This window comes from Astatotilapia calliptera, chromosome 19 (genome assembly GCF_964374335.1).
Source record: "Astatotilapia calliptera chromosome 19, fAstCal68.1, whole genome shotgun sequence".
NCBI classification, from domain to species: Eukaryota; Metazoa; Chordata; class Actinopteri; order Cichliformes; family Cichlidae; genus Astatotilapia; species Astatotilapia calliptera.
In genome coordinates, this window is record NC_137440.1 from 24224820 (window position 1) to 24295683 (window position 70864).

The 70864-nt window shown below is 41.2% G+C and overlaps 4 protein-coding genes and 1 pseudogene across 6 annotated transcripts; 1 reads left to right on the top strand and 4 right to left on the bottom strand.

The window, feature by feature from the left end:
* Nucleotides 1–287: 287 nt before the first annotated feature.
* On the bottom strand, nt 288–15981 carry LOC113012271 (phospholipase B1, membrane-associated-like). The gene is made up of 43 exons (XM_026152370.2): nt 15699–15981; nt 14934–14977; nt 14759–14822; nt 14491–14554; nt 14309–14343; nt 13477–13543; nt 13340–13388; nt 12619–12684; nt 12454–12519; nt 12315–12370; nt 12139–12196; nt 11928–12035; nt 11775–11816; nt 11354–11422; nt 11140–11217; nt 10962–11022; nt 10811–10869; nt 10167–10240; nt 10042–10085; nt 9629–9737; nt 9470–9521; nt 8485–8565; nt 7909–7974; nt 7729–7829; nt 7562–7643; nt 6829–6933; nt 6619–6714; nt 6433–6504; nt 6248–6325; nt 6064–6124; nt 5926–5984; nt 3732–3799; nt 3598–3641; nt 3360–3459; nt 3208–3259; nt 3000–3080; nt 2121–2186; nt 1877–1971; nt 1473–1554; nt 1262–1366; nt 1018–1113; nt 835–909; nt 288–745 (listed from the first exon to the last, which is right to left on the bottom strand). The coding sequence occupies exons 1-43, from the start codon at nt 15757–15759 to the stop codon at nt 488–490; spliced, it is 3249 nt and encodes a 1082-aa protein (XP_026008155.2). The 5' UTR covers nt 15760–15981; the 3' UTR covers nt 288–487.
* Nucleotides 15982–20440: 4459 nt separating this feature from the next.
* On the top strand, nt 20441–24554 carry LOC113011753 (protein yippee-like 5). 2 transcript variants are annotated; one of them, XM_026151462.2, is made up of 3 exons: nt 20441–20631; nt 22164–22335; nt 22442–24554. In XM_026151462.2, exons 1-3 carry the CDS (start codon nt 20456–20458, stop codon nt 22664–22666), a joined length of 573 nt encoding a protein of 190 aa, XP_026007247.1. In that variant the 5' UTR covers nt 20441–20455; the 3' UTR covers nt 22667–24554. The 2 variants fall into 2 exon arrangements, with proteins under 2 accessions (XP_026007247.1, XP_026007248.1); XM_026151463.2 differs by having other exon boundaries at nt 20467–20631; nt 22192–22335.
* Nucleotides 24555–26618: 2064 nt separating this feature from the next.
* On the bottom strand, nt 26619–49207 carry lclat1 (lysocardiolipin acyltransferase 1). The gene is made up of 6 exons (XM_026151461.2): nt 48849–49207; nt 32409–32576; nt 31752–31950; nt 31347–31493; nt 29896–30012; nt 26619–28998 (listed from the first exon to the last, which is right to left on the bottom strand). Exons 2-6 carry the CDS (start codon nt 32574–32576, stop codon nt 28472–28474), a joined length of 1158 nt encoding a protein of 385 aa, XP_026007246.1. The 5' UTR covers nt 48849–49207; the 3' UTR covers nt 26619–28471.
* LOC145422532 (uncharacterized) lies at nt 34796–37858 on the bottom strand (annotated as a pseudogene). Its single transcript, XR_013903843.1, has one exon. The product of XR_013903843.1 is annotated as an uncharacterized LOC145422532 (transcript).
* Nucleotides 49208–55504: 6297 nt separating the features above from the next.
* On the bottom strand, nt 55505–64078 carry lbh (LBH regulator of WNT signaling pathway). Its single transcript, XM_026152824.2, has 3 exons — nt 63854–64078; nt 59348–59450; nt 55505–56749 (listed from the first exon to the last, which is right to left on the bottom strand). Exons 1-3 carry the CDS (start codon nt 63880–63882, stop codon nt 56528–56530), a joined length of 354 nt encoding a protein of 117 aa, XP_026008609.1. The 5' UTR covers nt 63883–64078; the 3' UTR covers nt 55505–56527.
* Nucleotides 64079–70864: the final 6786 nt, after the last annotated feature.

The window sequence follows — 70864 nt, forward strand, 5'->3', positions numbered from 1 at the left end:
GGGATCATAAACCATTCCTGTGTATATTTTATCAGCAGGCTCGGCCTTTGGAGGTAATAATCAACCTAACCAGCTGGAGCATTAGTAGTTTCTGTTTTGCAGTGCTTTTTCTGCACAAACAAGTGTATTAAGCTGGGTCAGGATTGAGCAGTCACACTACAGTACACTGTTTCATGAATTATTGTCAATTAACCCTCCATTTCCCACCACCCACACCATACAGTCCCACTAGTATTTGTCTCAAAATGAAAACACATTACAAGTATACACAAAATTACCACAGAAACTTAATTCAGTGTTTATTTTACTGCATATATTTATATATACATAGACATATGTATTTAAGTTACAACATTAATTTATCAAAGCAAACAGGATCATATATAACATTGTACAGTTTTGAAAAACAGCCTCATTGTCAATGTTTGAGTAGCTCTTTATCCCCCCCCTCCCCCCCTAGTTAGTCCCATGAAAAAACATAACAAAGTTAAAATTCTGTGCCCTTCATCTGCCCCGAAGTCATCATCTTCTTCTTGTTCTTCCTGGCTTTGTAGGAGAAGAGGAGCCAGGTGACAGCTGAACCAATCAGAAGGCCAACAACCGCCAGCACAGCAGCGAGCCATGCTTGCACAGTGTTAGGACACTTTGGATTGCCCGAGGCTTGTGGTGTGATGTCAGTTATGGGTGGTGTGGCTGTGACTGCAGGAGCCACACTGTTTATCTTTGTGAAGATGTAAGGATGTTCCTGGAACATATAAATAGGATGTCAAAGTTCAATTCCATAAACCTGTAAGAAAGCTGCAATAAGAAGTGCTTCTGCAGCTGATTCCTTACCTCAGTGGGACACTTGATTCTGTCTCTGCCATTTGAAAAGGCGTTATATGTCTGTTTTTCCCCAACTGGTTCCATCTAGAGACAAAACCACAAATGCCTGTCTGTTCAGCATAAATTGCAGGGAGATGTTGTAATTATAAAGGCAAACAGTTATCCCTTTACTACCCACATTAAAAGACTCACCATGTTATTCCACACAGCTACAGCCATGTCAGCATGTCCCCGTTCACTGAAGTGGAAACAGTCCTGGGAGAAGTATGTGACATCAGGTTGGCCTTCCTGCACGAGGGAAAACACACAATCATCCCTGTTTGTGGGTAAAATGCATCCTGAGCACTGACAGACGTGTTACTGTCCGCAAACTAAATGTTTACATATAAATACATGTAGAGCGTAGTGGAGGGTGATGCGCACACGGAAGACTTACAGCATTGAAAGGTAAGATGGTGCTTTTAAAAAAAGGCTGGAGAACCACAGCAAAATCCTCTTTGTCGTCATAGCGACCTCCATCCAACAATTTTTCGGTTTCAGTCTGGGAGTAACAGATGGCTGATGTTATTAAGGTAATGTAACAATCCTGATTCATCAACACTTGTTCAGAATCAAACATTTTACTATCAAGGCTCCAGCCTGCTAACCTGGTATTCCCGATTGATTCGTTTTGCTTCTGCCAGCTCTGGTGAATTCTCTCCCGGGTCCAAGAAGCATCGGCAGACAAACCTGGGGATACACAGGGAAAAATCACTGATTTGTTATTCATTCTGGTATGAGGCAGTTGTGTCATACAATACAAATTATATCTGATATTCTAGTTTTTCTCAATAGACAGTGCAATGAAGAGGAGGGGATCTACAGGAAAGGGCCTCAGGTCGGAGAACCTCGGCTGTTGTATTTAGCCTTACAGCATATAGTCGCTTGCTCAATCTATCACCTAGACCTGATGTCTTATGACAGATTCCCTAGATATAGACGAGAAGTGATTTAGACTGCCTTGTAATCAATGGTCTTATTCATGAAAAGTTGCTTAGATTGATGAACATACTGTTGCACCACATTGCACCCTAGGGTGTCCTTATTGATCTTGCGAAGACCTTCAATTTCCAGGATCCCCAGCACGTTCACAATCGTCCTGGGAACCTACAATTAAAAAAAAAATCATAGAAGAGTGGAGCTAAAAAACTGGATGAACCCAAATATTTTTTTGGTTCAGAATCTCTTAAAGGTATCTTCACTTATGAGCTTACTATATAATATTATTCTTTTTACGTCAATAAAAATAGTCTCACCTCATTGTACAGCATGTCCAAGCTTGTCATCATATGATAGCTGTAGTTCTTAGGTGAGTGCATGGCCTGTAGTTTGGAGAGATGCAATCAATAAGGCTATTTATTAACACATGAACTTAGTTCAGTTCAGCCACGACTTTTTGCCCCACCCACCACACCCCATTAGTGTTTTCTTTTCTTTTTGTTGTAGCCAGCAGCATAATTAAGGCAGATATGAGGGGAATGTGGCCAAGTTTGAATCCACCAAGAGAGAGCCATGCAACATGTAAGAGCGCACTAGCAACAACTAACCCTAAGCTGTCACTACAGTCTCAGAGCTCATCTTAAATTGATGCTGCACTTTGATATTCTGCTTCAAAGCACAAACATTAAAAGAGAGACTACCCTGACAGTGGAGCTTGAGGGGTGTAATGGGAGAGGGGGTGTGGGGTGGGTTTAAAATGAGAAAGGAAAAAGCGGGAGCGAGCAAGACAGAGACAGGAAGAAGAGAGTCTCGGTTGACTTCTGTGTTGTTTATGCCTCTTAGAGAACAAGGCCTGTCACTGTGTTCTGTGTGCTTGTTCAACGCAGACATAGGCCGGGGTAGAGGAGGGAGGGGGTGATCTGTGTTGCAGGGCTAAAGCGACAGAATGTGCTTATTGAAAACAAACCATGTCTGCTCTCATCCCTGTCTGACACAATAAAACAATAAACGGGGGGGTGCTCACAAGGCTTAATTATTCTGCTCCAGTGCTTAGTTCCATTTGGGGAGTGATGATATCTCGAGAGGGCGTTTAACACCACTGGATGTTTAAGCACTACACTTGCAGAGGGAAATAATTTTTTCCCTTAGAAATGCCCTTCAAACCACATTTCCTGTGACGACTTAAAGCAACTCACCCGATCGTTGCAGTATTGACACAGGTCATTCCCTCCGATGAAGAGGGTCACAAGCTTCCAGTCGTTCTCAAAATCCACGGCCTAGTTTGATTGGTGGTGACAGATTCAGAGAGACAGGTTTAATTACATGTGTTTTCCCGCAGAAAACGTGGCAAGGCTTGAGACAAGGCTACATTAAAAATCACTTGATAATGCATGTTAAACTCACTGGGTCCTCTTTCATGGCATCAATAAGGCTTCTGACCTGTGCAGGGATTTGTCTGCATGGAATTGCACATAATTAGCCCATGCAATGCTTCCAAGATAGCATAGTAATAAAGCCGTTTATATATCTGATAACACGTCAACGTCAGAACTCACGATATTTTAGCGCCCGATACGGCCACATTGAAACCAGCCTCCTTTTTTCCTGTCCCCTTTGACATTCCTTGGACATCAGGATTAAACTTCTTAAGGATATCTAAAGTATGTATTATAAAAAAGTTAGGGTACAGAGTTTACTCAGTTAAAGACAAAATACAATTTTTTGTCAGATTATTTCTGCCATCTAGTGGTGCTTATGTGCACTACAGTTCAACACAGGAGGTTTCTGACTTACTGGGTAATGTTGTGACAGTCTCAAGAGTATCATCACCTCCAATGCTAATAAAAAAAATAGGCAAACAAAGAATGTGTGTTTAGAATGCAACGTTTATACTTTATAATGTGCAAAGTATTGTTTTGGTCTCTCACCTCCACGACACTCCTCTGTACTCAGTACTTAGCTCCACCAGACTTTGTGATTTAGCACCAAAGGCGGCCTACATTTGGGAAAAGGTGATTTTACAGCTGAATCATTAACAGAATTCCCCCGTTTCAACCACTCTCTCATTAAGTTGATATTACTCTATCTGTTTATACATTAACTGATTTATAGGTACCTAGAAAAGGTGTGATGTGTCAGAGGTGTGGACTCGAGTCACATGACTTGGACTCGAGTCAGACTCGAGTCATTAATTTTATGACTTTAGACTTGACTTGAAAAAATGTTCTAAGACTTGTGACTTGACTTGGACTTTTACACCAATGACCTGGGACTTGAATTGGACTTGAACCGGTTTACTTGAAAAGACTTGATATTTCACCCCAAATATAAAATTTAACATGCATATTATATAGAGATTGAAAATGTGACGTCATTCAGGGGTAAAACCGCAAAGGATTCTGGGAACTCGTGGCAAGAGGTACTAGCGCACGCAGGCTTTCAATTGAAATCACAGCGATAAAAAAGAAACACAAAAATGGCAAGAAGCTGTTGTATTATTAACTGCAATAGCCGGTCGCATGACAGCCACGGGAAGCCGACGGGTAAAGAGATCGGCTGTTATCGGATTACGTCGTTGAAGAGAAATTGTTCGAGCCATGTTTCCGAAGTAACAAAGACGCAACGGGTGGCCTGGATTGCAGCCATTCAAAGACCAAATATAACGTCCCAGAACACTCCAGCTCACAGGTTAGTCTGCTCCAAGCATTTACACAAAGGCAAATCTTCTGTTGTAGTTAATGCGTCATTTTTCTTAACATAATTGGTGATATAGGTTACAAGCAAGTCTGGCGCTGAACAGAAATTGTCGCGCTATGCTCCTTTGTTTATTGTGCATAAATAGTGAATTGTCCTGACACAATATTGCGTTTCGCTTCTGTTATTATGGTACATTGACAAAAACATATACTTTTATTCACAGGATAAAACAGGTTTTTTGTATCACTAATTGCCCAGTACGATTACAGCATACAGTATTATTGTCACTGCTACATTTCTGTGATGCTACCAGAAATTATTTCCACTGCTAATTAATTACCGTTGAGCTCAAAGGTCCTATTAATAAACGGTTAACGATTGTGTATTTATGAAGACGATTTGTGAGACTGGTAAACTTATGATACGTACGATGGTCTTTCGTTCTACACGGTGCATTTCAAGGTCCTGTACCCATCCGTCGGTAAACTGTACCTGGGCTTGTTGCAGTGACCTGAAGTTACTATGTCGTGCCAAACTGCATCCAAGAATAACATGCAGCGTATCTCAGAACTGTCGGTGAAAATTATTCTTGGAGCTAAGTTTAATTGAGCTGCATTTTAAAGAGGTGCAATTTCACAATTTGTGTATATTTTCTAAGTTCACTATTTTGTCATGTGTTGAGAAAAACACAGATTTAAAAATTACATGGTCTAATATTTACATTTAGCATAACTGCAACATTCTTTTTTCGTTTTTTTTTTTTTAAAGACTCGAAAGGACTTGAAATTCAAAATTTCAGACTTGTGACTTTACTCGGACTTTTACACCAGTGACTTGAGACTCGACTCTGACTTGCCTGACATTACTTGAGACTTGACTTGAGACTTGAGGATAAAGACTTGAGACTTACTTGAGACTTGCAAAACAATGACTTGGTCCCACCTCTGTGATGTGTAACACTGTTATTACCATTATAAATTATTACAGATTAATCTACTCGCTATTGGTCCCAGAGACCAAAAAATGTGCCAGTGAGTATTTTTCAGCTCTTAAGTACTTGAAAACAAAGAAAATCCGTCCTTTAGACAGTAACTCTGTTACTTTGTCTATTAGTGACGTGATTTATGAAATATTACAGTATTAATGGGTTTTTCTGGCATTCAGTTTTTATTGTAGAAGCAAGTACGTTTGATTTATTTAGAAACTTTGAAATAAATTAGATTTGCAAGAACTGAGAACAAACAGAGAAGAAAAAACAAGACGCATAAACCATAGGCAGATAACTGCATAGCTGCCAAATAGTTGACTATGGCTGTGAGAGGCAAATGAAGGATTTGGATGAAAAACAGTGAGCGGAAAATTTTGGGAGTTATTTAGAGGATTTATTCAGTTATGACAAAATTTCAGTTACGCTCTTGAGCTTACCGTTAAAGAGTCTCCCAGAGCAGCCACTACCTTGATGTCTGCTGGTCGCACCTTGTGAGCTATTAAAAAAGTCAACATGAGTATATTTGACATGTAATCACTGTATTTCAGAACTGAATTATAACACAGGATGAGCACCTGAAGTGGGCACAGAGTTGGACGGTGCCGTGTTTGAACAGGAGAAGTCACTCCCCCAGTTCTGTAATATGATAAAGATATATTTCATAATTAAGACTCAATCATTTTCCATTGTGCATAATGTAAATAATAAATGTTTGCCACAAGTGTTTGGGGGGTATGAAACACCTAAATTATAACCTACCTGGACTGGAGCAGGAGTGGGTGGTGGGCCTGGAAAGGTGTAGCCGCTATTAACAGCCGTCCTAATGAATGGGACTGTCTGTATTTGGAAAGAAAAATGGAAATTAAAAAAAAAAAAAAAGCTAATGAAAGCATAAAAGTAATAACATAATAATGCAGAATGTTGAGATTTAGATTCATTTTTACCTCAGAGGGACAAATCAAATCAACACCAGCTGTGAAGTTTTGTGTAGAAGTCTTGCTGCCCAGTGGCTCAAGCTAAAAGAGCATGAAAGTCGGTTACTTAGTATCAGAGAAGTTAAATAACAAAACAAAACAAAAAAACCCGCATGGAGAAAATTTTGATGTCATAATGGCCGTAGAAACTCCTACCATATTGTTCCACAGACCACGGGCCATGAGTGTGTGAGCTTTCTGGCTGAGATGAAAACAGTCAGGGGCAAAGTAAGAGCGATCGGGCCGGCCGTCCTTTTATAAAGAAGCCAAAGAAAGGAAGACTTTTTTTTTTTCAAGTTAAACAAATTCCTAAATGAAAACAAAAATATTGTAAAAGTGTGGTGTTTCACATTTGTAAGACATTACCTGTAACTTGGGAAGAGAAAGCCCTCTAAGGAAGGGCTGCAGTATCACAGTGAAGTTACCATGCGTGTCATACCGCCCAGAGTCAACGAGCTGTTGCATGCCAACCTGAGAGGACAGACAGTCATAAGATGACCTCACAAGAATAAAAAGCAAATAAAGTTTTTGACTTTGCAGTGACAGTTATATTCAGTGGACAATGACATCATAATATCGCCCTCTTTAGCCTTTAAAAAGTCCACTTATTTGTTGTAGCAAGCTTTTAAACCTCAAGATAAATTCATTATGACCTCATGAAATTGTTTAAAATACAGAGGTGTCTTTAATTTTTAGTCATAATTATTCAGTTACTATACAATGCAGCTATTAAACCAAAGAAACAAAGAATCTGTTATTATAATTGAAATCTACTTTCATTCCTTAATAGACTGACTGTAGAGTCAGTCTATTTATGCCTTTGAAAATGCTGCTGTCAGGTTTAGTAAGCTTGAGAAATGTGTAATGCACATAAGAAAGCACAGAGAATTGTAATTATTTAGTTTATTTATTTTCTTTCTGTATTCATCTCTTATTTTATCACTTTACTCCAGAGCCATTATTGTAAGCAGTGGAGGAGTAAATTTTGTTTTTTTTCTTCAATTTTTTAAAATTGTACAATGACAAATAAAGGAACCCTGAACCTTGACATGTGGAAATTATGGAAAATCCTTCTTTTTAACTTCTTTCTCTTTCACACCTGGTAGCCTGTGTTGTAGGTCTCAAGCATCTCGAGTTCAGCTGATCCGTCTTTAGGACTCAGGGCACAGGAGCAAAACATACTGGAACATAAATGCACAGAGTGTCAATTAGTGCTTTACGATTTTTGGTCAAACTGTTTGTCCAACACAAGAAAATATTGCTTACTTTGCAAGCCAAGTCGGACACCCCAAAGTCGAATCACTGTGCAGATCACGTAGCTGTTTGACGCTAAACAGCTCTACCAGATTAACAACGGCACGAGGCACCTGGAAAGATTTCGACATTGAAAACATTCAGGGATACTGAATGGCTGTGGCAGCAAGGTGCAAGAAGATGAGAACATACTTCACGGTGGAGTATGTCTAGACCTTCACTGATCCGACGGACCACGTTCCTGGGTGAGTAATAGATCTGTAGGGGGGAAACAAAATCTCTATTACAAAAGATCCCAAGCATAAATGTGAAAAACAAATATCTGGTAAATTATTGAATTAGTTATTCCACTGAAACGTACAATTAAACTATTTTGATTATAATTTGAATGCCGAATAATTTCTTCTAGCTTCACTAATGCAGGAGTTGGCTATGATTACTTGTCTTTAATGATTATTTTGGACTGTTAATCAAGTAAAGCAAGCAACTTTTGAGGCTTTTGTCTCTGAAAGATTGTTATGATAATGAGGATAATTTTAAGTTGTCATTAAAATAATAAAATATTTTGGATGAACAACATGAAAAATATCTCTAAATTTGATTTCGACCAAAAATTGACATTTGAAATTTAAACTATATTTCTAACAGCTTTTTTTCTTCTAATTCAGCAGTTTATGGCAGTTCAATGGTATGAAACCGCCTGATTATGATGGCAAAGTAAGTAAGTACAATATATAAAACAACAAAGACAACATGTGGAGCGCTTACAGTGTCCTTGCAGTAGTCGCATATGTCATTTCCACCAATGAACATGGTGATAACTTTCCAGTCATTGTTGAAATCGATACGCTGGAGGACATAAGAGGTGAAGTTCTGTGTTTAATTTGTTCATTATTAACTTAAAGCTGTGACAAAATACACATGACACTGTGTCTGAATGTACACCCACCGGCCACTCTATTAGGTACACCTGTTCAACTGCTTGTTAAGACAAATATGTAATCTGCCAATCACATGGCAACAAATCAACATGTGGCCAAGGTGATCTAACTGAGTGTCAGAATGAGAAAGAAAGGTGATTTAAGTGGCTTTGAATGTGGTATAGTTGTTGGTGCCAGTTGGGCTGGTATGAGTATTTCAGAAGCTGCTGATCTACAGAGATTTTTACACACATCCACTACTAGTGTTAACAGAGAATGGTCCAATGAAGAGAAAATATGCCATGTTGATGCCAGAGATCAGAGGATAATGGCCGGACTGCTTTGAGATGATAGAAAAAGGAACTATAGCCACTTGTTACAACCAAGGTCTGCAGAAGAGCATCTCTGAATATACAACAAATCAAACCATGAAGCAAAAAGGGCTACAGCAGCATCAAAAGATCTCACAAAGTGCCACTCTTGTCAGCTAAGAACAGGAAACGAATGCTAATGCTTTATGAAAACATGGATCCATTCTGCCTGGTATCGACAGTCTTGGCATTTTCTTGGGTCGGCTTGTGCTCCAATCCAATAAACCATCTTTGTGATGTGGTCGAGCAAGAGATCATGGATCATGGATGTAAACCAGACAACTCATGATGCTGTCAATATGGAGCAAAATCTCTGAGGAGTGTTTCCAGCATCTTGTTGAATTCATGCCACACAGAAATAAGGCAGCTCTGTTGGGAAAAAGAGGTCCAACCTGTACTAGGAAGGTGTACCTAATAAAGTCCCCAGTATGCATATTTCTCCTGCAGTTATTGCTGACTTACCGAATCGCTTTTCATTTTGTCCACTAGGATGCGCGCCTGTCCTGCCATGTCACTAGAAATAGCAACAAATGTTATCTTTAAAACTTGCTGATTATGTTTTTTTCGTATAGCATGCTGCAAATCCTGCTAAGGTTGAAAGTAAGTACAAATGTGACTTACTCGCTCTTTGCTCCTGGAACAGCCTGATTGAGAAAGGCTTTAGCATCGTTCTGTCCACTGATTCCTGTAGAGAATCCAGTCACGGAGGGGGAAAACTCCCTCAGGATGTCTGAAAAAATGATTAGAAGTTAAAAAAAAAAACAACCCTCAAATAATGATTTAATTGTTATACTCTTATATTGTAATTTAGTCATTGTGACAGCATTTAGATTTCTTAAGTATACAAAAGTGCCCTTTCATTTTAGCAACCAAACTCATTTTGTTGATTCAGGTCATTAGATTGCATAAAAGATAGGCCTGTTCAAGCCTATATCCTTTAGTGATGGTGATGAGAACCACAATTTAGTTTAATAAGTGAAATACAACTACCATTTTTTCAACTTCAAAAACATGAGTGCAAAATAGAGACATACTGGCCAGAGTTGTCACAGTGGTTATGTTTTGGTCACCACCAACGCTGAAAGTTGCAGAAATTTAGTTAGTTTTATAAAGTAACTCTTCCAAAATGTAAACAAATTTGTATTTTAACTTGTCTTACCTCCATGACAATCCTCTGTACTGATTAAGCAGTAACAACAAGTTATCTGATTTTGCACCTACGCCATTGGCCGCCTGCAGGAAACATCAGATGCAAGACAATAAAAAGCCGGGCTAATAAAACCCAAAGGAATGAATTGGTTGGTCCTGCAAGGTACTATACCATAGGTGTTAAACATATGGCTCCTGGGCCACAACTAGCCTGCCTTGCATCCTATTCTACCCCAAATGTATAAAGATTGCAGAGAAGTCATTAATAACTGCAATTTTTCAAGAAAATCCAACGTGATTACAAAAAATTGTAAAAGTATGACAGTAAAAAAGTTAAAAACATAAAATCATAAAATACTTTTATGATTGTTTACTTCTAAAATATTTTTTAATGAAGGTTTTATGCCTTTTTAGATCTAGTGGGTCTGTAAATTAAGTGCAAATGAGAGATAGAGTTAATTATTTTTCTTAAGAATCAGACTGCTCACCCTTTCCTACCTTTGAAATTATTTGTTTATTAAATTTTAATGTTTTTGAAAATTATTAGTATTATCATTATTATCATTACCAGTAGTAGTAGCAGTAGTATTATTGATTTTACTGTTTGGACTCCCATTAGATGAAATTGGGCTGTAGGAGAAGGGAAACACTCACTGTTAGAGAGTCACCAAGCGCTGCCACCACCTTGATGTCTCCAGGTTTGAGCTCATTAACTGTACAGTGGAAAGAACAATGTGACTGAGCATGACTGGACTGAGAAACATATCCCTCAGTGTAGTAGTGGAATTTAAAAATCATTTCTCACCCGATGTGGGTACGGTGTTAGACTGGTTACGGTCTGTGCAAGGTATCTCGGTACCCATCTCCTAAAAAAATATACTCAGGTCAGTTTATCTACAGATTGAAATTATCTTCTTTACTTTATTTCTTTCTTTCTTTTCTTTCTTCTTCTTCTTTTTTTTTTTTACATATCTGACTCTTACTTGAACTGCTGCTTTGTTGTAAAATTCCCCCACTGTTTCAGGAGGGGAATTAATCTGTGTACGCAGGAAAGGACGCTCCTGGGATGAGAACAGAAAATTCACAGTTTTAACAGTTTAACATTGAATTTTATAACTTAAAAAGTCTACTCTATGAGATGAAAGCATAACACATTAACACTTCAAAGGCATTTTTCAATAGACTGCAGTGACTCACCTGGTTAGGGCAAGGAAAAGTTATGGCATTTCTGTCTGTAACCTTGGGCTCACTTGTCAGTGGCTGAAGCTGGAGAAGAAAAGGTCAATGAGTGGTTAAGATTTGGGGTTATATGTGCAGCTATTTTGCATCCAGCAGCCTACAAAGTACAATCCACTCATCTGTGCATTCAGAGTGAACAACATTGAGAGGAATCATCGTGTAGATAATCCCGTGAAGTAAATCATTAAATCTTTTGTCAGGCATATTAACACTTTAATCTGTGTTTAATCTGACACTTGTTATTTCTGGCCTTTAAATTGAAGGGATGGTTTTAATGTCAGAATAAAATGAATTTCTAGAAGTCTGCTGCTCTTTCACACTGCCTATTTTCATTTTATACATTTTCCTTTTTGCATCTAAGTGTGGTTTAAGAACTTACCAGGTTTGTCCAGAGTTGAATAGTCAACTGGTCAAGGCTAGACTGTGTGGAAGCACATTACATATGCAAGGTACACATTAGTCAGCAATATTTGATGAGTTGTTAATAAAGGAAAGATTATGCAACGTAGCTGATAGGAACAATGTTACTTACAGAGTCTGATTGGGGCTCAAGGATAGTGGGGGCTGAATGCAACATAACAGTGAAGTCTGCACCGTTGTTATTCCACTTTGGATTTTTGAAGACATGGCTCAGAGTATCCTGAAAACAAATCCCAAATAAAATAGTCAGTTAGGCAGGAAAATATGTCAGAGAGAAAAAAAAAAGGATGCACAGAAAATGCATTTATTTACAAGTAGTTTACCTGCAGTGCTTTCAGGAGAGTTGCTTTATATAGGCGTTTGGCATTACACTCACACGTGCTACAAAATTAAAAACAATCCTATAACTGTACATGCATAACACAGAACAGACTTGAAACATGTTTTACATGAGTTTTTAACACGTTGCTTTTGGTAGATTTTTATGGGAAACACTCACTTATCTTGCTGATGATATCCACTCCAGGTGACCACATGAACTAAAGTACGATGCAGCTGTAAGCATACACCCAGAGTGTTATTTTTGATTGCCAATCCATATGTTCATGGAAAAACTGAATCCAAAAAAAGGACCATACCCGTTTCTGCAGTATCTGCAGAGCTGCTTCCACTTCTTGCACTGCAGCCTCAATATCTTCTTCAACCTGAAGAACAAAGAAATGGCAACATTTTGTATTTTTTCCTTTTCGTCACATGCGGCACCAAAAATAGAGCCTCAGCAGAAATTAAACACGAGATCTTACATGTGACGAACAGGCACATATGAAATCTGCGGGCACAAACAGCAGCACAAGCTTCCAGTCTTCCACCTGAAAGGACATGCAGTATAATGTATGAGTGTCTAAGTTATTTCTTTTTCATGCACACTTTGTTAGATTTGATTTTCTTGGATAACACAGTGCGCCTCAGTTGGGCGAATGCTTGCAGTTTATGAACTTAACCTGTCATTGTTCACATCTACCCAGAGAAAACGTAACAGTTTCCATCAATCTCACGTTGACTTTCTGTTTCTGTTTGATGCTTTTGTTCATTCCTCTCGTTGTGCTTCATAGGACTGATTTTCACTCATGCGTTAAAATGTCTTAAATTAAAGTGGCCTCATTTATCAATACGTTTTTATGCCTGTGAAGCTCTTTGAACCTCTGTATGTGATATTGGTTATAAAAATGAAACTTAAAATTAATTAATAACTGTGGCATTTCACCACCAGAGACATTCCTGAATAACCATGACTGGGGGATTTAAATTAGTTAGTGATTATGGGAGTACCCAAGCACACCATGTCTCCTTGTTGAGATATCAAGCTGAGATTGAGGTTTTAGTGAAAGTATCCTGTCATCTGTTTCATTTGTATTTATGTATATGCCATTGTTTTAATAGTGGATAAGCTCATTCACTGTAAAGGTCACAGAAACATTCAGATGTTTAAAATGCATAAATTAATATGACAGGGGTTAATTCTACCTGATGTGAAAGGGAGAGTGAAAGATCCTCGGCTTCTTCCAGTAAACTCCTGCAAACACAGAAACTCTCATGTAAAGAACCCTGCATCTGTCTTCTTAAACAGTATTTATCTGTAAAATGGGCATAATGTGTTTTACCTGGACTGTGATGAGCTCTGAGCTGATTGTTGAGCAATCACCGTGGGGTTAAACATGGACAGCAACTCTATTCAAACCACAAAGACATTACAGTGAAGACTGTGGTAGGCGTTAACACACAATAATAATGTACAGACAATGTACATTATGACATAGATGATAACTGACGATAAAAAGAAAGCTTGCTTTCTTTTATGTTCATGTGAAATCAGGGTCACTAACCAATGTTTATGGCCCCTATCTTATAAGATAAGATAAGATAAGATAACTCTTTATTGTCATTGCACAGTCATACATAGTACAGTAGTACAATGAAATTGGAAAAACTGTCCTACGTCGGCACCTTACAGATAAAGGAAACTATATGTTTATTAACCCTGACCTTGAACTGAACTATTAACTGTAAAAGTACATAAAACATAATCACAAAGGCCTTAATGATTTGATAAGCATTTTTAAAAAAGCTTTAATCCACTTGAAGTTGGCAGTGAAAGGTGAAATGATAAAGCAGGTTTATAGTGGTTAACTAAAACAAGATTAATGGTCAAGTTCTAGGCCTGATAACATAATAGGAGATTTAAATGATATAATAATAATTAGTTGGGAAATTATTAACTTTGAAACCATGAAACCGAAGTTCAGTCATAAAGTAACAAAGTATTTTGGGAAAACAGTTTTGTGATTACAAGTACTACATGTAAAAGTAATTTCAAAGGTTAACAGTTGATAACCAATGTGATTATTTATATTAGATTGCATTGTACATTTTTCATTTTATACATTCATCTCTTGATATTTGAAAATAGTACAACTGGCTGTAAATGAGACTTACCAGCTAGTCTACTGATAATTCTGGAGGCTTCATCCCTAAAAATGAAGACATACACATTGTATAAGACGGTGGTTGTGTTCAGTTAGGTTTACTTTTAAAGCCACAGTACGTGCTGACCCATTCAGTGTTCATTCTTCAGTATTACTTACATAGATTTGTGCTTTTTTTGTTTTGCAATATACCTGTTTGAATCTGGTATTCCCAAGGTATAAACAGTGGTGATATCAGTAGGTGTCAGAGCATGAACTGGTGTTGGAAAAGCAAGGAAATGAAATGTCAGCAATCTCATAATGCAACACTAGAAAATATATTTAAAAGCAGACCTATTATAGAAGGATGAAAGTAGTGACTAAGCGCCTTCAGGCAACTGTTGTTGTGATTTGATGCTATAGAAATAAAATTGAATTTTAACTCAGTGCCGTCACTGATTATGTCTGCAGGGAGCATTACCTGAAGAAGATGGAGACAAGTGCGGTGGTAATGGTGAGCAAAGTATGGACATGTACATTTCCGTCTGAATCACATAAAAAAGTCTGTACATTAGTACATTACAAGAGCAATATACAGATGATAGTATAAAATATGAATGTGCAGACAAAAAGGTGTGATAACTGGCAAAAAGTACCTCTTCTGTTTTTACTTTTGTCTGGTCGCCACCTTCAACACCATCTAGATGGGACGTAAGTCAAAATTAACACGTTTAAATTTCTAAAATACTGAAATGAAACCAAACCCATGAAATTAATCAGTAGAAGTTAGGCGGTTTATAAAAGTTGAAAATCTTAAATTAAAAAGAGTTAATTAGGTTAAAAAATATTAGCAGGTAACAATAAAAAAGTTGCATTTTTCTTATTTTAATTTTGTAAAACTCTTTGAGATTTTTAGTGAATAATCAACTAAATTAATGTTTGCGCACTCCAAATCTAAGCCAGGTGGAGAGATGACTGATTGGCAAAAAAACTCATTATATTTATTTGAGTTCTACTTTATTTAAAACAGAAAGATAAAGTATTAGCTTTGCTGGGATAGCTAATACACTCTCTCTGAGTGCCCTCATAGATGCTTCTCAGATTTTAAAATTACAACTTAACAAGACTTCTGTGTAATTTACTACATTTGCATTTTCAACCCAAACATTTTATACTCAGTGTATAAAGTGTACATCAGCAAACACGAGATAATTCTAGTATAAAACACAGCTTAAACACAAGGCACTCTGTAAAGGAAACAATGCTGTCAAACTGGTCAAATTAGGTAAATCATGCATGAGCCAGCAGTGACCGCTCAGTCAAAAGATCATTCTGATTTCAGCTCATGCTGTGCCTTCTTGCCCTTAAAATTCGCTACATAAGTGAGCACATTAAAGTAGTCCAACCTGTTCAGTACTTACCTGAATATGTCATGCATAATCCAACAAGGATAGCCACAATCAGGAGCGCAGCTCGAGCCATGATGTGGTCAGAGTGTTTTCCACGCTGGGGAATTTGTGCAGTTCTTCCTTATTTACCTTTGAGACTCAGAGAACGAAACTCTCACTCACTGTAAAAGTGCAGCATATCAATAAAGAGTGTGGAAAAGACCGGGATTCCAGAGAGAGCAAAGTTTTAAAAGGCAAAGAAGGGAGCCAGAGAGGAAACCCTGTCAAACAGAAAAGAAAAGAGTCCTCCCTGCTATGTTTGTCCTTTACACATCTGCTCTTATTCTCTTTTATAACCCCTTCTTATCAGTTTATCCAAATGACAATCGATCACATCTCTTTCTCTATCTCTACAGCTATAATTGTGCTGTGTCACCTATTGGGACACATAAATCAAAGGACCATGAAATGAGTATCAGTTTTTGGACTTCTAAGTCAGAGATTAAATACCTTTATATAACAATGACTGGCATATTAGTGAATCAACTGAATGAATAAAATCCATATGTCGTGATTTTAGGTAATTTTTTGTGTGTAATTTGCTTATTTTAAACCAAATAACTATTCTGAAGTTAAAATTTTACCAGTTTCTGTTCCATTATGTCATGGAAGGGGTTTGTGGACACAATGACACATCGTGAGGATCACATTAGTGATTCACAGTAAAACTCACGTGGGTGTAAAGACACAACTAAGAAAATTATTTGCAGGTTTATAGTTTTCTAGCTTTCAGGGATGATTTCTGTGTATTTTAAATATGCTGCCCCACAATTTATAGTTGGACTAATGCTTCACTTTGTCGGAAGACGGTTCTTAACCAATAATGATGAATGGGAGTTCCTGGTGTTGTATGTGTTTCACCCAGGTTATATAATTTTATGCTAACAACCAGCAAGTTCGCTTTTGGAGATGTTTTGAGATATGATTAGATTGCTAAATACTTTATGAGTTGTGTCCTTTGAGATGGCTGTGCAGATAGACCCGACCCTTGGAATCAGTGCAGGATAATCATCAAGCAAAACATTTTAGGTTTATAATGTTATGACATGTTGTATCAAAACAGGCATAAACAGCCAGGTTATAAATAAGGACAAACTGAATAACTAAGCAGAAAAAGATAAGAAACAGCTTCACTAGAGATCGGGACTTTTTTGATCTATGAAAAATGGAGCTAGTCCAGTTGACTGATATCTTACTTACACACACTACATATGTGTTACAACTGCTGATTTAAGGATGTTGCATTTTGGAGAGCCTGAAGGTGTATTGGGAAGGAGCTGAAAGAGCTAAGGTCTACAACTTCAACACAACTGCCTTCTTTTTTCATGTTCACCCAGTTCTCTCGCTGCTGCAGCTTCTCATATTCCATATCAGTGGAATATGGTAGCTATTGGATCTGCAGAAAAGTGTGACAAAGAAGGTGCTTAAGAAGTACAGCCTTGGAAAGACTCACAGCTTTGGCCAGCCGCTTGAAGAGATACACCAGAGAGATTGAAGGTGTTACAGAGTATAGCATGGTGGAAAAGGATGGAGAGAATCCCCCACTAAGCTTTTGGGTTGGCATTTCTTTAGATTTTGTTTTGTATTAATTGCATGCTTTGGTGTTTGTTTGTGTTTGATGTGAGGTGTGGGCCACACCCATGTGGGAGTGGAGATTCTACTCTAGTCCAGCTGCCAGCTATTTGGAGTTGAATACAGGGAGCAGCTGATTGGGGAGGATTGGAGCCCTTCTCTATAAAGGGGAGAGGAAACAGGAAGTAGGGGTTGTCGTTGTTTTTTTTAGTAGGACATTAGTGTAGCAGGGAAGCCTCGAAGATCCAGGATGAAGTGTGCACATTTTAATGGAAAAGATTTTTAACCTGGCCTGGTTTTGCTTTTAAAATAAACTGAGGATGTTGGAGGGAGGACTCATTCTTATTGGGATGTGAGTGGATGTGCTGGAAGGCAGGAAAACAAACACTGGACTGGAGACTCTCTGTGCCCCTGACAAGGAAACTGGACCAGTTTTGGGGAAGTTCCAGCTCCCAGGATGTGATGTGGAGACCCAGCCTCGAACGAAGTCAGGCCTGAAAAGGCTAACAACCCTGACCGTGGTGGCTTTGGGCCTTGGATTCCTGGCCAGAGTTGTGTCTTCAGCCAGTAGTTTTACCCGGAGAAAGAACAAATAAATCTTGTGTAACCCATTACAGTGTGCGTGTGGTGGTTCGTTACTGGTCAATATTAGAGCTACTACTTTCTTGTACGGAGGCCATTTTGGGCCTTACGTAACAAAGGCATGAGAATAAACCAGCTGTTCTCCACAGAATACTAAAAGAGCATATGGGAGAAGGACACAACCCAATACTCAGTGGATGGTGGATCTGAGAGCAGACCACAGCAACCACCCTGAACAGGGTCCAGTAGCCATCACAGTGGCAGACATCCAAGAAAGGGTCTCCAGTATGAAGAGTTGGACAGCACCAGGCGCCGACGTGGTTCACGCCTACTGGCTGAAGAAGCTGACTGCACTCCATGAGCGTATGGGAGCACAAATGAACCAGCTGCTAATTGACGCCCTATGACAGCTGGGATAGGCTCCAGCGCCCCCCATGACCCTGAAAAGGATAAGCGGAAGCGAATGGATGGATGGATGGACCCCCGGAATGGCTAACTGAAGGCGGGACAGTCCTGATGCTCAAGGACCCCCAGTACGGTCCGGTCCCATCCAAATACCGGCCAATAACCTGCCTCAGTACTACATGGAAGCTCCTGTTGGCTAAAATGAACAGGCACATGGGTCAATACGTAAGCGGGGCACAGAAAGGAATTGTCAAGAAAACCAGAGGCGCGAAACCTAGCAGTCAGCCAAGACTGCAAGACTAGGCTGACCAACCTGTGCACTGCCTGGATTGATTACAAGAAGGCCTATGACTCAATGCCCCACACCTGGATCCTGGAATGCCTACACCTATACAAGATCAACAGGACCCTAAGAGGCTTCATCAGGAACTGATGCACAATCCAGCACATAACAGCAGGGTGCAAGATGCAAGCAGGCAGGGCATACATTGAACGCCATTACCAAGTGGCCGGCATAGTGTACAGAAACATCTGTGCCGAATATAGCTTGGAAGTCCCGAGGTCAAAATGGGAGACGCCCCCAAGGGTGGTGGAGAATGGCCGAGCTAAGATCCTGTGGGACTTCCAGATACAGACGGACAAAATGGTGGTGGCTAACCAACCGGACATAGTGTGTCACGGTTCTGGGTCCGTTGGACCCAGTATTTTGAGTTTATTGTGTTTTGATTTAAGTTTGCATCAGGGATTGTGTTCTTGTTCTCTTGTCGTGTTATGGTGATGATTATGATGTCTATTATTAGAGTTCCATGTTTCTGTTTATCTGGGTTTAAGATGTGGGTTTAGTTTCATATGTCATTTCCTGTCTGTCTCTCGATGTCGAGCCTGCGTGTGATGTTTTATTGTGAAGGTCTGCGTCTCATGTGAGTGTGTTCAGTTTTACCTCTGTCTCATCTTACTGATTGTTCCCAGCTGTGTCCACCACCTGTGTGTAATTCCCGTGTTTCTCTGTGTGTATTTAAGTCGTGTCCTCCGTCATTGTAGTTGCTGGTCCGTCTGTGTAACCACCGTGTCTCACTCGTGTGTTCACCCTGCTGTCTACCATCGTCTGCCTCTGCTCGCCCTGCTTCATGTTCATGTTCTGGTTTCTGCGCTATAGTTTAGTTGTTTCCCAGTATAGTTTAGTTCGAGCTCCATTTGCTGTTTGTCCTTATTTTGTGCTCAATAAACCACCCTCACTTCTCCACTACTGCCTGCGTTTGGATCCTCCTTCATTTCCTCCACATGGCTCATCCCACTCACCGTGACATAGTGGTGGTAGACAAATAGAAGAAGACAGCCATATTGATAGATGTAGCGATTCTGAGTGATAGAGACATCAGGAAGAAGGAGCACAAGAAGCCTGAGAAGTACCAAGTGCTCAGAGAAGAGCTCAAGAAGATGTGGAGGGTGAAGGTAACAGTGGTCCCCATGGTAATAGGAGCACTAGGTGCGGCGACTCCCAAGCTAGGCGAGCGCAGTCCTAGGTACAGCTAAGATACAGTGCATGACCCTCAACCTTCCAGGCCTCTGGTAGAGGAACCGAGCTTGAAGGATAGACTGCTGGGGGGCTGGGGCGACCGTGGCTCAGGGGGTTGGGAAGCGTATCTGTAACCGGAAGGTCGCCGGTTCGATCCCTGGGCTCTCTGTCCTGGTCGTTGTGTCCTTGGGCAAGACACTTCACCTACCGCCTACTGGTGGTGGCCAGAGGGGCCGATGGCGCGATATGGCAGCCTCGCTTCTGTCAGTCTGCCCCAGGGCAGCTGTGGCTACAACCGTAGCTTGCCTCTCCACCAGTGTGTGAATGTGAGAGTGAATGAATAGTGGCATTGTAAAGCGCTTTGGGTGCCTTGAAAAGCACTATATAAATCCAATCCATTATTATTATATTATTACTGCCCGCAGATCAGAGTTACTGTAGTTTAGCTTTTCTTTATTTATTTGGTATATTAAAATTTTTGTTATATCCAGATATTATGTTTTTTTAAAAAAAAAAATAAGCTTCAGTATTATTTTTTAACGATTTTAATGAGAACGGAGCATATTTTTCAGAAGTTGAGAATAGATGTTATATGCTGACACCTGGCGGAAAACCCGTATGTCGCTGCTGCAGAGGGAGCTACGTCACAAACCGGATGTTGATACTAGTTTGGAGCTCAGCTCAGAGGACAGGAACAGCTGAAAAAGAAAAACAAAGCCACGACGACGACAACGGTATAAACAGCAGATGTGCGACTGAAATTTACTTTAAAAAGTCGGTGACACCATCGCTGGGCACGACATTTTGTGTCACCAGACCGAATTTGAAAAGGTAGGCAGCCGTCATTTGGAGTTTAGTAGAATTATCTGTTTTGTGGTCGCTTGTTGACTCTGTTAGCTGAATGGCTAACCTGGCGTTAGCTTCCATTCACACGCTGGCTCGGTGCATTTTTACGAAACCAGTCGGTTAGGTTATCTAAAATCCCAATGAAAATCCTCTGAAGTATTCTCTTTAGGTAGCTGGGAAAATCTCTGCTTCGTTTGTTTTCCATTATTCATAATTGCATCGACACCATGCAAAGCCCAGCTGCCATCTACAGCCAGTATTACTCATAACAAGGCATCCAGGAACAAGAAGTACTTCTGTGGTTGTAACGACTAAAGTGTTGAAACAGGGAGAAACTGTGCCAAGGCGACTGGAGTGCTCTTTGTTAAGATTATTTACACCTTAGTTTCCACATGTTCCACTGACAAACAAACAAAAGAAACCAAATTTTATACAAAATAATGGGAATTGATGAGCATTTTTCAGAGGGCTGGGATGATGTGCCACTGATCCCGGTTCTTACAAAGCCTGACCTGAGATGAGAATAGAAAAGACGAATGAAAAATTAATGAAATGAAAATGTTTTTATCCTATTTATAGGAATTTTTTAAAACATAGACGGATGTATTAAGCTTCTGTAAGCAGTTATATAAAGGACAGTATTTTTGATAATAAATTAGACAAATGGGCAAAGGCAGCTGTTTGTAATCAAAGTAACAATAAGCAAGTTGAAAAAGCCATTTGATTCTATTTTTTGTGGCTTTTTGTCTCTTTGCTCCTTCTTTTTGTTTATCTCGATTATTATTATTATTAAGGATTATATTTGTGTTTTAAGGGAACTGAGAAAACAGTACTTTTTCTCAGTATCAGTAGAAACATTCATGTTTTTACTGATACTCTTTCAGTGGCTGTGCTATCAATTTTACCAAAGTATTGTATTATGTGTACAATTCAAAACATAGTTAAGAATCGTAAGCTAGTGCATTCATCTTCCCCAGTCCATATAGAGAGAACGCATAATAGATTTTTGTGATAATAACAGAAACTGTTTTTTTGTTTGTTTGTTTGTTTGTTTTTCCATAATCATGCTTAAATTATGCTTATGCCTTAATATCTCTGAGAACAACCCTCTTTTTTATTTGGTACAATTATTTTGGATATTTCAAGTTTCTTTCTTTCTTAACTTGTAAAACAGCTATGATAAGTGAGTGACTGAGCTCAGATAGTTTTCCACATATTCCTAAACAAACAAATCTTTAAAAAACCCAAGTTTTAATGTATTTATTTTTATTTGATGAACAGAGATTGAATGACTCCTTTATATATGTGTATTCAACTTGTATTGTTAATGATTGATTAAAAAACAATTCTGTGTTGTGGAACATGCCAGAAAAAAGTTAGAGACTGATATGCATTATTACTTTGGCCAGCTAAAGGGTATTATTTTATAAGGGGTCACTTTCTTCATACTGTTTACAATCAGTCCAGAATACAGTCTTAGAATACATAGCGTACTATTTAATTTTCTCATGTTTTAGCCTTAATTTAGTCAATCCCGGTAAACAGACAATGGGGCGCATCTTCTTGGACCACATCGGCGGAACACGTCTCTTCTCTTGTGCCAACTGTGACACAATCCTGACTAATAGGTCTGAGCTAATCTCCACACGATTCACAGGAGCCACAGGCAGAGCTTTCCTCTTCAATAAGGTACAGTGAAATTAGCCATGAACACACCATCTGTGACATGTTTCTCTAAACCAAATGAAATACAGGCATTCATTAGTTATACTTTAACTTAAACTCCTCCCTATAGGTGGTGAACCTCCAGTACAGTGAGGTGCAGGACAGAGTGATGCTCACCGGCAGACACATGGTGAGGGACGTCAGCTGCAAGAATTGCAACAGCAAGCTGGGTTGGATCTATGAGTTTGCTACTGAGGACAGTCAGCGGTACAAGGAGGGCCGGGTCATCCTGGAGAGGGCATTGGTTAGGGAGAGTGAGGGCTTTGAAGAGCATGTCCCCTCAGATAACTCCTGAGTCCTTGAAGTGGTATTAGGTTGAGTGGGAAGGCTCAGTCCTGTGCCCTCCTTTCCTTCTCCTTTGCCCCCTTTGCCTCTGTGCTGCACACCACCACCTGCAGACTTAGTGGTCAGTGAAGTTCTGGCTTCACCCTCCCACTCCCCTTCTCTCTCTGGCCAATGATCTTAGATCTTTGCTGACTAAAAGATTGGTGTGCTTGATCTATTCTTGCTGAATAGACTTCCCCAAAATACCTTTTGATTGATGTATCACAGGGCAGTCAATTGAAACAACTGGAAATGCTCTTAGAGAGTTCGCTAAAGCATTTAAGCACTGTCTCATACACAGTTGTCATCACTGATCCACAAGGCATGTGCCACACTTTCATGGTAATTAAAATACATTCATGATAATACGCAGATCAGTCACATTTTAAAGAATATTTGCTAGCTGTTTTATTTGTTTGTGTAACAGGAGCTAGTGGAGCTTAGTATGATCATTATCCAGGCATGGGCAAAGCGACCAGCCAGTGCTCCATACCGCTGTTAAATGAGCCGAACATACTGGTTTAGTGGTATTTGTGTTTCCGTATTGTGAATGTTGACCCAATGTATCTGTTACTGGTTGCACTGAATGCATTCAATATCATGATAGTTGATTATGTGTCAGTTACCTTTTCTTCGCTTGCAGTGTAGTGGATGTAATTGTGTTCTCATCCCACTGATACAGTGAGGACTGCACAGATTGATGTCATATTTAAGTATTCATTGTTGTGCCTGAACAGTAGTTTTCTTTAGATTAGGCTCATTATTTTAAACACATGACGTATTTCAAATGAAGAGAGTAGACAACCTGTTTACTTCAGTTCCACCTGTGTTTAGCTTACCATGGATTCTGTGCCTCTGCGTGTGAAGAGCAGCATGCCACTTTAGTGACTTGTCAGGAGCATGTTCCTTTCAGCCGTTCGCCTTCAGTGTGACACAGTGCGTCTGAAAAATGATGGAGACATTCTCTGACTGCGTGGCAGCTTAAAGGAAAGGATTTTTAGAGAATAGGTCAAATTTGAAAGTCGCTCAGTGATTGTGTGGGACAAGTGTACAGGTTTTGAAGGAATAACTAAAAACACAATGCAGTGGGCATTCATCAAACAGCATTTTCTTGAATCTAAAAATATGTTCAGTACTGTATTTGACCATCGTACATGTATTTAAACCGTTAAACATATCAATGCAAATGCTGCTGAGCTACTTTCAGGTTTGTGACACATCCTCTTTATAATCCTAGGCTTGGGGCATGTTTGGTCATAAGATGAATCGCTTCTTAGAACACAAAGCCAGGCAAGCTTTGAGTATTTATCTTCAAAGTCAAGCCCTTGCTGTTGGAGTAGGCCAGAGCCTGCATTTTATATTGTCAAACTGTAAAATAAAATAATTTACTTGACATTTGAGGTTAATTTGGGACTGGGTTGGAGCACAGCCACCCAGCCCTGATGTTACCTTGTTTATGCTTTGGGCGTTACCAGAATGGTCCAGCCTTCACTAATGACACTTAATGTTTTGCTTGTTTTTTGCAAGGTCATGCTTGACGGTGCAAGTTTTAATTTCCAGAAGACAAAAAAAAATATCCAGGACACTGAAACCACTCATGTTCCAAAGTCAGTGCAGTGTACAGCTAGTGGCCACAATTGAATATCATCATTTTGTTGTTCACGTTTAGCATTTTATTGATAGCAATTGTTTTTACTTTATATTATCTGATTATTGTTTTATTGATCGATTATGTTTATGTTATGACATATTTTCTTGTTTGGGGGATTAATATGATACTTGTTTTCCTCTATGGCTATGGCTAGATTTTCTCTGATGTGATTTCTAAATAAAGATGTAGTACCTGGGTTTAAACCTTATGACAGTATTCACTGAATATTTTAATGTATTAATGCTCTTAATAGAAGGCAGGTGTGGTTGTAGTTGCTATCAATTGGCAAAACCTTCTTACGTTAACATTTCTGAAAATGAAAGACACATTGGGACATGAAAATACCAGGATTTGGTAGGTGCCATCATGATCAAAACCTAAGCATTTCTTCGCTAGGTGGCAGCAGAATACAGAGAACCAGGTTAAAGATGTTTTCCTTGGTAGGGTGATGCTGAATCCCTTGCCTGCCTCTGACGTAAACCTGCTTGGCAAGATCTGTAGAGCTTCACTGCAGTCTGGCAAGACATATTAGAGATGTTATTCCCTGAAGCAGATAAAAACAAATAAGAGAACTCAAAAATGATATATTTGATTAGATGTCTGACACTTGAAAATATTTACTTAACCGTTAGAGAAAATGTCATTTAAAAAGGAAATCAAGAATGGACCACATCAAAACAAGTCCCATTTTAATCCCAGCTATTCACCACTCAGTATGAATCACCCACGATGTAAAATTTGACTGCATTTGCTTTATAAATAGGAAGTGACGACTAACTTCTGATCCACCCACTAATATTGCATCTCCGCTGTAGAGTTATTTATAGCTCAGCTCCTGTAGGAGGGCTTCTTTGTTGGTGTGTCTGTAATGGTCTGTGTCACTGTGGTGGAATCAACAACAGGTCTGCTTTTCTGCAGTCACTCCTGCAGGCACAATGCACTAAACCCAGCTCAAACAAATATTAAGTTAGCTGAACACAATATACTTTTCTGATCACGGCTATTTTCGTACCCATCGTAGTTGCTTGTTCTCCATTTTTTGATGGATGTGCGAGGCTTTATGGTTTCCACAGCTATTTACACCCATTTAAAAGCTGGATAGAACCAGAGGCAAAAGTGAGACTCCTAGCTCCAGAGAAGTCACAGTGCTACTTTATAATTCAGTGACTTCGGCTGTGCCTAACCTCTGGATTGTCTGCTGCAGTCGTTATTGAAAAAGCTATCCGGCTAGATAAGGATAATTACACTGTCTTGATCCTATTAGCCTGCATGCAACTAGATAGTCTAGATGTGACAATCTTTATGTAAGATGGCTGTATTTCTATTTGTACAAGTGCTCTAGGGGAGAAATTTGGGATACTGAGTTTCCTGAAAACTTTGACCCCAGATGCCTCCTACATATCCATCAAAGTACTGTTCTAATAAAAGAGTCCGACTTTTGGAAGCTAATCTAATTGAGAGAAAAAAGGTAGATGATAGCCTATGCGAATCATCCATCTTCCTTCCACCCACTGTCAAACCCATCAGGGCAATTTTGAAGTTATATTCAGATACAGACGAAGATACATTCAGATGAAGAGGTGGAAAAGCGAGGGGTGAGGGGGTGGGGCAAGAGAAAAAGTGGGTGGATAAATGCATCTGTAATTGTCCAATGATTCATCATCTGCGGACAGCTAATTTAGTATGTCCTCACTTTTTGTCGACTGGATGTGTCTGCCCGCTCTCCCGTGCCCACAGGAGAGCAGATATGTATAATATAGAAATAAACTTTTCTTTCCAGCTCTCTCTTCACACACACAAAAGGAGTGACATCATTCTGTCACTGGGAGAAAATGGCATGCTTTCCACTGACATCACTCCACATACTGTTGCCAGGAGACAAGGGAGTCAACATTAGTTACTATGGCGACTGCACTTCACCTTCAAAGCTCCTGACCTTTTTGGTTGTCTATGGTAGACTAGAATGTGTGTGACATGTATATTTGTGACATGTATATGAGTGTTTGTGTATGCGCACAAAACACACAAGGCAGGACGGTCTTCCATCCTTAGTGTTGTGCAACATGAGCATTCAAGGTCTTGTTGAGTCATCCACTGCAATACAGTAGTTGTTACAGGACATGCAAGATTAAAGGACTGCAGTGGAAAAAAAAATGCAATGAATGAAACTGCTGATCACATGACACTGGGGCACCAAAAGCGCCGTTACTACTTAAGTTGGGAGTCAACATTTCCTAAACTTAAAAAAACAAAAGATGACGGGAGACATCAGTGAGTCGATACAGCATATTTATTTAGATATATATCTCTTCATTTAAAAGACTGACTCATAACAGTGTCCACTGCGTTTACCTGAGGACAGTGATTTTTAAAGAGGTCCAGCATCGACAAGTAAATGTAAAAATGAGCAACACAAAACGGCACAGGTGAAAGAGACAGATTTCCAGCTGGTTTGGGAGTTTTAAGTGGTTTGAAAAAACAAAACATTTATATAGTACCATATTTGGTAAACAAACATGCTGATGATCGAGTTGTTAACAAAACTATATCACAGTGACTAGAAACAGCCCCTTTTGACATAAACTCGAGGAGCTTCGGATTTGCATAAACCAAACAAAACAAAAAAAGACCCCATTGTCGACTCTGTTGTGTGCCAGACAATTAGTACTTCAAAAGTGGATTGAAGTCGTCAGCTAGATCACACATTTCACAGTGTTACAGAAACTGCTGTAGACCTCCAAACACAAAAAGCTTCTTTACTCACTCAAGTAAAAATGTAATTGAGTTTGAACAGAGAGCAAAGGCAAAGAGAACAAGAGGTGAAACATGCAGCTGAAGAACTGCTTCAATCTTCTTTCAATTTCACTCCTTTTTTGGCACAACTGGAGTCGCTTTCTCAGCTGTCATTTGCTAATTGAGTTTAGCCGGCGCATCAATGCCAGTCCTCTGGAGAGGGATACCAGCAGTGGTGGGCATTACAGGGCTTTTTTGGATTAGGTTGAGTTCAGGGCCAGTTTTCCACTCCAAGTCTGGTTCTCTGTGCCACCCTGCACATTGAGGGGTAACGTTGTCCCAACAGGACATTCTTCCACCCCAGCACCACACACATCCCGTCTCTACAAGGTGTCTCTTCATCCCCAGAAAGGGCACAAAGCCCATCTGCTTCTACAGTAAGCCAGACTTATCAGTCAGATCTTTAATTTTGATAATAATACAAGTGCTGCCTCAATATAGCTACAGGCAACCCTGCCACTGACATGTAGATCTACCGCTTCCTCACATGACAGACTACTTGCTTTTGATTGCTTTTTGTTTTTAAAGTTGACATTTGCTTTTCTCACTGCTGGGTTTACATGGAAAAGCTGCATTGTCATATTGACTTGAGCAATTGAGACATATACAGTGAAACCACCATATAGGCTAAAAGGGTAATTATACCCACTAAACGTAAACAGTTTTACTCATAATGTGCCTTAATAACTCTCTGGGAATTACATCTGTCCTTTTTTTCCCCTTGCTGAACACTTCTAACAGAAGCTGATTGATTTAAACAATCCAGCTTATACTGCTAATGTGAATATTAGCAGAAGTCAAATCATCATACATATACGTTCTGTACTATGGCTCTGCTCCATTCATGATTTAAAAAAATTATTACAGCATACAATAAAATACATTTCAAAAATATGAATATCTAACAAGTATGACAAATACCAACAGCAGTATTTTCTGACACAGGTCCATACCGAGGTCCCAAACAACAAACCATGATAAACACCTACTACATGAAACGGATAAAAATGGACAGACGGCAAGCTAAATAACAGTGATTACACAAGAAAAGTCACAGAAAGGGCAAGTGATACATCATTTACGATGAATTCCCTAAACCCAACACAGTTTAATATGGTTAACATTCCTTCCCCCCCCCCAGAAAGCTCTTTCCACTGAAGCCATGCATACCATCGTGGGTGCACTTATTTTTGTCTTTCTAAGGCATGGAGCACTAGGTCCCACCATGGGATCCTTTAGCTCACTGGACTGAACAAGTGTAGACAAATGAGTCCTCAGTCTTTGCTGAGTACAGGTGGTAACACGTCATTGTTCATTCGCAACTGTATTTCCTCACTTCATTTTTCCATCTAGCAATTTATTGTTCTCACTGACGTCAGCAGACATCGACTTCCAGTATCGATGGCAGGCCATCTCCAGCATCTCAAGCCCTCCAAAGCGCTTGTGCTGAGCTATGTACACTCCAACCATGATCAGGAAGTAAAGCCTGAAAGGAGCCCAGAGCCACAGGCCAGTGAAACACAGAGCAATGAAGCTGCTCCAATACAGCAGCGAGGCCGCTTTGATCAGAGTAACTCGCAGCTCTGACTTACAGGGTGGTACTCGTGCAATGCCATCCCTGTCAAAGGCGCGGGGCTGCCCTGAGTAAAAGTCCCGTAACCGGACCTCCTTTTCAGCCCAGCGCTCCCGACACCAAGATTCTAAGTCAGAGGAAGAGGTGGGAAGTGCAGACACTGGATAGCGCCGGACATGGAAATGGATCTCACGTGGGAAATGGCCGGATATGAGGTGGCGTTCTGTCTGTGGGATGTTCTTAGGGTAGGCGACTGTAATGTCATGGACGGCATCCAAATTATCACCTAGGAAAAAAGTAAAAAACAAGTACAATTTAAAATGATGAATGGGAGAATAACACGACTTACTATTTTAAAAAGATGAAAGCAAATTCATTTAGAAGTGTGAAAAACTCTACTTCCGATCCAGAACCACAAACAGTAAATCTTTTAGACATGAAGACAAGCCACTGCAGGGAGAATTATTATCTCTCTTACAAAACCACACTAGTTCACTGGCCCCGTTACTCAGACACCTCCAATTATCCAGTAACTCGCCGTTTTAAAACTACCGTCATCACTGATCTACAGTGCCCTTGTATACACAGGGGGAACAAAATAGATTACCAAAAGCACAGGATGACACCCGCAAGCGCCTGCTCTCACAGTAAAAATAGAGCTTAGAGGGGCACAGTGGATATGGACAGGGAGAACATGATCAGCATGAGTATGTCAGTCAGTGGCATAAAGAAAGGGAGATGAAAATTGGCTTAGTCTGACGATATCACAGTGTTTCACAACACCTGCTTGGAGAGTCTGTGTCACTGCTGAGCATGCAGGGTTGGTGGGGGGGGGGTGAGACAGCAGGACCAGAGATGGTATTTATTTAAGACCTTTGGAAGACTGCCAGGTTGAGCTCACACAGAAATATGATAATATCGGGTAGCTGTAATGACTGGCATTGGGATGAAGCATATGTCTGAGACTCTGAAGAATAACAGGTATAATCCCTCCTTGTATGAACAGCGTCAGTGGAATAAGTACAGTCATCGTAGCAGCGTGTCATTTTCAGTTGGTTTTAGAGATAAAATATTTCCGTCCTCATGACAGGCTTTGTGTCCTGGTTATTTTCATGTGAACGCATTACACTGTCTGGCTGCATGTAGATGATTTCAGAAGCTGTTAATGTCCTTCAAAGCTGACCTTTTCGTAGTCGGTCCACAATGAAGGTGAATCCTGTGGTGCGGGGATGAAGAACATACTCAAACTTCGGCAGGCTGTTCTGTGCAGCAAACGCGTCGCTCTTTGCCCTTGTATTTTCTGCAGAAGACACACACCATAAAACTTGAGTAAAAACTCTGTAAAAACATATCATGTTACTCATTCTCTCCAGGATAAATGTTTTTACTGGGATGCAATCAAGACTCTAAGTTTGTATCATATGACTGCTTTAAGAAGAGTGCATAAACCTTTATGTAGGCACAAAAAATAAGGTAAATAAACCAAGAATTGTTTTAAGATGCTAGGAGTATTAGCTGTCTGTATTCATTTTGACTTTGTACTTTAAAACTATTAAACTTAGAGTACCTTTACGATGAAATTTATACTGTCAAACCAAAATACCATGGACAAGATTAACTGTTGCATATTAGATAGCCTTAATAATAACATCAGCCGAACTCATGGGGATACATAATCAAAAAATTCCAGTGTACTATTATAAAAATAGAAGTAACAATAACAACATGGGTTACGGGATATGATTAGATTCATTAATACACCCACTAAAGATAAACATTTATCCATTTATAAAAATCCATGGGGGGGCATAAACACAGGAAAGGTGACTATTTATTAGCCAAACATTCCTCGGGAACTTGTTGCTGGAACATGTAAACTATATCATGACTCATAAGTTATATTATGCAACAAGAAGCAAATTCAGACAGAGTACTCAGACAACAGACAGCTCTGTTGATCACACCTGTTCTCTTAAACAAAGCTGTTTGTCATTCCTACACAGTCTCTTATTCAATTCAGTTTTAAAAGCTTTATTAAAAAGTTTGCTCTGACCTTGATCCTTTAGTCTGTATGCCTCTAGGATAAGCAGTGTGGGACTAATGAACTTCCACGTAAGAAGTCAACATACCGTGTATATATCCCCTTGTTTCTTGCGTCAAATCAAGCCTTGAAGTCTAAGAGGCTTACTTGCAAACACACTCGCAAGGGTGCAAACATAACACCAACTGTAAAGTATTACTTAGACCCTACTGGCTAATTATGATGTAACTACATTCAGCTCAACATGACATCATGATATGTAAATGGGAGTTAAGCTTCTCCCAGTAATGCTACTCAGGACTTTGACTGGCTCAAATGGGATCTGAAGGGCCTTTAGGCACAAGTGTCACTCTTGCTTAGACCGAGAGATCAGAGCATTCTTGCAGAAATGGCAGTGACAAGAGATTTAGATATGTCTTATCACTCTGAAATTGTGTTTGCATAACAGTGTCGAGCGCAAAGGCATGCAACAGGTGGAGCGCTACGCTGAGCTCTGGAAGCCGACTGGTGGGTAACACATTTTCAGAGTAATAACTGAAATATGGACAGACTGCCCCATGAATGAATTAAACACTGCAAGGTTTACACTTCACCGGTAAGGTCGGTGCCTTCTGGGAAGAGCAGCAACTGTAAGGGCTCTCTGATGTCACAAAAGTAGTCCAGCATGTTCTCCAAATGCTTCTTGTCCTCCTCCCAACGACGCTGAATGAAGACAAAGCAGGCAACCTGCATTGCCCAACCTGCAAAGCAAATATTAAGTTGTCACATGTCTGCTTATCAAGGTAAACTGGCTAACATCTTAAAGTAGGAGCTGAACTTGTATAACACATTAGTGCTCTAACTTTACATCATAATGTTCCTCTTTTATATTTACATTCAGCCAAGTCAGTCTTAATGGTTTTATCTCCTCTTTCAGCATATATTACATTATAGTTTGTGTAAGTGTACACGAGTGTCTTTGTGTGTAGGAAAGGGCAAGGCACCCACTGTATACCCACCAAAGCCAGGAACAGCCTTAAGCGCAGCCTTGAGGCAGATCTTTTCCAGACGAAGGTAGCTGTACCTGAGCAGACAACACCAAAGGAACATCCAGTCCAGGCGGGTACGGTGGTTCATGATGATCACGCTCCGCTCTCCGGGAATGAAACCATCACCTGTTATTACCACCTTCACTCCAAATACTAGCTCCAGCAAGGACTAGAAAAGAGAGACAAGGATGGAGGGAGCATAAAAGAACCGAAAGGGAAGCGAGGGTGACAGATAGGAAGGTGGTCAAGGATGATGACAGGAAAATCATAGAAAGGGAGGAGGCGGAACTAGGAAGAGGTAAAAGAGCCAAAAGAATGAGAAGATAATAAGATACTGGTACTGGTTGGATATTATTGCCATTGTTCATGGTCATATAACCAATCACAGGTGATTTTACATGGCACCACCTTGTGTTTCATCTGATAACGAGCAGGTATACGATCATCAATTGTTGCAGTCATGATACACAAGACCTTTGCCTTGTTCTCAGGCATAATTGGAATAAATGAAGTATAGTTTTGACAAATTAAGAGAAAAGGCATATTTTCATCAGCCTATGCACAGGTAACTTAAGACCATCTGTCGCACACAAGTAGGTTAAGAAAAGGGTAAGCTGGTGTACGCACCACAGGTAGGGTGAGCCAGGTAGCCACAATTCGATCACTGAGCCAGCGGTACCAAGCAGGAGACAACAACATGAGGGGTAAAACTGGCCCCAGCATGAAGACGCTCCCGAAGAAACTACCCAAAAACAGGGTCACCACAAAGTACAGGCCCCGCACTGACACAGCCATCTGCAAGAGATGAACAAGACAAGATTAGCTGAGTACAAGTCCATACAGAATAAACATAACAGTTTTAAAGAAACACTGTTTTATTAAGTGGGTGGATGATGACAGTCACTGTATTCCAGACTTGGATCTCTGCTATGGAAAGAAGCTAAGAAGAAGAACATTGATAATATGAAACAAATGTGGTTTTTAGCGGTCTCGCCAAAAGCAAAGATTGCAGTTCTGTTGCTCTTTTAATATATTTACCCACAAACAGTGGAAAATCCAGGGCAGACATTCCTAGGGTGGAATGTAAATGGGGGAACCTTTTGGTCTGTGGGTGACAGATTGTGGGTGCACAGTCACTAAATCACGTTTTGTTGTGGTTTTGGAATTATTCACTGAATGTACTGCTGGAGAAACTTTCTGTTATTCTTAATAAAATGGCTTTGTTGAATGAAGATCTTAAACTATCACTCAAGTATAATCAGGAACAGAACAGAAGAATTAAAATATTGTAACAGGAACTTGGATGCAATCAATATGGCAATATATGGAGTGTTAAGACACTGAAAGCAAAAAAGCCTGGAAAATGATACTCTTACATTGAAAGTCTCAACTGATTAGGAATGCTAGGTATGTTTTTACTGCATTGGGTGTGTGCTTAGGATCACTGTCATGCTTAATAATGAAGCTATTGCTAGTCAGATGCTTTCCAGATGGTACTGTATGATGGATGATGGAAAACCTGACAGTCCTTTTCAGTGTTCATAATCCCATCAGTTTTGTCAACATACCCAAATCATGACAAAGCCTCCACCATGTTTAACAGATTGCTGTAGCTGCTTGCTGTTGTACCTCTCTCCTTAACCTCCAAACTGATGACTATTTGAACGAAGGTGCTATAAGATTGATTGCCACCGATTTTTCCAGTGATTGCTAGTGATCTTTGGTTCAATCCACTGAGACCATTTCTGATGGGGCAAACAGTGGATGGACTGGTTCATATATTGTACTTTTCTGCTCTTTTCTACTCTAGCATTCAAAACGCTTTATACAACATGCCTTATTCAATTCACACAAGCACTTTTTTTCTACAGCTATGTGCCTTTCTATCTAACATTCCTACTCCGATGGGGCAATTTAGGGTTCCGCATCTTGCCCAAGCGTACTTAAGCCCCTTTCACATAGAAAGCAACATGTGCTGCGCTGACCGCTAGCTGGAGAAAATGGCCCAAAAATTGTGTTACACTCCACTTTTACTTGTTTCTTCATCCCTTGCATTAGGGACCTTTTTTATGCTTGAATTATTTTATAAGTTAGTGTTAACTGGTCTACCAAGGAATAGAATGGAATGAAATGAGTGAAAAAGTAGCCAGTGTATAAAGTAAAGAACCTAAAGACTACTTTTAAAGGTTAGAAGTAATGAGTACAAATACTTACTTACTTAGAATTTTCTGTAATTGAGTAGTTATTTTTCTGACAACTTTTTACTTTTACTCCCTACATTTTTAAACAAATATCGTTACTTTCTACTCCTTACATTTTCAAAACAGGCTCCTGGTTTTTGGTTTAACATTTAAGGGGAGTTATTATTTCACGTCACTGCAGGTCTTCAAACAGCAAACTGATTTGAGCCTAAACAACACATGAAAGGGGAGAGAATGAGAACTAAAACCACTCAAGATAGAGAAAGACGGGACCGGAGAGGAAGAAGAGAGAATTCTATTTAAAGGTAATAACTGCTCATGATAGTTGATCAACTGGAACTTGAAAGCTTACATGCAAGTCCTGATTTTTTTATGTCAGATGTTATCTGTATATGTGAAGCAATGACTTTTCATATTGTGAAGCGTTCTGCAAAACAAACTGAGGTATGCCAAGTTTGTGTTATTCAAAAGCGGCATGAAAATACTCTGCAGCTTAGTGCAGCATAAACAATTTAGATTTGCCGTACTGTGATGGATTTAAAGCAAAGAACGTTGGGTTACTTAACGTAATCCCTGGTTCTTTGATAACAGAGTGAGGTGTTTCACTATGGGAATCGCCTCGGCGTGACCAACTACGGAAGCTCCAATGACACCACGTCTGTCTATGACAGACCTGTCGAGCCGTGCTCAGGGCTCCGCCCCCTCGTACTAACACGGCCGACCAGCTCCTCCTAACTCATTCCAAGCAGATTTCTTTCCGTGCCTAAGCAAGGAGGGAAGTGTTGGTGAAACACCTCACTCTGTTATCAAAGAACCAGGGATTACGTTAAGTAACCCAACGTTCTTTTTCTAACTTCGCTCGGTGTTTCACTATGGGAGATATGGCCCACTCCCGGATTGCGCCAGCTCCCGAAGCTACTCTCCAGTGCTACTCCAGGATCTCAGGTCGAACCTGAGGCACCAGAATCCAGCACCGTCTGAGCCAGGGATGACTGTGCAACATCCAGCCGATAAAACCGGACAAACGTGTGCGGCGTAGCCCAGCTTGCTGCCGCACAAATATCCTGGACTGATACACCTCTGAACAACGCCCAGGATGTGGCCACACCCCTAGTGGAGTGTGCTCGGAGTCCCGGGGGGGCCTGCAAGCCCTTACAGCTATAAGCCAGAGCTAAGGCCTCTACAATCCAATGAGCTAGTCTCTGGCGTGATACGGGCCTGCCCTTGTGAGGGGAGGCCCAGGAAACAAACAGCTGATCCGACTTCCTGAATCCAGCTGTTCTGTCAACATAAGTCCCCAAGGCCCGGACAGGGCACAAAGTGTTCAGCCTCTGCTCCCTCTCGGAAGAGAATGGAGGGGGGTGAAAAGCTAGGAGCTCTACTGTAGGGCACCTGTATGATGTTTCCAACACTTTAGGGACAAAGGCTGGGTTAGGCCTCAGGAGTGCTTTAGTGAGTCCCGGGGCCAACTGTAGACAAGAGGGGTGAATAGACAGAGCCTGTAATTCACTAACTCGCTTGGCTGTGGTTAGAGCCAACAGCAGAGTGGTTTTAAGAGAGAGAAACTTCAACCCCACTGCCCCAATAGGCTCAAAGGGGTGGTGGGAGAGGGCATCTAAAACGACTGACAGATCCCATAAAGGGACCAGTGGTCTAGAAACTGGGAGCGTTCGACGCGCTCCTCTCATGAAGTGACCTACAAGGGGGTGCTGCCCAGCAGGTTTATCACCAAACCCCACGTGGCAGGCTGAAATAGCTGCTAAATAGACCTTTATAGTGGAAAAAGCTTTCCTTTTGTCCAGCAAGTCTTGAAGAAAACACAACAGCTCCACCACTGAACACTGAAAAGGGATAATCTGCTTTTCATGGCACCACTCTTCAAAAACACGCCATTTACTGCTGTAAATGGAACGGGTGGAGGAGGCTCTGGCATTCTGAATGGTTTCAATAACCTTCGGAGGCATGCCTGCTGCCTTCAAATTCCACCTTTCACGGGCCAGGCCCAGAGAGCAACCTGGTCTGGATGGGGATGGTATATCTCCCCACGCGCCTGAGACAGAAGGTCCCTGCGGATGGGGAGTGGCCATGGCTCGTCCACCAGAAGCTGGATGATTTCTGCTATCCAGTGTTTGGATGGCCACCGTGGAGCTATTAAAATCAGAGACAGCCCCTGATCCCGCACTCTGATCAGTGTTGGGGAGATCAGGCTGAGGGGAGGGAAAGCATACAGCAGAGTTTTTGGCCAAGGATGGGCCAGCGCATCCACGCCCAGTGGCGCGTGTGCGTCTGACAGGGAGAAAAACAGGGGGCACTGTGTGTTTTCTCGCGAGGCGAAGAGATCTACGGCAGCCCGGCCGTATCTCTGCCAAATCTGCTCCACCACCTGTGGGTGAAGCCTCCATTCTCCGAACAGTGGATTTCCTCTGGACAGGAGGTCCGCCCCCCTGTTCAGAATTCCTGGCACGCGAGTTGCCCGAAGGGAGAGGAGCCGAGTGCTGCTCCACATAATTATTTCCCTGGCTAACCTGTGTAGCTGCCGGGAACGGGTGCCGCCCTGGCGGTTGATATAAGCAACTACAGTGGAGTTGTCTGTTTTCACTAAAACATGTTTACCCCGGAGATACGGCAGAAAATGCCGTAAGGCTAGGAGCACCGCGCGGAGCTCCAGCACATTTATGTGATTCAGAGTGAGTCTCTGTGACCAAACGCCATTCACTGCTCTGCCCATCATAGTTGCACCCCAACCTGACAGGGATGCATCTGTGGTCAGCGTCACCCTGGATGATACTGCCCCGAGCGGTACCCCCGCCGCGAGAGCTGTCGGGCTCCTCCAGGGCCGGAGAGCCGCAATACACGGCTGCGTTATTTTTACACCACGACTGAGATGTCAGCGAGGGCACAGCTGCAGAGAAGCGACCCACCGCTGAAAATCTCTCATCATAAGCAGCCCCAAGTGTACCACCGATATCACCGAGGCCATGAGGCCGAGGAGGCGGAGACAGAGTCGGAACCGCACGACTTTCCCCAGCTGAAAACGGGAAAGACAGTGAGTGAAGGATGCGATCCTCCGCTCTGAAAGTGCGATACGATAAGAGATGGAGTCTATTCTGAGCCCCAGATACTCTGTAAACTGTGCGGGTTCCAAGTGGCTCTTTTCCAGGTTGATAGTGAACCCAAGCTCCGTGAGGTGATTCACCACCACCTCGGAGTCTTTGATCGCCTGCTCGCGCGATCGTGAGCATATTAGATAATCGTCTATGTAAGAAAATATTCTGATGCCGCTGTTCCTTAACGGAGACAGCGCTGCCTCCACACATTTGCTGAACACCCTCGGAGCTAAGGATAGCCCGAATGGGATAGTTTGAAACTCGTACGCTACGCTCTGATAAGCGAACCTGAGATATTTCCTGTGTGGAGGATAAATGGCGATGTAAAAATATGCGTCTGATAGGTCGATTGTAACAAACCAATCGCCTGTGTGAATTGAGCGACAAAGCATCTTGCGTGTGAGCATTCTGAACGTGTACTTTCTCAAATGCTTGTTTAACACACGCAGATCCAGAATAGGACGGAGCGACGTTCCGTCCTTTTTCGGGATGAGGAAATAGCGGGAGTAAAAGCCCTGCTGAGCTTCTTCGCTCGGAACCGCTCCGATCGCCTGTTTGTGTAACAGGGAGGATATTTCCTCCTCCAGCACATTCGCTGAATCGCGACTGGCCACAGAAGCTAACACTCCGCCGAATCTCGGTGGTTTTGCCGCAAACTGTAGTCTGTAACCATGGGAAATGGTTGACAAGACCCAGGGATGAACTGCGCATGCGCGCCACCGCTCCAGCCGCTCTGCGAGCGGGCCTCTGAAGAAGCGGTAGCGTGACGTCACCCCTGTCTCCCGGAAGGAGTTGGGGCTCTCCCCCTCAGGAAGAGCGTGAGCTCCCCCCGCTGGGAACAAAGACAAATTGCAGTGATTTTCTTTTGTTTTTATTTTGAAACTGGGGGGACATTCTGCCCTTGGCAAACTGCCTGGCTGCAGAAATGCACGTTTTATTTCTTTTGTTACCCCCAAACCACAGTGAAGTGTCTGGTGACTCTGGGCAGTGCTTGGTGACACAGACAGAGTGTTTAGAAGTGTTTGGTGACACTGCGCCATTTGTCCACAAGTCTGTCCTCCCTGAACTGGAGGAGGAGACTGAGAGGGTGCTCCTGGTGAACTGGAAACTTCCGGAGACCCTGAACTTTGGAGTGATTTGGTTACCCCTTCTAACACCTTCCTTCTCTTTGGGGAAGAAAAGAGGGGTGACACAGAATGCTGCAGGTGTGCTAGGCTGACCGCTTCTTTTTCCCCTCTCCGGGGTGTGACGGCTTGTTCTTTGCAGCAACTGCTGCAAAGGAATGCTTGCCCCAAGGTCTTCGGTTCTCTACCTTGGCCTGGTGGGCACCCTGCTGGCCTCCTGCTCCTCTCTGCATTCTGACCCCACTCTGTCTCCCTCTCGCAGCTGCTGCTGTTGCTGCAAAGCCAGCTCTTGGCACCTGCTGGGGCTGAGAGTTAGGTTTTCTGGGTAAGCAGAGATTGAATGCTTCACCCTCCTGCTTTCTGCGGGTGCTTGTTTCTCTCATTCTCTCCAGGGCTGGGCCAAAGAGACCCTTGGTTGGGTCATAGGCTGCATCCATGACCTCAGCCTTCTGAGCATCACCCAGGCCTGACAGGTTTAGCCACAAGGCTCTCTCACCCGAGACTGCAAGGCCCATAACGCGACCACACCCTTGGACTGCTCCCCTGGAGGAGCGAAGAATGAGATCATTAACCACGCAGATTTCATCCCAGAGGGCTGGGTTCGGGGAACCCGAGTCAAGCTGACGGCCCATGTCTTCCAGAATTTCTGCCTGATATGCTGATAGCAGTGTGACTGCATTAAGCGAGCACACTGACTGTGCAGCATATTTGTATGTCCTTTGATAAATAGATGCCATGAGGCGATCTATCTTGTTGGGCAAAGAAATGCTAGAAGAAGCTGAGATTGCCCTGCGGTTAGGGTGAAGGTGATACGCCACTGAAGGCTCCACTGCTGGGGGTTCAGTCAGCCCCAGTTCACCCATCCCCTGGATCTCAAGCTTAGAGCAGCCCTTGGTCGGAAGCTTGCTTTTAAAAGGGCTTGACCAATAGCGACTCATTTCTTTCATGCAGGCTGGGACTGCTGGCAGAAGCTGCTTTGATGGCGGCAAGGCTGGTGGGAGCCTCTTGCCGTCATACAAGTCACGTTCTGCCCCTTCAGCATCCTGGGCGGCTGGCCATGGGATGCCTAGCTTGGCAGCAGCCCGTTTACAGACCTCGTACAAATTGCTGTCCACCAGGGGTGCAACTTCAGCCCCACTCGGTGGCCTGGACTGCTGGGGAGGAAAGGTAGAGTCATCCTCCTGTTCCTCATCCATGTCCTCCAGGTCGAGGAGGTCGGAGTCGGCATCGCCCTCCGCGTCCTCGCCACCCGGCTCGCCCACGTTTTGATCGAGGAGGTCCTCGAACGATGGGGGCATGAGCGGGGACTCTTCTTCCATCATGTCCGCCCAGCTTGTGGAGGCTCGCGGATGACGGATATCGCTCGTAGCAGTAGCAGCCAACAGGCAGGGGTCCTGACTGTTCGTTACTGCTACTCTCAGCCTCCTTTCCAGGACTTTCTCTGGCATCAAAGCACAGTGTGGGCATCCCTGAGGGTCCGCCAGTGAAGCCTGAGCATGCTTGGCACCCATACAGACGATGCACATTGGATGAGGGTCCCTGCCCGAGATGGTGGCACCGCATGATGCGGGGCACGGGCGGGATGCAGCCTCTTTAGCCTTCGGCTCCGACCTTTTGGCGGGAGTAGGAGCCGTAGACATGGTTAGCGGAAAGGGGTGAGACTAGGCTACACCAGGCTCGTCTCGACACGTTAGCCCGTAAGTAGCTAGGACTAGCAGCGGGTGTTAAATCCGATCTAGTCGCGGCGGGAGTCAGCTCGTCGTGACACGTTGGCTGCACTCCGCTAGCCAATATCGTTAGCAACTTAATGCTAACCGAACCCTACGTCGACCAACAAGCTAATGCTAGTGAGACGCTAATGTGGTTCGTGGCCTGCTAACAAGTTAATGCTAGCCAGACACTGAACGAACAGCTCGCCGTAACGCGTTAGCCCGAGTCACACAACGTCGGCTACCTCGCTAACTAAAACCAGGAACCGCTGGGACAGCTCGCCTGACGCGGTTGCTGTTCCACAGTGCAACTCTAAGTACACTTCTTTCGAAGGACTTACTCAGCACAATCCAAACTGGAACCGGAAAAACTGCGTTCGGCGACGTACTCCTACACGGGACGCCTGAGAACTGTTAAGCAGCTAATCAAGTTAGCCTGGATGTGCTGAGGGAGCTCAAAGTAGTTTCTCACGGGAAGAAAACGAGAATGAGTTAGGAGGAGCTGGTCGGCCGTGTTAGTACGAGGGGGCGGAGCCCTGAGCACGGCTCGACAGGTCTGTCATAGACAGACGTGGTGTCATTGGAGCTTCCGTAGTTGGTCACGCCGAGGCGATTCCCATAGTGAAACACCGAGCGAAGTTAGAAAAAGAACTGTGTGTGACTAGTGCACAGTGGCTGTGGTGCTCAAGGTGAGAATTCGGTTACATCAAGTGTAGCACAGTTGAATTTGAAGTTAAGCTGATGAATCTTAGATTCATTCACTCAATTCCACCTTCATACCAACCTTATACAGCCTAGTATAAAAATAACATGCACAATATACTGTCATCACAGAGGATGCCAAGACAACTCCTGAGACATGTGCTTATATCTTGTTGAATTCAGTTGTGCAAATCCACAAAGACGAGTAAACCTCAGAGCTGCAGTGGCCCAGATCACCTAATCACAGCCTGTACCATTAAGAGTTATTACTCATTTCCCCACATTGAGCCACTACAACCCCACGCGTTGAATCCCACTTTAACCACCAACTGTACTCATTTTTCAGTTTAAAGGTAAAGTCATCCTCTGTTCTGTAAGCAACAGAAAACAGAGGAATTTCTTTATTTTCTCCAATTGTTTGTTCATATTCTACATAACTGATTCAAACTGAGTGCATTCAGTAGAATTAAAATTTAGACTGAAATAAAGTTTCATCTACCAATATTATTTTATTATTGTATTAATATAGCACAAGGTTCAGTTAACTTTGCACAAAGATAGATGGTAGAATATCCTCCCAGAGAGCTACTTTTTACTTTCTTGCTTAGAGTACATTTCAGAACTTATACCTTTTCACTCGTTGAATAAGTACTTCAGCTTTTACTAGAGTATATTTTAATACTAATATCTGTATTTCCACATAAGTACAGAATGTCTGTACTTTTGCCACATCTGACTACTTTAGAAATTACAAGGAGGACTGGTTACTTGGAAACAAACTATCAAGAAATGACAAGTGGCTGCAAATTTTCCACAATACTGTACATGTACTTCCAAACTGGAAGAATGGATTCAGTATGGTGAAAGACTGGGACACAGAGACTTACTCATTTGTGTAATTTCCAGGTAGTGGTTATTATTCATGAGATATACACATTTTTTAAAATGTGCTTTTATGAAGCGGTAGTTAAAAAAAGCAAGACTAAAAACTTCACAATGGAAATGACAAAAACAACTACACCATAAACTTCGGCTGTTATTGAACCTTTGAGCCACTGACTGCACTAAAAACATCACAAGGTGATAAACTCGTGGAAAAATTGGTTGAACCACACTTAAACTTTATTGTATTGTAAAGTTTTTCCTCTGCTTATCAGATTCAGGGTCTCAGGTGTAGGTGGGGTCAGGAGTGTGGGTAGAACCTATCCTAGTTACCATAAGACAAGAGGTGGGGTACACCATAGATAGCTCTCCAGTCTGCTGCATGGCTTCCAAAGAAAGACACACAATCATTCACCATTGTCTTTGGATTGTCAGGGGAAGTTGGAGTACCCGGTGAGAGCCCATGCAGGCACGAGGAGAACATTTGTAGGCCGCTAATGAACCTTTGACCCACTAACCCTGCTACCAAGAAGCATTAAAACATTACATGATAATGAACCAATGGAAAATTTGATAAACCACACATTTTATTGTGTTAGGAAAATTATCCTTTGAAGTCATTATAAGCCCACGTACAAACTGTCATTGACATGGTTGCAAACAAAACTGAAACCTGATGCTGTATGTACTTTGTAATGGTGTCAAATCACAACAAAACGCTCAAGAACAATCGCATCACTCTAACACAAGGTAAAAGGGACTTAATTCAGCCCTTGTCTTTTCAGAGATATGAGAGGTAAACATTTCAACTTCCAATGGTAATTGAAAGTTGAATGTTAATTTGTGCTTCGCAAACTTTCACACAGGTGTTTTCACTTAGTTTTCCTGATTACACCCCTTCTTATGCTGCATTAATGGCACATCAGAAGTGGAAGGTTGGAAAATCTAATCAGGAATCTCATTGGATTTAACTGATTTATGTAATTTCTTGGCTGCCTCCTGGTTTGCTTTTTAGCCATTTTATGAATAACAACCCCCATCACTTAACTGAAGAAACAGATGAGCTAATAAGGCTTGTTTGTTTGATTTTTTTCCCTGGGGAGAGATAAGAGTGGATTCCCCGTGTCCACTGAATGCAGCATTAGTACCAAGACTGGAGACCTCCATGTATTTCTTAGTATGGTTCCACCAAAGCCTGGGAAAAGGCTGAATTAGCCTGAAAAATGTTAAACACCTGTTATTGCACAAGGCATTGACATAAAAATTCAATATTTATGAAAAAAAAAATCACCTTTCGAAAAAAACGACAAAGTGTAGACCAATGTCTTTTGATCAATCAAATACAAAATAGTTGGTTAATTTAAGATGAACTAAACCTGTCTTACAAAAGTTTCTAGGGTGATCTAGTCACACAGCCAGTGTGATCACGATGAAAGCAAGCATTATACCAGTTTGCTGCTAAAAATAAATGTCATGGCCAAGCTGGTACTATCCCTTCTGATACTAAACACAAAACAAGAGTTCATTATTGATCTGTCAGGCAGTCATAGTGGAGGAGCAACACTGTGTCATGCCATTCCTTAAGTATATAGTTTACATATTGTTGTGACTTGTGAGGCTCATTCTCCTTATCTTGCAGACAGAGATGCAGAGATTACATTTACAAAACAGCTGGGCTGAAAAGAAATTCTACACAGTGATCTAAGGTCTCTGCATTTTTTTTTTTTCAGGAGATAAACAACAAGATATCAAGCCTCAAAACAGTGTGCTTTCTATTTTTTCAGAGTAGCTGGCACTAGCTGTCTGCCTATTGTTTTGTTGTAAATGCATCAAAAAATGTAAAAAAAAAAAAAAAAAAAAAAAAAAAAAAAAAAAAAACACAAAACAAAACACCAGCAAAGTAGAAGCGATACAATCTTGTACAGTCTAGGGCTGTGCGATATGACCAAAATCTCATATCCCAATATAAGAAATTCTATCGTCCTGATAACGATATAAATCACAAAAATGTAACATTTTCTGTAAATTCTGTGAATCTCGGGCAGCTCGTCTTGCGGGAAGTGTTTCCAGCTGCGCGTCATGTGGCTGGAGTCGAGTGTTTTAACCGATGCATGAAACGATACATTTTTAGACATAAGTTGTAACGGCCGCCGTTTTCTTTGTATTTATTACACAGCGTGCTGCGGGGAAAAGCCCGTTCTAACGTTTGAGTCTAAGGTTTATTTTTTAGCACCTGGCGGCTCTTTTTTAATTCTCATCTGTAAATAATCTGCTCTTTCACGTTATTCCGTTTATTTTGAAAAGTCTCAACAGGATCTTGAGCTTTATTGTGAAAGGTTTATGTGGAACATATACAAGCGGACACGGGATGCTGTTACCGTCGTTGTTGCTAACCACAACGCATAAAAACAGGCGCTTATCCGTCCATAGTGTGGTTATATTAAATATAAGAGAAAGAGAGAACTTTAAGAAATTAATATAGCCACTACAGTGACCATCAAAACGATGAAAAAATATTGCCGTAAACAGTTTATTTTGCGACACCACGAAACAAACGATAGCGTAAAATGAAATGATAGACGTTTTTATATCGTCATCCGATATATATATCGTTATATCGAACAGCCCTAACACAGTCCATGCGTATCTTAACAGTAGGGCTGTGCAATTAATAAAAATGTTAATCTCAATCATGATGCTGGCTTCTCACAATTAAAGGAACATGATTGAGTGCCACTGAAAATGTATGCTCTGCCAATAGAAAGTAAAAGCAAATCAAGTGGTCGCTAGATTAACATGCCTCCATAAGCCAATCACAGCTGTTCCCTGCACTGTGCAGCTTCAGGTTTCCTGGACTAGACGGGCTTAGTAAAAGTGCGTTAAAAGAGAGATACATAACCAAATTCAAATGTGTGGCACGGCAGGAGGTAAAGAGCTTTTCCCTTGAATTGAATCGTCATTTGCTGTTCGGAAATATTGCAAATTTAGGTCAAGTGATGTTAACCAGGAACAAATTATATGCAAAGAGTGCTGTAGAGTTGTGTCTGCACCGCAAAACCACACAGGTAACTTATTCAGCCACCTGAAAACAAAGCACAAACTGCAGGCAGGTCAAGAAAATCACTGTTCAGCTCGGACTTCCATAAAAGTGAGCAATGATGCAGTGAAATCACCAACGCAGTCGCATTTGGGCAAAGATGCAAGGGTCAACCAAACACGGAGCATAACGATGGCTTCAGGGAAAGGTTTAACATACTGGTCAAAAGATGCTGGCCATCTTTTGATTGAAAGTGTCTTGTGTAGCTGTGGGAAGACCATATACACTCCATGGCAGGGTGCACACAATTATTTTTCTAAAGTGGAAATACCAGTGCCGTATGTAAAACACTACTGGGGAAATACAGAGGGATCTCACAGCTGTCAAGCACTTTGCTATTAGTTTTATTCAGATCAGGTACAATGAATGAAGGGAAAGACTATTTTATGCACTTCACTTGGTGCAATTTTTAAAAAGATACATTTTTTCTTCTAACACGTGCTGAATTTGGGTATATAAGGAAAAGCTATTTTACTTTACTGAAAAAAAGCTTTTGTGCCAATAAATAAAAAAATAATTACATTTATAATATTTATTCTGTAGACGAAAACTATCAGACTGCAAAGAAGATAACATAAACAAGTCTGACTAATTTAACGAAAGGAGTTAGAAATGTTTTTGTATTGCTGATCAGACGGAGCCTGTCATTTTCCACCACACCCTGAGGTTTTGGTGGAAAGCAATACAGGGTACAGTCACCTAGATACTGTGACGTTATCTTTACTGATATCTGCATGATTTCAGACTGAGTCACTAGACAGAAATCTAACCAGAAAACATTCCAAGGGATCGCTTGTGATCATCTCCACGCTAGCCTTGCTCATCTCAAACAAGCCTATTGAAGTTGGGCAAGTTGAGACATTACACACCTTCCTGTATTAGTAGTTTTTAACCTACTAAAACCGCACGTAAGCAAGTAACCTAAGTGTCAAATATTTTGATGTAATGCACCTTTGCATGCTTGGCAAACCTGATTTGATAATAATTTCCCCCAGGGATCAATAAAGTATTCTGATTCTGATGCTCGATGAGAAAAAGCCATGCCAAATGATTTGTGTACATTACAGAGAAGGGCGTGGAAACCCTTATAATCTGTAAGACTTCGGTCGTTGCTGTGCTTTTTGGAAGTCGAATTTCCCAGAGGAACCCACCCGAGGGATTAATAAAGTTCTATCTTATCTTATCTTAGACTTACTAGTTTTACAGTTAAGCCCTAAAGCTGGTCAATTACTATTAAGAAGATGAAAGGTTTAAACGGAGAGGCACAGCAAGTCCCTTGCTGACACTGGCATCTCCGAGCTCGTGCTACTGGGAGCAATTTTCTCCTGCAGGTGTTTTCCTCTCTTACGTGAACTTCAGCTCTCACCTTACACCTCAATTACTGTTATGACTGTACAGGCTTCTGGTTCAGACTACCTTCCCCAACACTTTCATCATCCTGCCCTTGTTGACACCTTCTGCGGCATCATGACACAGCAGGTCTCATGGCACCAATCAAAGTGGCAGAAGTTGCATTTAAGCAATCCAAGAGTGTTTGTGCATGATTATGTTGGCATTTAGGGTTTAAGGGTTGCTGGTTTTAACAACGGAAAATGTGAAGCATGAGAGGGCTGAGGACAACAAGCTTGCTCAGCACAATTGCCACAATTAGGCTACGTCCCTTTCCACTCACACACACACAAATAAAACACACACCCTTGGGTGGCTGCTGAAACAACTAGACAAGGCTATTCATACATGCAGTAAAAAGGCCTGACACACCTGGAGCCAGTGATGTGAGAACTGAGTGGAATTATGAAAATTAAATTGTTATATAAACATGTTTTTTTCCTGCTTGGCATATACACATGAGGCCTGGTAACACTATTTGTGCAAGACATCCAGGGAAACTTGTTTTCATACTCCAGGGCCAGCATTGCTTGTGAGTTTGATTTATTCCCGTCTACTTGGTTGGTTTAACATTTATTTAATCACCATAGTAATGATCCTGAAATAATTTCCACAAACAAACAAACAAACAAACAAACAAACAAACAAACAAACAAACAAACAAACAAACAAACACACACACACACACACAAAAAAAATTTGGACCAAAATATTCATTCTAAGGGCAGAAAAAGAAAGCAGCGAGGGAAGATAATAAACATAAAATCAATACACAGGATACATTTGTTGTATCAGAAATGTGACAAAAGCTCCTGGAAAAACACAATTGACTATAGAAGGCTTAATAGAGGAAGCTGGTGGCTGTTGTCAAAGAGGATGTGATGGAAAATCTGGTCTAAACTTTAGTGACAAAACCATTTTTTGTCAATCAACTTCCACATTCTTTGCAAGCATACTTCCTGCACGCAGGTGAGGAAGACATATTAAGTAGTCCTGCTCGCTTCTCTTATTTTGTGCCCACTTGGCTCCTGTCCTTCCCATCTTTCTTTGGCACCACATTTAAGAGGTGTGGCAAGCAGCTTGCAACATTATGCCACATTGTAAATTAATTAATTAATTGCACTATTTTGTACATGCAAAAAAAACCCAAAACAACAACTGAAAATAAATTAAAAATGCAAGGCTACAAAAGCGCTTTCCAAACAGGTAATCAAAGAAAACAGAGTTGCTTCCACACAAACTAAACTATTCAGGCTGAAGTATAAATCTGTTTAATCACAACTCTGGTCGAGCGGATTTGAGAGAAAGTTAGAAAGGCGAGGCTGAGATGGTTTGGGCTTGTGCAGAGAATGGATAGTGGATATATTGGACAAAGGACTTTGAATAAGGAGCTGCCTAAGTCTGGTCCCAAGAAAAATGTAGCCAAAATTAAGGAAGGTGTTTGTGTTGGTCCTGAAATCGGTGAAATGATGCTTGACAATGAGTTCAGAAGCCAAATGGATCAGCGGCATGGGAAGCCTTCGTGCAGGTTGTCCAGAATTTTCTTGGAAATCACAGAATTGTGCTCAGCTTATGGATAACATGCTAAAGGCATTTCAGCTAATGACTGCAGAACTTCACTTTAGATGCACTTCTTACGTTCTCATCTCGACTTTTCCCCCCACCAAATCAGTGATGAGCATGGAAGAAAGTCTTCATCAAGAATAAAATGATATCAGGGAAAATTCAATCCTAGCATAATGGGTGACTACTGTTGGTTCTTGCTAAGTCAAGCGCAAAAGCAAATGTATTAAACATTGTTTAACATGTTTAATTTTGAGCTAAATTGACAGGAATTTGCTTTAGCGTCTTTGTCTGGTGTTGTGTTTTGGTTTATTATCAGAATACACACATTAAAACTATTTTGTAGGGGAAATGCTTGAAATTCCAGATATTGTGTTGCTATATTGATATTCAAAAGTGATGTGTATCTCAAAAACCTGACGCAAGTTGGTTGTACTTCTGAAATCAGTGTAAAAAACAAGAACAAAAAAACAGATAAAAAGCAGGTGTGAGGTGCCCAATAGCAAACAAAAAAGAGTTTTTTGTAGAGCAGTGTTATCAATAACTATAACAATCTCATGTTAAGCAAGTCTTTATTTTAGATAAGGGGAAAGCTCAATCGCCTCAGATAAAATCTATATGCTGGTTTGTTTTGAAATTATAGAAATTTATTAACCCCTAAGGCTGCCTGAAAAGGAAACTGATATGCAGTTACTTTGGGTACCTGTGTTTCCAAACTACGATATCTTTTAACTAATATCATACAAGGGCAACTGACAGCAACTTACGCCACCTTTAAAGCAACAATAAAAGTAGCTAATGGACCATCGATCGTACCATACTTTTTCCACTATACCAGGGTGGGGCGAGTAAGGAAGGAGGACTTTAGCCAGAAAGAAAGCCTCGATTAGCCTAGATTTAAGTTTAAGCTAAGAATTGTGCCATATTTTATCTGTAAATAATAATGTTGCTACGTAAATATTGACCTAGCAGCAGCCTTTAATGCAATAAACCACGAGGAGATACTGCAGTCAAATGGATTGGCTAATGGAGACGCTAATGTTTACATTCTGACAGTGTGTGCTCTATTACGGTGAACACATTATGAGGAAGGGGTAACCATACAAGCACCACTTTGCCTTTCCACAAACTGCCTTTAAAATCACTTGGCTACAGAACAGCTCATCTCCAACGTACACGCTAACTGCTACATTTATTAAACGAGAAGCTACCTTAAGGTAAACTACTAGACTTTCAATGGTGATGGCTAATGCATCGAGTTTTGTGAAACACATACAATTTAAACATACCCACCTTTCGTGCTTATCCTTCACAATCAACGATCGGTGCGGGTGTGCTAGTCACGTTAGCTCCGGTAAGTCCAAACGCTGGGTTGCGACATACTAGCAGCTAGCTAACTAGCAAACATTAGCAAGAGGAGCTCCGCCAGAACACGAGAGCTGGCGCCGGTAGAACACCGGCTGAAACTGCCTCGCACCCGCTTTGTTTCGTGAAGTATTTGCTGCTCTAATTACGGAGCCGAGGCAGCTTCGCTTTATACGAAAGCATTTACTTACTATTAAAACAGAAACTTACAGCATCAGCCATAACGTTTAGCTAGCTGAAGCCGACCTCTCAACTTGCTACCTCTCACCTGTCTTTACAGACAGGAGTCGACGGGGGGTGCTGTTTGCACAGGATAGCTTCATTAAGGAAAATGACGGTCTCAAAACCGCAGACCTGTGCCATGTGGAGCAGGTTTTGCCAAGGAGAGCCCTCATAGAGAACGCAGCGTAGATTTCGCAAGCTGATAGTGACTTTCACTGACACATTTCTTATATTTTTAGCAGCAGTCGAACTAGTTTGCACCTTTGAAGTCGTAGGTTGTGCAAAAAGAAAGTAGTTGACAATAGAGAAAAATCCAGCAAAGAAGTACTTAAGTACTTTTTGTGCACAGTATGGTTTTATGCATTTTACGCTTATTCATCATATATAATTTCAGCAGTATTATGGTTAAATTAATAAAAAGGTCTGAAATGCTTTTTATTGCTGCTTGCCCAGGGTGAGCTGCTTCAACTATTTTATAGAAAAGCATGCAATGCATATTTAAACATTTTGCTCATTATCTATTGTACAAGTCCTCATCATAACGCATTGAGAGGTCAGTGCATCATTAACAAAGCAGCAGTCACAGGCGACAAAGGGTAAGAACAGATCATTTGAAAAGTAAACAGTTATGCAGAAATAACCAACGGAAAACATAAAAAAAAACCCTGTGTTTTGATTTCACTAATCAAAACACAATTCCTTTAAACATTAAAACTGGTTAGCATTAAACAGGGAAAGTACAGAGTACACTCAGAAGTTTAATCATTTCAGGCTCTTGGTTGAAGCTGGATCAGGCTTTCTTTCAAGATATGCAGCCTTTGCAGTGGCCTAAATTTCTTTAAATTCAAACAATGTTCAGATATGAACAGATATGTTTCCATAGATAACTGCCTTTGTGCACATTAAATCTCTCTCTCTTCAGAGCTTAAAATCTTTTTACTTATGTTAAATTGTTCTTCAGTAGGATTCTTGTTAGTCATATATCAGACGTCATTCAGGTACTGATGATATACATCTCAAGTCCTCCAACGCAGCCTTTTAAAGTAGTGTAAATCTTTGCATATGTCATTTGTTTCTTTTACCCACAGTTATGGGCTGTTCTACTAATACAAATTACCTCAGCATTGAGGGATGTGTGTGCACAGAGCGGTCGATGCGTCTTAGTGTGTCAGAGCATGCACACGGCAGCCTACTCTGTGTGCACGCATGGGGAGTGAGGTGGAGATGGACTGACAGACAGCGTAAAAGAGAGAGTGCACCTAGTTAAACTCAAGACTTTTCCATGACTTGCTCCCTGTGGCATGCACTCTATCTGAGAGACTAATTGAACTGCATGGCTTTATCAGTATAAACTTTTCAAGGGTCAGCTCCATCACTTCAGAGGACGATGGAAAAACGTTGTGTTTTTTCAGACTGGTGGCAGCTCACCTTCGAATAAAAAGCAGCAGCTCCACAAGATTGATGACGGTTGTTTAAGAAAATTTAGCAAAAGAATTTTGCTCATTTTCTCCCAAACATATTCCCTAAGAGAATTCCCCTTATCTGAGAGCTCAAGTATTTTTAATCCACGGAAAAGTTAAAACACAAACACTTGTTTGCTGATAAAAAGACAACTTGGGAGGTAAGTGTAGTTAGTGTAATTCACCTTTGTTTTCTTTTTTACAGCGAAAGTTATGACCAAACTGACTGATAGCGCTCGACATGAGCAACAACACTGATTTAAGTTAAACATGCCTTTCCGCTTACATAATTCCATGTGGGAGAGAGAGTGACTTTTTAGGCATAGTACGCTGTGTTTTGGTTTATTTTGAATAGAATCTATTGATAGCCCTTTAATGAGGTTTTACTGGAAAGAAAAAAAAAACCCATTTGGTTTGTTTTTTTATATAACATTCTTGCCTCTGATGACCTATTGCGCTTTTTTGGTTTTTCAAAGAGGGTTAGATCTAAATCCTCTTCCCTTTCACTTCTCTTCCTCTACAAACTTACATGTCTCAGCTCTACATCTGTAACAAGGCACACACAACGCTGTCACTCCATTTTTATTTTCTGTCTGTTTAACTCCATGTCCCCGTCTCTCTGTCCTCACTTTTTCCACTCTGATCTCTACGGAATAGCAGCAGCCTGTGGCTTAGCACATTAACGCACAAAACTCCGACACAAAGTGGACGCCAGCGGTCTTGTATTGATCAAAGCTTTAAAAGCTTTAAACTGAGATGCACCTTGCATCACTGTTAAACAGAGAGCTCAGTCCTGGGGTGCTCTGACTCATCAGTCCTCTGGGCTTTTAGCTGTGCATCCAACTGTTGCATTATGTCTTGTCTGATGAGTTTCAGAGAGCGGATTTGCAGAGTTGCGCATGTTTGAGTCCGGTTATCTTTGCAGGGATGCAGGATTTGTTTCAAATAGCAATTTGTGGTGTTTTGTTCTCGATTGGTTTATCACATGTATCAATGCTGTAGTGTAATTTGGAAAGTACATTGGTTACATTTTATTGGGCAATAATGGCGCTGAACAAAATCACAGGTGTCACTTTTACTATGGTTGCCTTTTACCTTATCTCACTGAGCCTTATTTAGATTGGCCACCAAGAGAGACGAAAGTTCTTTGACCTATGATTTAGCAATGTCAAGGCGCAGGTGTCATTATGCTCTCCCTCCTCATCATCCTTCATTTTACCCCCCTGACTCCTTAACCTTTTAGTCCCCCCTTCTTGTTTGCATCCCTCTCCATGTATCTTATTCTAACTCTTCCCTCGCAAACAGTGCCAGATATGTGTCTACGCTTGGTAGGTCGACTCCAGACAGGTTATAAATAACTATCTGAGTTTTTGCTTCATGTCCTGAGAGCTCTACTTTCTTCTCACACTTGAGGAACCATGGGAAAAGAATCTTTCCCTTACGCACATGGTGCTCATAATAACAGACACAGTTGTACATAAAACCTTCAAGCCCCTGCACCCCTTTGCAAGCTTCGCACAAACACAGAGGCACAGTTATGCATGAACACAAAGAATAAAACTCAGTGGCTTACAGAGTAAGGTTGTAGCACTAAAATAGCAAGGGAACTGTTTATAATGAAACAAAACCTGAAGTGTGGGAATGCAGAGAGCATTTCTACTGTTGTGTAAGTATGGGAATGTTGTTGGAACAACAGAATAGATTAAAAGTATGGGATAGCGAAAGAACAAGAAAACAATCAAAGTGGAGCAAAAAGGGAAAAATCTAAAGTTGCATCAAGGGTAAGCGTTTTGTTTAATGATATGTTTTAGGAAATAAAAAGGGGTTCTTGTGAGTTTATGCACAGAGGAGTGATAGTGAAACAGTGTTAATGTGGACTATAGCTGGGAGTCGAGGCGAATTCAGGGGTTGGCAGGTCAAACTCTGCTGACACACCGGGATCAGCGATGGGATTGTTTCCATTGGAAAGAATTCCAAGAATGAGCTAGAAGAGCTATCAGTGACTTCACTCGGAGGACTCTGACAGCAGTTTTAATACACAGCCAGGCGCACACGCTCTCACACACTTTTAAAGATACTGCATCTCATGCCAACAATGGTGTGCGAGACACACTCCCCCCCCCCCCCCCCCCCAATGTCACAAGGTTCTCAGTGACTCTGACCAAGCAGTCATCTTACAAAATGAATGCTGTCACCTCTGACCACAAACGCTACAGTTAGCAAAAAAGATTTACAGTGTGAAGAAACTTTGACTGAATATAAGATGAATCTAGTTAAATTCATACAGGCCACAGTTAAATTTAATAGAAAAGTATGCTTAGAAATGATGCACATTTTGGGAAACATTTACTTTAATTTACCTAAAAACAACATAACTGAGTAAGTTGGAGCTGAGTTTTCACTGTTTTTTCAGATAGCAAAATGTTGGTGTGCTGTAGAAGTCCTTAGTGATAGGTTTAATTCACAGTGGCTTTGCAACACAACAAAAAAATCTGATGCAAATGGTGTTAAGTCCTGTCTTTTCACTTTCTTACTTTTCAGCATTATTAAAAAAAAAACACGAATGAGGAAACAGCTTGAACTTGTTTCAAGGAACATTTTAGGGTGTTACGGATAAACATTTCTGCAGTCAGATCTTAACTTGTCCTGATGAGGGTATTATAACTTTATTGTTCTGCCATTTGCTTGTCTCAGTTTGGTTTTCAGAGTTAGGTTTGAAGGGGGAAAAACAAATACAGTTTGCAGGGTTGCAAAAAGTCTAACTTCAAAGGTTCTTTACTGAGTTAATCAGCTCCAAAGTGACTGACGAAAAAGAGCTGAAAATAAGAACTGCTTAAAATGTCAAAGTTCCATGGAAAGATGCTGGAGGGCCCGCTTTCATATCTCCCTTAACCTCGGAAACACAGGACCTTTCTTTATTAAACCTGACGTATATTGCTTTCTTCAGCAATATTTGACGGACGCCGTGGAGTTCAGAGGTCTCTGGCTGACGTCATATGATTGCGTAGCTGGATGCAAGTTCAGTCAGCTTCCCCAAGGGCTGTAGTTATCCTTTTCTAACTTCTTGTAATTTCTTCTTTCCATGATCTCATGACTTTTTCCACTGAGATCAAGAAACAGCTATTAAGAATGTCACAAAGGACATTCATTTTCTAGTCTATTCAAAACCAGACGTGGCGGCTTCCTGGGCCAGACACACACATTCTGCAGCCGACCACCATTATCAGCTGGGGGGTATTAATAACTCTTTATGTTCCATTTTTTTCCAGGAAGAAGGAAGCGGGACAGAATGACCTTTCATTGTTCCATTTCCAGGAAGTGACCCTAAGGCCCCAAGAGTACCACCTTGGCCAGTATATGAGGCCCTTGGCCCCCAAAGGGCCTACTGCAGCAACTCTTATGAACTATTCCCAGTACCAGGCAATCCAAGCTGACCTCGAGGGTCACAAATAGAGCACATGGCAGCAAATCACCTGAGAAGTTTCCATTGTAACAGTGATCAGAAAGCTTTTTGCTTAGTCCCTTAACTCCCCCCCCCCCCCCAGTTCCCGGTTACAGCTTTTCCACTCAACCACATTTTATTAGTCTCGTTTCATTCTGGAGAGTGTTTATGAGTAGTGCTTGAGGAGCTGCTTCCTCGGGGTAAGACAGCGTTCTATCCTTAATTTTGCAGAAAATGGTGAAGTCTTTCAAAAAAAAAACTGGCAGGGAAACCCATCGTTCTTTATACTGCTGGATAGCACCACCTTATTTTAAATGTACCATTTAAAAAAATAAATACATTTTTAAAGAATTTAAAATGAAGTCTGTTCAGTGTTCAGGAATGAGGTTTTGCTTATACTAGGTGTAACACTGTGTGCAAGCTGTAGACAGGAAGTAACATGCGGCCTGCTCTCGCTTCTATATATACACACACACATATTTGATACATGCATCTGTTTTCGTAGAGAGAGAGAAAGAGATTCTGTATGCGAAAGATGCGAAGCAGGAAGTAATACCGCTTTTCTCTAACCATTGCAGGTGAAGTGAATAGAGAGGGGGGGGGGGGGGGGTTAAGATAGAGAATGTAAGTAAACACTGAAGTAAAGTCTCTTGGAAGATACTTCAAATGTGCTGGAGGACTACCCCTCTAAAAACAGCCATTAACTTGTACTGTAAACATGGAAGTCAGACTCACACAGCTGGATAGCAAATTCAAATGTTTATTTACAGCCTTTGTAATAGTCACTGAGAAGAGTGGTCTAAATACAAAAATAATAGGGGAAAAAAAACAAAAACAAAAACAAAAAAAAACAAGAGAAAGATGGCGGCTTATCTCCCTGAGCTTTACAAAAACAATGTGGGACCTGCAGGTGACAGGAGAGAGAGATGTTCTGTACACAGCCCTAATGCCACAAAATGAGAAAATACAAAGACAATATCTCAGACATGCTTCTACAACAGTTAGAAACTGACCCCACATACACCAAGTCATGATGACTGAGTGGAGAAGAACACAGAAACACTGTAGGCAAATAAACTGACATTACTACCAGAGAACCAGTAACAATATTAACAGCGTTTGGCAAACATCAGGAGTTCCAAGAGCGACGTGAACAAAGATTACTTCTGCAAACTGTGGCCCACAGTGCGAATTCTCTACAACCTGTACTTCATGGTGTTGCTTCAAAAGTATGGCTGTTTAAAAAAAAAAAAAAAAAAAAAAACAAACCAAAACAAAAAACAAAAGAGGAAGACTGGGAAAGACAATCAAATGTGTACAGCTCAGAGTGAATCTCAGACTTTGTCTTTCTAAAAAGTTAGAAAGAAATCAAGAAAAAAAAAAAAAAAAAAAAAGACGATCAGTGCACTACAAGGCCTCGGGAGTCGGCTCACTAGGAACAAGTATTTACATATCCTTCATTGGGTCTGTGCATTGCTTTATTAAGTGCTTTTCAAAATTTAACATTTCCCATCCTTATTCAGCTTTTCTCTTTGAACAGCAGCCTGTCGGTGACACTTTTTGTTCTCAGTCAGATCATTTTGCTGCATCATCAAAATACTGTCCATCATAAGGCTTTCAGGAGGCCAGTGTCATGAGGGGGATCATAGCATAACTTGACTTTGGTACATAACTGGGGAAAATGAAGACGTCCCACATATATTTATCATGCATACCATTTTTCACCTCTGATTTTCATAACACTTCTTCCCCCCCCCCCCCCATTTATTTTTTTAATTTCTTTAAATGCGAGTGGCTGACAGTGAAGGACACCCCCCCCCCCCCCCCAAAAAAAACCTCCCAAAACTAAAACATTCCCAACAACATTTTGCACAAAACCCATTCAACAGACAAGTCACAAAGTTTCAGCTTCTCCAGAACAGACAAGTCTACAGCAGTGGCAATTACAATAATAATAATAATAACATACCAAACCAGATTCTGAACACAAACATTGACAGTGTACTGTACAATAATTCCCACGGGTACCACAATAGTTCTGCATACAAGTAGGAAGCCTCTGGGGTCATGACGCCAGCCATTTTGAAGTTAGGTACAGAGCAGTAGTAACATCCTGCAGTGCGAGACCTGTCCATGGAGCACTGAGCTGCCGCTGTCCAACAGGACATCTGGTCTGGGCCGAGACACACACGGTGGTAAGAAGTAGGTGAAGGTTAGAGGTGTGCATTGTCTGATCTCTTCCAAGTCTGTTTTTGATTGATTTGCAGTCCAGGAGGATACGTTACGATGTCATAAAAGTGTGTTTATGTGTGCATATTGCTTCTCGCGTGGAGGGATTTGTTTTTCTTTTTTGGTGTCATGGGAAACGAGACGGCATCTGTCAGTTGAGTGAACTGGAGTGCTGATGTGAAGTATAACCAGTGTATGAAACGGGACAGTCCATCAGAAAGAAGAAAGAGTGTATGGGTGCTATAACACAGCCTCTAGTGCTGAGAGTTCTGTGCTGGCTGTCCATTTTGAATGCTGCTATTCTGTTCCTCTTCTTCCTCTTCGTCCTCCTCCTCCTCCTCACTGACCAAAAACTCCTCTGGAGGCCAGCGAAGCTCCCCGCTCTCAACTTCTCCTTCTGTCGGCTCAACCACAATGGATGGGAGGCGATCTTTGAGCTTACAGCAACGGTCAAAATCCGAGGGGTCTGGGAATATCTGTAGAGAAAATACACAAATGGTTATTCATCTGTCATTAGCTGAACGGGGATACTAGTTGGGCTCTGAAATGTAGTGGAGCGTCAGCTATCCCCCCCCAAAAAAGTTATTTGTAAGCAAGACTTTTGGATTCCTACAACTTAACTTGAATCTTGTGCAAGTGTTGCAGGCACCACTATAGGGCTGCAACGAAGGAGGAAGTGATGCGAAGACTAAACATCTGCGATAGGAACGGGTTGATTAAAATCCCAGTGGCATACCTGTGCTTACCCAACCCACATTCCTTCAGTTATACCAGCTTTCTGCATAGATGCTGCACAAGGGTCTGTATGGGTAAATGAGGCATCTCTAGCAGGACTTAGGATAAATGCTGCCTCATGTTTAATCTCAATGTCTTGGAAGGAATTGTGCCAAGCAGCTCATAGCCGCTTATGAGCGTCACCCGCAACTCTGAGGATTATACAATAGCATAATCATAACATTTTAAACCAAGAGTTAAAAAAAAGTAAAATTTCACTGCGACATGATTTGTGCATAATTAGGAAACCTATCCCTGTAACAGTCAGCTTTTGAATATTGAACACTTCTGTGGATGTAAAGTCAAAAATCTCCTCGGAAAGAACACGAAATCTGTTGCGTTATCTGCAAATCCATGTATGCTGATAAATGTGGAGTGTCACACTAAAATATTTGGATCTGAACTGAAGGGCATGAGAGACAGACTGACAACAGAGATTACACGCATTCCCTGTCCTGGCAAGATTTGACATCAACCTCAGACTTTCTCTGTTCTCAGAAACAGGAGGAATGGCCCAGGGGAAAAAAGCCTGCCACTCCTGGTCCAAGAACAGCATTTTTCCCCCCCTCTTTTTTGCTGTTGTTTGGATAAAGTGGATGAATATTTTTAGACCTGCATATTTCATTCCTAGACATTTGGGGGTGGGGTAAAGGGGGGCGATGTCGCTGTCTGGGCATAGAGCCGAGTGGAAAGAAAGCATTAGATGGGGCAGGAGAGAAAGTGAGACAAGAGATAGAGGAGATCCAGCTGTGTCCAAGTCTCCATGAATTCCATAGGAGACAGATGAGAAGGGAGGAAAAAGAGCTAAGAAAGCAAACGAGGAAAATCTCCCAGGTTATAAAAGGTTGTACGTGTCCATTAGTCATTTTTGTTTTACATTCTTCAAACCCAGGTGCATAACAAACTGTGCCAAGTAAATGCCATGTAATTATGTGTGCACGCAGATCCGTATTTATGTGTAATGCTTGAGTCGATCTGCATTTCTGGCCAGCATCGCTAATCCTCACTGTGCGTCAGCACCAAGGGGAGTTGGGCAGTGAGTGACCTTGCCTTCGGACCCCTAGCTAAAACATGTAATCACTTTCACTTCCAATGACAGGAAGTGAAGACACATCACCCAGGCACAATGTAGGCTATTTTAAGCTCTTCTAGCGTGGTTAGTTGTGAATCATGACATTGCCTTGTGATAATTCAGAAAGTCAACATCTACTCAGTTTTCACCATCTAGTATCATAGCTCATATTTATTTTAGTAGCTTTTGTAATAGCATCTGGGATTTCATGGCCATGGTTACTAGAGTCAAAGTCCTAGGAACTCATAATAGAGGAAGCTACTGATGGAGCATCACCAGTTCATACAGGGCTTCTCTAAGGAGATCCTGGGACATTGGGCAGGATAAGGATAGAAAGAGTGAGGGAGTGACACACTGGCACCCTCCTTTTCTCTTGGCCCCTCTCAGACAGACTCACAGCTGTGGTGTGAATTGAGTGGAGAGGAAGTGGGCCTTTTCCTCTAGGTCAGTCTACATCCTCTCTGAGTCATAGTCTTCACACACAGCTCTATACGGTTTATAAATGCACCAAACACACAGTTTGACACTATAATGAAGTTTTAAATGATCAAAATGAACTTAACAGGAGATGACCTCTTTGATAAGTATTCCATCTTCATGTTAATTTCCCTCCCGTAGAGTATTGACAGAAAGCCTTTTAATTTTTAGACAGTAAAATAATGAAGCAGCTGCATATTCAAATAATTTCATTTCTAAGATGACCCTGCTCAGCTGACAGCAAAACAAAGCCTTTGGCTACAACTTGTCAAGACCACCTGATAGCCGCTTTTAAAAACACTAATCTGTTGAGGGTTTATTTTTGTGACGGACCTCGGATAATTTGAATGTGCAGACCTCGGACAAGTCAGTCGGATAGACAGACTTTTAGGCTGTAACAACTATAATCTGCAATGTCCTTTCCATTACATATTAGAATTTTAAAGAAAGAAACAGCACAAGGGCTGTGCAATTTAGCTATAATGCTTTCTTATCATCGTAATCTCAGTATCTAGGTGGGCATTCTTGCTTTATCTTAAAACACAGATTTTTATCTGTAATAATTCTAATATTTGCTTCGCTCGTAATGATGGAAGAAAGAAAATAATCACTATATCATTAGATGATACTCAGATTCAAGATAATAAATGGATAAAAGCAGATATGAAATGACAATGCTGCATAAAAATGCACAGGCTGGGAATTTGGAAGGAAGTGCTGTTTATCTGTCATGCATGCACGTGTGTCCTACCTGGAAGGAGAGTCTGTCCTTGCTGGGGCTGAGCCTCATGTCCTCCATGGGGGTGCTGTTGATCATCACCTCAGTCATATCTCGGCTGGGCACAAACACTGGGCTGTAGGGTTGAAAGAAGAAGACAAGCAATGTGATTAGACACAGTGACGATCATAGCACAGTTGCCCGGCATCTGCAGAGAAAATAAAAACACTAAGAAGATTTATAGTGTTGAATTATCCAAATGTTTCTAATCAATAATAATGTAATCCCCGTGTATTTTGTATGGCATACTACTGCGCAGACTGTATACAGTGAAGATAAACGGATAAAAGTTCAAAGGCTATAATAACTAACACAAGCATGCCAATGAGAGAGAGAGAAACACTTATCAAACCATCTATTTGCAGCCCAGGTCTGAAAGTTATGGTTGATCTATTTCCCTGCTGATGTTTGACAGTTTTGTTTATACTCTGCACATCTCCACCACAACACAACACGCATCCAGTCCGTCTGCTTTGCTAATGCACTGCAAAGCTGCAGAGCTCATGATGCGGCTTGCATAAGGTGGCCGTTTCTCAATACAGAGTGATGTGCTCTTGCGCTAGCAACCAGAGAACAGTCATTGTGAGAGTGTGCTGGGGGCGTGCTGTGGTATTTGACTGGGGAGGAACTTGATGCACTCAGTTCCATCAAAGCTTGGCCAAACTTTCCATTTTAGATGAAAGTAGCAAGAGGTTGTTTATCCAAGCTCAGTGCATTCACTATCCAGCATTGTCGCAGTAACGCTTAAAGCAGGTCCCAAGACTCGCATAGATGCTGTCTTGAGACAAGATGCTGAGCGGCCTTCTCACGCTCTCTATTTAAAGCCTGGTGCCTAGTGGTCAGTGGCCACAGGCTTGTGGTTTGTGTGGTCACTGGCTAAAAAGGACAAAGAAAATAGAGCATGCCAAGAAGCTCACTCACATGCTCACATTATCCAGTTTGATGGGCTTGCTTATTTATTTATTTTTTGGGACAAGATGTGTGGGCTTCACTTAACCTACTTTAAATCAGAAATTCAGACGGAGGGTTTATTTTTAGATGCATCAGAAGCATGAAAATTATATGTTTTTAAAAGGTAGGCTTTGGTGAAAATGGTATTATGGTATAACTTTTCTTTTTTAAGGGTCTGCTGAATTCTCTGACAGAGACATATTTTATTAAAGAAATAAATATATATTGATAAGGGGAAAAAAACTGAAGTCTCTCTACAAACAAATCTGTCAAACCCTCACTTTCACTTCATCTGCCATTACATGGAATATATTATGTGGAATTTCTGCGTAAAGTACTGTTCTGCCTTATTATCTCCATGCATGACTCATTCAAAGCACAGCGTCCTGACAATCCCCTCTGCATTGCTTCAACCTCGATGTTTGAATGGAAGATTTTTATTGTTGACCTTTGTTTTTGTTTGAGAAATTGTCAAGATGACACCAACCCACAAGAACTAACATTAAAAAGTTAAGAGAGCCACAGGCTAGAACAGCACTCAGATCATTCACTGACCCCTGGTACAACCCAGGATTTCTAGGTCTCCGCTTTGTGTATCTGAACCTTTAATCAGTACCGTCAACTTTTGAATGTAACACATGTACCTATACACATACTGCAGTTTCTATGTAGCCTAAATTAAGATGGGATTATTAACAAGGGGGACTGAATCATGAGATATAAGACAGAGATCTTTAACCCCTGGGGCATAGAAATAATCAATTTTTCCATCCCTAAATATACACAACCTCTTGTTGTTTCAGGAAGAAAGACTGCCATCATAGCAGGGTGTACAATGGCTCTGAAAATGTTAAAATTAAAAAGCTTCCGTCTGAATCACTGTTAAGTAACCTTTTCTGCGCTAGTGAGACGACTGGCCAGAAACAATAGCCGGATATCCAGAAATAAACCGAGGAGGCTTGAGGGATATGCAAGGTTTAGGATGGGAAAAAAAAAGTCAGCTCAGGTTATTCTTTAACTAATATCATCGCTGAGTGGGGTTCAGAGGAGCGTGAGGCAGACATGCAAAAACAGCAGAGGTGGAGACAGAAGGATGACAGTGAAGACCTGAGCAGGAGGAGAAGAGGGGAAAGGGAGGGAGAGAAGGAAAAGAAAGATAAACACTTAGGACTTGCCAGTCATATTTCTGTTCGGGGATCTATAAACATCCTGCTCAGCTAAGAATAACAGAACATCAGCCTAATAAAACACAAAGGGGCACAATGAGGAGGAAGTAGGGGTGCACGAGTAACAAGTCAACCTGGGAGGAAACAAACATGCACAAATAGTCCTGGAATTACTGCTTCAGGTGTCAGGGAGGGATCGACGACATGCCCCTCTCAAAGAGGACGCAGGAGTTATCCAAGCAACCAAGTGGTATAGATTAGATGCATTCAGCATGACCGCAACTCGCACGCTTACATGTGACCTTAACAGAGTTAAGGAACAGACCGCCTATTTCTGTAAGCAAGAAACACATTAAAGATACATGATCTCAATGATTAATCGGTGAGGCTGGTGGTGCAGATGGCACTTAATCTCTTACCTCTTGACCCAGTCAGCCTAATGCATACCTGGTCCTGCCAGCTTCCTAATGCCTCAGCGAGCCAGGCCACAGATAGATAGCCAGTACCATCACGAGGCCACTACGGTCCAATATGTTCTTGACCATATGTCCAAAGTTTAGAGCAATTCAGTTAATTAGTTGATTGCTGGGTTCAAGCATAGCTCTTTAAAGCGCTTGCTGTACCAAATCTGCTCTACTTATTCCTAACAACGCTGACCTTACGCTGGAGCCTTTTCACATACAAACGACATGAACTTCTTTGGGTTTCTACAGGAAAGCCTTTCCAACTGCTGTCAAAAATCTTCCTTTTCAAAACGTGAACAAAAACTGAGTCTGCTTGTTAAACAAATGTGACGGTTGTTTTATTCACCTGTCCCTGAACTACAAAGAGGCTAGCTCCATGCTAGTTCCTTGCTTCTCTGTAGTGACGCTGACTGGAGCCCAAATGGTCTTTGCAACAATCTCACACCACAAGAGGAATGTGCAACTTGCATTATTAACATTGTTTCCCCTCTGAACACCCCTGCTAGTCCTTACTACTACTACGACGATCATAAATCTAATGCAATGTGGCAAACACAGAGCAAAGCTGATGAGGTTCAGTGCCAAGTGCTGTGCTTTCCACCACCCAAGTCACCCAGCTCTGCAGGTATGCGGGGCTCAATGAGTAGGACCCTCAGAAGTGAGCAGGAACAAATGAGTTGAATCCAGATTCCTGTGGGCTGACCATCACTGAAAACACATCATATATCAGTGTCCTCTGCGATGTATGTGGAAAATTATCTCTTTACACTGTTGCCAAGTGCTTACTCATATTGAATAGTTTGAGAAACTCAACCGATGGAAGACATTTTTCTCTTTATATGTGATGTAGTATTTTATACAAGATGATGGCATTTTGGGAGAGAAATGTCTTCTTGTTGGCACAGAGAAAGGCAAAGACTTCAGTGCAGCATAACAATCTTGTTTCGCACTCTGAAACAGTTACACCACTCTGATAAAACTAAAGAAGTGAAGGTTTCTGACAGAAGCGCAAGCCTACTGTAAGTAAGCTCAGGCGAGAAAGCAACGTGTGGTTAAAACAAAGAGGTCGATTTTGAACTTCCTGGTAGAGACAAACAGAGGCCTACTGAGGTTTTAACAGTGCTCGCAAAACCATTTTTTTCAAAGCAGCTTGCATATCCTCTGTAAAGAAAGGAAAATATTTGACAGAAGAGAATTAAAAATGCCCGAACAAACAAAGACACATTCCTTATTCCTCCATCAAAGAGTGAATTATGGAGTCATGGTAGGCTACTGATTGCCGGCTATGGAAAATGTAACACTGATAACAGATATTAGTAATAGATAGGGCGCACTTCTCTTTTTGCACGTTCAGTATTTAAGACCAAAAACTGAAAGCAAAGGTCCTATTACATACAGCAAAGTAAGCCTATTTGTTCCGAGCTTCCAAAAATGGCATGAAAGTGAGAAGAGATCAACTTACATTTACTGTCAAATGGACTGAAATAAGCTGAAAATGATGACAGCACAGTGAGACTAATGCACCTTTCTAAACTGGCGCATGGAGCAGTACCTAAACCTACCGAATATCCTGGTAACCATTTGATTTTTTTCTTTTAAGACCGAGACCTACAATATTCTCGTTTTCCAATCTGAGTGCTGTGACATTTCCAATTTCAGGGGCAACACCCCACAGAAAATCTCAAAGGAAACATGAGTGGGTGTAGCAACAAAAATAGGGTGGCTGATTTTAAGGGAAATCACCAATCTAAACGAAACAACTAAATCCTTCATTGTTCTTGTCTGTCAGGTGCAATGCCGAGAAATCCAGCGCCTGACATATAATTAGTTACGATTTTTAAAATGCATAAACAAAAGCACACACATAAACAGGTACGAACGGAAAACAGAGTACTCACCAGTATATCTGCGGTGAAAATACAGACATGAATTCACACCTGCTGTCACTTCTGCTGGGGGATCTAATTGCTGCCGCTTACTTCTCTTTACTTTTATTTATTTATGTATGTATTTTTTTTTTTCTCTTTGTCTACCACAAAAGCAAAACGGGATGCTCACGCAAAGCGAAAGTCACTGTTCAGCGAAGTCTCGAAAGCCTGCCCTTCAAATTGGTGCGTCTGATCAGATCCACAGCTGTGGCGGAGCATTTATGCGAGAGGCGTGTACTCGAGCAGCCAGAGACACACCTCTCCTCAGCACGAGCCAAAAATCCTCAATGGCAGCTCATTAACGACAAGAGCCAATCAGAGCACAGGCTGACTGGAGCTCATCCAGCCTCCAGCCCTGATGACGGCAAACGCGGCTGAACCCGCTCATTGGGGACGGGCGAAGAGATGCTGCGCGATGATTTGCAGTCTCTAAGGCAACTAAATGACAGCCTTACCTCCCCTTGAATGACAAAAGCACTCCAATTCGCCCGCTAGTTTATTCGTGACATTTATCCAAATGAGGAGGAAAGAAAGGCTCATTCATAAATATATTCCAAGGGCAAGTCAATGTCTGTAGACTTCGGCAACAACGCAGGATGGTATTTATTTATTTATTTTGCAAGCCTTTACTGTGTTATATCATAGAATGCAAGCACAAGATGACCACAGATTATTATCAAATTATTGTCAGCGGATTTTGTTTTCCATGACCTCACCATGCTTATTCTGTGTTTTTGGTCAATATCACATAGTCGACCTTCATACCTCACAGAATGCCTATTTGCGTTTTCCGAGCACGCCATGTACTGTACATTTATTTCAGAAAGAGCAGGTGCACTCTTCAGGGGCTGGTGATATAATGCAGGTAGGACTCCACTGCCCCCTTGTGACCAACTAAAAACAAGTTTGATTTGTTGCCCCACTCATTCAAAACACTTTGAAATAAACGCCTTTATGATACAGCAATTAGTATCTACAATATTTCTTATACGGTTCTCCTATTTAAAAACATCTTCAGTATGCCATTGACACAACATCTTGTTTCAGGCAAATTCATGTCAAACAGGCATGGCTTAGTTACTAAAAAAGAATTTGGATTGCAAAGTCTATATGCTATATTTGGCACTTGCCAGCTCTTTGAGACTTCGGTAAAAGGTAATGCCTCAGCAACAGATAGAAAGCTGAGCATTACAATATAGCTCCTCTGGGTATGAACTCCTGTGGTGCAAGCACAAAGCTGTTCAACAATGTGTCCATGTAGTTTTAAGCCCCTGCACTGTGGGCACTGTGTGGGTGTTGGAAGGGCTGCATATCTCACCGCAGTTATATTTTATTTAAAGCCCCTGCATAGTAAAGGACTTTAACATTCACACCCTTGAATAGGCTGGAGCTAAAGTTAGCAGCATTTGCCACTGATGTCATTGCAGCATATTGTTACAAATATAAACAGGTATTTTCACTTGGTTCTTTGCCATCCTTTATATTTATATACCATTAGCAGCTACCTTGGGTATGAGTGACTCAGCCAGTTACATCATCACATCACTGTCACATGATGTCATGGGCAGCACTGAGTTTGGCATCCCCTAACAAGACATCAAGAAACAACATATCGTTAGCTTCATAGCATAAGTGCCTAAGTCATTGACTTAGGCAATTATGCTATGAAGCTAACGATATGCAAGATTTAAGATTCACTGACACCAAATGCCCACATGATGTCACCAGTGTCAAAGAAGTTTCCGAGAAGGGACTGAACAAGATGGGTGGCAGCCAACAGGAAAATGCTGCTAGCCAGGTTAAACTCATATTTAGTAATTGCATGAACTAATTTAAACTAAAGTGATTTGTTTTACAGCCCTCTCAATAACTGCATGAAACTATAACTGTAAGATGTTACCGCATTCACAAGTAAAACTGGATGCTGTGCTGTAAAACAAACATAATCAGTTTATAGTTACTTTTTTAGGATAACACATTTAATTTGAGTTTATAAAATAGAAATATAAAAAATATTATTTATGTTAATTGTCCTCAAAGTTTAGCACTCAATACCTCTTTTCCCCCCCTTTATTACAGCCCTTATGCCTTTTTTCTGTAAAAAAAAATTGATTTCTAAATATAGAAATAAAAAACCTGACCTATCAAAGTAACTATGACAAAAAAGGTTAAGGAAAATATTTACGATGCTGCAAATGAATAGGTTAGAAATGATGTGTCTGTGAAGTGAGCTTTGCACTGTTTGTCAGCATAAAGCACAGTGTTTGAATACATGATTTATTTTGCAACCACACTGCATGAAACAAAAAGACCCGCTTCTATTTGTGCATCAATGCCTCTCCTAGCCCTGATACTGGTTAATTATAATTGATGACTAGTTAATTGTAAATGATTTTAGGATTAATTACATTAACTTATCTCACAACCATGAAAAGTTAAATCTGATAATGTGAACAGTCCAAATACACAGTAGAATGGATAGTGTGTCTAAAGCAATCCTTTCCCTCACTGAAAAAGCACAGAATCAAGAGAATGGCGACCCCCACTGTTCAATTTGCAGATGTGCTCACCAGCTGCTTTTTTTTCATGGCTTCACAAAAACAGTTGTACATCTGGCCAGGCATGGATGTCTCGGTGGAGCAGAGGGGAGGCCGAGGACCAACTGCACAATGTGTAAATGAACGAGGCCCTGAAGGGGACGGCAGTCAACAAGCACCCGTTGTGTTCCTGGCTGCTTTTCAAAGTAGGCTTAGGTTTCTTCTTGGACTATGATCATACCAAGTAATGCTGCATCTGTCATGGTCTTCTTTTATTTATTTTCGTTCTCTTTTTCATCATCATGGTTCTCTGCCTTTGCTGACATTGAGCACAGCTTTGAACAGAAACCTACTGGAGAAGCACAGTAAAGACATATTTCTCAGTCTCAAGAATGCGCAGCAGTTCTGTGTGTTACAGCCAGGAAACATGTTTTTGCAGAATAAATCTCTCCTCCATACATCAGCCTGACAGTTTCCATTTTCACATTGCTTTTTATCCCCTTTCTTTTTTAAAAAATATGTGTTTACATCCATTAGTGTAAGCATGTGCATTCCTGTATGTTGTACCCTGTTTGGGAATATGAGTGCTTGTAATTTTTTCTTATTCATTCATGTGTGTTTGTGCATGTGTGTTGCTTAGGGACATCTGATCACCGGGCTTGCCGCACGCCACACCGCTTGCAGGTGGTCTGTCTGCACTTAGGGGCCGAGAACATTTAATATTTCATAGGAGCAGAGTACACCCCTGGACACCGTCATTGAGTCCACATGTCCTGCAAAAAGAAAGCTGGTCTGTGAACACTGAAATATGCGGCCTGCTGGCCCCCTCTCCACCATGCTGCTCGCTCACTTGCTGGGCCTCACAATTAAAAGCTAGCCACAGCTACAGATGTTGGCAGCTGTCTTTAACCCTTGATGTGCCACTCTGTTATTACAATCTGCTATTTTATCCTGTGTGAAATGTAGATAAAGGTCAGGTAACTTACCAGAACGTGTGTTGGTTTACAGAGAAAGAAAAGCAGAAGCCAAGAAAAAGCCAGACAAAGAAAAAAAAGGAGAGAGAGAGAGAAGAGAAAACAGCAAGAGTTTCCCAAAGCATTTCATTTTGAGAGGTTCCAGACTGAGTGTGCGAGCATGCAAGCTAAACCCTCAGCTCCAACAGTTTTAGTGCCCCCTCCAACCTCTATTCACCATATAAACAGGAAACCAAAACCAAAAGTGTTTATAACCACCTTGCAAAATCCAGTGTTAGGAATTTCAAGCTCAGGTCAGAATTTCTTTCACCATTTGTCACATTCCAGCGAGGCCAAACCTTGCTCTGTATTTGCCGTCATGTACGCAGTGGAATTGGACTTCGGCCAAAGAGAACAGAAGGAACTTCACCGGCACCATTATTCAGCAAGGTCAAACCCGATTTAGGTTTGAAACCAAAGCCAAAACAGGGCATCTTGAAACTGTTAGGAAACTATTCCAGATCTTAAACAGACCAGGGGGACTGTGTACATCTCCCTAATTGCACATGTCAATTTATGTACAAGCACTTGGTTTAGTCAAGCTCCATTACCCCCCCCCACCCTCCATCCCATCCCACCTTACTTCTCTTTTTCATCTTATTCACAAACTGAGCTCGGTGGATGTATATGAAAATTATAACACATGATTATGTGTGTCGCTCACACCATTAAGACGTGTATTCTTTAGTGGGGTAAACGGTGAGGTAAAGAAACACACACACACACACACACACACACACACACACACACACACACACACACACGCACACGGGCGCTCAAAACAAGTCGCTGAGACAAACCATTTCAATTCACAGCTTGACAGCTTGTTAATGTTGTGTGACTTGTCTGGGAACAAAAGATGCATTGCAGAAACTCAAGATTGCATGTAATTAATCCAATCCCAGCAATAACTCTCTCAGATGTTTACTGTATTCCGCTATCAGTGCTTAGGGAGACAAATGAAGACCTCACACATCCATGGGAGTCTGCTGCTTCCAGATAGAGCGGATAGCAGGGCAGGTGAAAGAGCTGTTGCTCGCTTCTTAAGCCGCCGAGCACTATATAATGTTTTAACACACTTATTATAACCCTTTAGGGATCTAACTACCATAATGCTGTCATCACCTGGTCTCAGAGCTGTGGCGCGTTTGTGTGACACAATCGTCCGTGAGAGAGAACCATGGGAGACCGACCAAAGCAAACACAAAGCAGAGATTATGTAGGCTTTCCCCCATGAGATTTGGTCTTTAATAGATCTTTAATTCACATTGATTGCTGACATAAATATTTATATATATATATTTTACCCAGTTTCATCTTTACATGGCAGGGCTGGAGCGCATATTATTTCAGACACCAGTCCTAAGCGATACTAAGTAAACACAGGGCCAGTATTGACTATACCAATATTGATACCAATACTTTTAAGCTTTAAATGCAGCTTTTGTAGGGCAGAGCAGTGTCTCATGATTTATGAGATGAATCATAATCCAATTTGCAAATTCTGAACACAATAACCACTAAATCACTGTGATTTTTACTTTCTATAATAATAAGGAAGTTAACAAAAGAAGAAACACCTTTCAGTTTGTCATATATTTTGAAATTGTTTCATTTTTAGACCTTAAATGTAAATGTGCCTGGCTCTTTCTATAGACCACAAAAATGCATGCGACAGTAAGAACAAAAAGGTTCTGATATTTTTTAATAGTCCTTTAAGATATATTTTTAAGGTCAATTTGATATCAGTCTGATACCAATACCAGCGTCAGTATCAATGCTATCGATATTTAGATAGATCTGCTCAGCTCTAGCAATGGTTCATTATATGGTGCCCCTGCAGGTGGTGGATTACTAGTAGGAAAATTAAGGAGCTAAATAAAAATGGATTTTTATTAAATAAAGTTTACCGATGCGATCATGCAGACCTTTTCTCCAGAAAAGTTCAACTGGATTCTTTAAAAAAAAAAATCCTAATAAATGTAAAGAGAAAAAAAACCTTTAAAATTGTGGCGTATGGCTCGTGAAATTGTTCCTGCTTCTGAGGTGGAGCTTGCCAGGAAAAGTTCAAGAACTGCTGCATTTGGGGAAAGGAAAAAAAATCTGTCAATTAAAAAGAAATCTTTTCACAACAACTTCACAGTGTCTGTACCCTGGCTATTTTGGATTTTCGAGTAAATAGCCATGTTTGCAAAGCAATCTTCTGGTGGACACTTTTAAATCTAGATGTAGGATGAAAGTGAAGCAAGGCTCCGGCACGGTGACCTCAAAAACAAAAACAACAAGGCTGTAAAAGTCAAATCATCTTTCTCTGCATCTGGATCTGTAGGACAATAAGACAAAAAAAAAAAACTAAACTAAATTTTAAAACTGTAAAAGTTATATGCTTATTATGCAGGAGAGAACAACCATCCAGAAGCATAGCGTTGTTACAGTCCTATCTGTGATTCAGCTTTGGTGTGTTCTTGATTTGTGGCACTACATGATTGATCCTGGTTGGTGACTTTCATTGCCCTGTTGCGAGCCATAATGACTTCAAACACTAGGGTAGCCTATTCAAACAGGATTAGCTGTTTTCCCCACTTCACACAGGCAAAATTACCCTACCCCACCAAATATTTCAATAGTGGGTACATTGGGTTGTTAAAATACCTTTAAAAGGTCACCCAAAGCCATCATCAAGGTTTGTTGTCTCACAAGTTCTGAGTTACACTGAGAGGCGGTCAGGATGTCCTCTGGGCTTTGCAAAGAGGGGAGTCACTCTCCCGGTTCACAGGAAAGATGGCCAAACATGTTTGCTCATGCCATGGGACACAGTGTTTTCAGTGGAACAGCAGGAGCAGCACAGGGTGGGGAGGAGTGAAAGAAAGAGCGAAGGAGTCTGGTGGCCACATGTCGCTGGTGCTGCTCAGTGCTTGGATATTGCAGTCTTTCGTGTTAAACATCGACACATAGGCTGAAAATAAACCAAATACAGAGTTAGAGTTGTGGACTGACGTACACAGGCCTCAGCTAGGATTTCTTCACAGTTCAGGGCTGAAAACCAACCCTGATCTTCAAAGTTTCACCTCAAAACACTCTGAATGACTTAAATGCTTCAATATTTCTATTCATCTCCAGATTTCACTATAATACCAATGACTTAGTTTAGGTGATGTTGCAGCCTGATGTTTATGAATTTGGATATAAATATTTACATGACCATAATTCTGCTTCAGATCTAAACATCTAAACTCTCTTAAAGTGCTGCAAAACACAGTTATTGATTCCACTATAGCTGAAAAATTATATGCTGGTACAATGCCAGCCCTGTTGCCATATTAAGAGCAGACATGCCTATATTAGTGTCAGCGACACAGAGAGGTACGTCTCATTACCACACAGTAAAACCGGTAAAAGAAGACTTTAATTGCTTGGTTGCTGTCCTTTGA

What these genes read in the sequence shown, in the direction of transcription:
- lbh (XM_026152824.2), bottom strand. Translation starts at nt 63,882, where the DNA reads ATGTCTGTATTTTCACCGCAGATATACTG. An exon ending in TTTTCACCGCAGATATACTG is followed by an intron (nt 59,451 to 63,853) that starts GTGAGTACTCTG and finishes TCAACCCTACAG; the next exon opens with CCCAGTGTTTGTGCCCAGCC. An exon ending in AGGACAGACTCTCCTTCCAG is followed by an intron (nt 56,750 to 59,347) that starts GTAGGACACACG and finishes TTTTCTCTACAG; the next exon opens with ATATTCCCAGACCCCTCGGA.
- lclat1 (XM_026151461.2), bottom strand. Translation starts at nt 32,576, where the DNA reads ATGGCTGTGTCAGTGCGGGGCCTGTACTTTGTGGTGACCCTGTTTTTG. An exon ending in CCTGGCTCACCCTACCTGTG is followed by an intron (nt 31,951 to 32,408) that starts GTGCGTACACCA and finishes TCTCTTTTCTAG; the next exon opens with TCCTTGCTGGAGCTAGTATT. An exon ending in AGAAGGCACCGACCTTACCG is followed by an intron (nt 30,013 to 31,346) that starts GTGAAGTGTAAA and finishes TGTCTTCTGCAG; the next exon opens with AAAATACAAGGGCAAAGAGC.
- LOC113012271 (XM_026152370.2), bottom strand. Translation starts at nt 15,759, where the DNA reads ATGGCTCGAGCTGCGCTCCTGATTGTGGCTATCCTTGTTGGATTATGC. An exon ending in CCTACAACACAGGCTACCAG is followed by an intron (nt 6,934 to 7,561) that starts GTGTGAAAGAGA and finishes CTGTCCTCTCAG; the next exon opens with GTTGGCATGCAACAGCTCGT. An exon ending in CCACTCCTGCTCCAGTCCAG is followed by an intron (nt 6,125 to 6,247) that starts GTAGGTTATAAT and finishes ATCATATTACAG; the next exon opens with AACTGGGGGAGTGACTTCTC.
- LOC113011753 (XM_026151462.2), top strand. Translation starts at nt 20,456, where the DNA reads ATGTTGATACTAGTTTGGAGCTCAGCTCAGAGGACAGGAACAGCTGAA. An exon ending in ACCAGACCGAATTTGAAAAG is followed by an intron (nt 20,632 to 22,163) that starts GTAGGCAGCCGT and finishes CTCATGTTTTAG; the next exon opens with CCTTAATTTAGTCAATCCCG. An exon ending in GAGCTTTCCTCTTCAATAAG is followed by an intron (nt 22,336 to 22,441) that starts GTACAGTGAAAT and finishes TCCTCCCTATAG; the next exon opens with GTGGTGAACCTCCAGTACAG.